General features: G+C 46.4%; 4 protein-coding genes and 1 long non-coding RNA gene across 5 annotated transcripts; all 5 read right to left on the bottom strand.

The window, feature by feature from the left end:
- Positions 1 to 16539: 16539 nt before the first annotated feature.
- LOC121046382 (collagen alpha-1(XI) chain) lies at positions 16540 to 31823 on the bottom strand. The gene is made up of 13 exons (XM_040500553.1): positions 31773 to 31823; positions 31391 to 31444; positions 31196 to 31303; positions 26936 to 26989; positions 26695 to 26748; positions 26185 to 26238; positions 25958 to 26065; positions 20147 to 20200; positions 20025 to 20060; positions 19907 to 19942; positions 19792 to 19809; positions 18116 to 18871; positions 16540 to 16725 (listed from the first exon to the last, which is right to left on the bottom strand). Exons 1-13 carry the CDS (start codon positions 31773 to 31775, stop codon positions 16588 to 16590), a joined length of 1473 nt encoding a protein of 490 aa, XP_040356487.1. The 5' UTR covers positions 31776 to 31823; the 3' UTR covers positions 16540 to 16587.
- A 4503-nt stretch (positions 31824 to 36326) lies between these two features.
- LOC120839004 (collagen alpha-1(V) chain-like) lies at positions 36327 to 40075 on the bottom strand. Its single transcript, XM_040500557.2, has 7 exons — positions 39992 to 40075; positions 39542 to 39595; positions 39353 to 39406; positions 38620 to 38709; positions 37813 to 37866; positions 36574 to 36627; positions 36327 to 36455 (listed from the first exon to the last, which is right to left on the bottom strand). The coding sequence occupies exons 1-7, from the start codon at positions 40073 to 40075 to the stop codon at positions 36327 to 36329; spliced, it is 519 nt and encodes a 172-aa protein (XP_040356491.2).
- A 1184-nt stretch (positions 40076 to 41259) lies between these two features.
- On the bottom strand, positions 41260 to 44038 carry LOC120839006 (collagen alpha-1(XI) chain-like). Its single transcript, XM_040209193.1, has 5 exons — positions 43844 to 44038; positions 41888 to 41941; positions 41731 to 41784; positions 41487 to 41540; positions 41260 to 41388 (listed from the first exon to the last, which is right to left on the bottom strand). The coding sequence occupies exons 1-5, from the start codon at positions 44036 to 44038 to the stop codon at positions 41260 to 41262; spliced, it is 486 nt and encodes a 161-aa protein (XP_040065127.1).
- A 3941-nt stretch (positions 44039 to 47979) lies between these two features.
- LOC121837036 lies at positions 47980 to 49002 on the bottom strand. The gene is made up of 3 exons (XR_006078068.1): positions 48963 to 49002; positions 48819 to 48872; positions 47980 to 48018 (listed from the first exon to the last, which is right to left on the bottom strand). It is a non-coding gene; the product is annotated as an uncharacterized LOC121837036 (long non-coding RNA).
- Positions 49003 to 49480: 478 nt separating this feature from the next.
- LOC8036821 (collagen alpha-1(V) chain) lies at positions 49481 to 65668 on the bottom strand. Its single transcript, XM_040209194.1, has 14 exons — positions 65590 to 65668; positions 63333 to 63540; positions 61773 to 61935; positions 56356 to 56538; positions 53857 to 54018; positions 52428 to 52502; positions 51229 to 51300; positions 51031 to 51087; positions 50819 to 50872; positions 50575 to 50628; positions 50387 to 50440; positions 49812 to 49865; positions 49643 to 49696; positions 49481 to 49504 (listed from the first exon to the last, which is right to left on the bottom strand). The coding sequence occupies exons 1-14, from the start codon at positions 65666 to 65668 to the stop codon at positions 49481 to 49483; spliced, it is 1293 nt and encodes a 430-aa protein (XP_040065128.1).
- Positions 65669 to 70379: the final 4711 nt, after the last annotated feature.

Below are 70379 nucleotides of genomic sequence, written 5' to 3'. Positions count from 1 at the left end.
CCGAAGACAGGCGTTCCTTTGTGTCCCGAAGCTCATGGAGACTTGACCCATTTGAAGAAAGGGCTCCCGCTTCTCCCGAATGCAGCAACTCTCGCCCACTACAGGAGATATATCACAGTGCCTCCTCACTCAAGAGGGGCAACAAAATGCAGCACCCGCTCCGAAGCTCATCTGGTGCTCCCGTAGTTCCTGCCATACTCAAAGAACCGCGCGCTAAAGGGCATCGCAAGGTGACCTCTTTGCGTTGCCTTTCCTCCAAAAACTCATAATATGCAGACCTTCAAAGTTTTGAAGATCGTTCGAGAAACCTTAATATTCCCCCAACGCTTTTATATGGAAAATCATATACATGCAGTGTTGGGAAGTACTCTAAGTACATGGTATTTGAAGTTCTTCAGTTTACGGAACTGGTACTTTACTTGAAGTACATTTCCTGAGCATGTACTTGCGCTTTACTTAAGTATTTTTTTCTGGTGCATTCCAAAAAAAAGTAAAACTCCCGACTTCAATGTACATTCCCGGAATTTGAAAACAAATAAAAAATGACGTATCGTCGTGTGAAAACGCGCTCTTTCGAGACGTCCTCTGGCCATTTCTTTGAGTGAAGTAACGGCGGCTATAAGAGCGACAGAAAAAAGTGCCCTATAAGTTAATTGTGTCCAGTACACTCTAAAAAAAGTTTGTGCGCCTACTTTCACGTACAACAATCGGAGAGCCAATCACCGCAACTTACGGAGGCAGCTCAGCGAATGACGATGCCGAAACATATGTTTAGACCAAAAAACGCAGTCTGAGTTGTGACATTAAGCAATGCAAGCGTGCATTAACAAGCAATGCCAGCGTGCATTAACATTAAGCAATGCAAGCGCCCTTTAGTTGGCGATGTTTAACTTCCTAGTATTGCGGGTCAAGTATAGTTCCACGGCAAGTGTGTAAAGACAAGGAAGAATAGCAGACGAAAAGAACATCGGACGTTCAAGGAGCGTCAACGTCCCGATGACGCTAATATTGATAGTCCGCGAGATTGTATGTCATTTACGAGCGGTAAAAACGCTTAAAACAGTAAAGTTACACGAACTATAAAACGTGTATCTCATTTCATTATTGTGCTGAATTTACCGGGCGGTAAGTGTAGCCTGCCTAAAATACAAAGAATAAAAACACTGAGGACTTTCACGGACAACCACGCTCTTCAATTTAGCAACGACGAATGTTTATTTTCGGGCACAAAAAATTCACGCCTACACCAGAACGGGGGAGGGATGAAGGAGAGAAGGTTACGAACGGGAGCGCCGATAGGAGATACATTTAGTAAACCGTTACCGTGCTACCGTTACCTTACTACCGGTACCGTGGGCCCTACTACTCATGCGCGACCGCGTACCTCTCAAATCCTGCAAACTTTGATTTTAGCATATCGGGGACTGGTACCGTGGTACCGCAGCTCGACTGGAGCATATCCTGGTGACAAAAGTTGACAGCAATGAATACTTCATAAAAATGGTGGCGCCATAAACTGAAATAATGATATAACTTAGGGTGGGCCTAAACCGGTTTCCGATACTCAGGGACTGCGTTTCATGGCAATGCAGTCGAAGTTATGGCGTACTTAAGCTTGCGCACCCTTGGCACGGATAAAATCTGTGCGCGTGCCATCTTCATTTCTTCCGATAAGCCTCGAAAAGCTTCCCCCGAGTGGAGAGCACCGGTATTGTGTTCGCCACTGAAATGAAAAATGAAATGAGCTTGGCTTTCTGAAGATTTGAAATGCCCTTGTTACACGGGTAGCGTTAACCTCTGTTAAGTTCACACTATCCGCGGTTAGACCTAACTGTACCCAACACGGGTATCTTGATTCCTGTTGTCACAATAAAGGCAAGTGTTGTGTTATGTCATCACTCTAAGCATTGAAGCAAAATAAATACAAAGGCATTTTGTCTCGTTTGTAGGCGTTTAATGAATCTTCTGGTAACGCGCCTTGCTCTCTTTATGGCGCGCAAGACAAACACCATAGTCGGGGTCACACTGCTCATACATCACACAAAAGACAGTCTGCAAACCCGAGTCACCACAATATGCGTTGTTCGAATGCCGCGTGCCAATTGTTTCTCCTTGAACTCATTGCCATGCGGCATTCGAAGCAGATACCTCGCGGTGACTAGCGTCGAATATGTATGCAGACTATCTTTTGTATGATGAATAAGCAGTGTGGTTCCGGCTTTCATTCGCGGTTACAGGCTAAGAGCGCAGTCGAAGATCCGCCTCCAGCCCCAGTATTCTCGTCTTAGTAGAAGAGTGCTCATGCAGCTACATGCAGCCAAAGCGTGGCGTAAGACAACGAGCGCGTGATGAAGGCACACTGACTTAAAATGCTTTAAACAGAACAGAGCCACAGAGGAAGCCGCAACGCCATTGAAAGCTTCTTTTTGTATATACTGTGAAAAGAGAAGACTACTTGCTTGTAGGAATGCGAAAGCATTCCTACACGCGGCGCATTCCTACACGCAGCGCATTCGTACCTGCAGCGCACCACGTCTTCCTTTTTCCCACGGCGCTCCGGCAGTGACATTATGCTCCCCCACTGCGCAGGCGCGGCAAACCCCTCCCGGCTTCCCGACAGCTTTCGTGACGAAGCATCCACGTTGCTGTGCTTTCCTTTGTGTTTTATTTCTGAACCGCGTCCGCTTTGACCTTAAACATCTCCTCAGGCTTCCATGACGAAGCATACGCGTTGCTGTGATTTTTTTCAATTCTGAGGCGCGTGCTTGATGACGCATTGGTGTGACCATCTTTCGGGCACAACGCCCCAGCTTTTTCGCGTAATGCGACAAGTAAGCGGCGTGCCTGGGTCATTATAAAAGCAGCTATCAGCACTAAATATGGCTCCTACAGCAATATTTGTCTGCGAGATTTTCTAGATATCTCCTCCAGCATTGTGAACCGATAAGTGCGTCATCAACGCTTATGCAGTGGCGGAGCGCGGATGCCACCATGTTGAACACTGGGCCGCGGTATCAAGGTAAGGCGAATACGGTAAAGTATAAACCGCATGTAAACGTTTTGATGAGCGACGAGACAAGCCACGGCGACCCGCTTCGCTGTCACTCGGTCAGTCGCGCGACGAAGCAAACCGCATGAAAGCGACGATAGTAAGCGACCAGGGCGATGGGAGACATTTTCTAGAAATAAAAAAAAAACGAGCGACACGACAAGCGCGACAGTCAGAAATATCCGTCACTCGTCGCTGACTCTTGTCACTTGTGCCGGTCGTATGTCTCGTCGCTGGCCAAATCGCTTACTTGCGGTTCAGCCTTAACGCATTTCAAGCACGCGACGCCGGTAAGAGTCGCGCATGCCAAGTCGGGCCCACGGTAACGGTAATACGGTAACATTTTGCTAAACGTCCCTAAGGATTGAGTAACCGTACAGTGACTGCCCATGTTTATCATTTTCATTTTTCCATTTCCGGCCTGATCATTTTTAGTTCACGACCCGCCAGGCCTAACGATGCAGATGAGACGTTATTTTTTGCTTTTTCAGTAAAGAATGTTTCAAAGACTTCACGTCCGAATCGCTGATGATATGTTCCCAGGAACTTGGTGCTGCCAAAGTGCGGTGCGCACCCAATACACTTCTTTTCATGAACGGCGATGGGAGGTGTGGGATGATCGGCTTTTGATGTCGCCTCGTTTTCATGCTCTCGTAGACGGTCGTTTGCGCATCGCCCAGTCTGCCCAATGCATTCAGCTCAACATTTGAGGGGCACCGAGTACACCTTCTTGGTCGCACATTCTCTGAAGTGGATGTAAAGTGTTTTTTTGTTGTTGTTGTTTTTTTGTCACAGGGCAGCTTGGTCTCCCTCTGGTCGGTCATACTGCCCAAGCTCGCCAGTTCGAATCTGCAGGAAAAGACAACTTTCGTGTTAAAGTCGGCGGCGATTATTTGGATGTGGTGGGATGCGTTGTGAAAGTAGGGAATGCTGGTGATCCTTTGTCGTGCAGGTGGGGGTTTCTGGTAGTTCTTGGTGTGATGAGTTGGTGAAAACAGGAGGCATGGCCGTTGACAAGAATTTTACTGTTCTCATAAAGAGAACGTCCGGATCACTCTGCTCCAAGCTAAGTGTACTTATGCATCAAGTTTAACCTTCCGAAGATGAGGACTTCCCTAACAGCTCCAGCTAAGCAGTATCTGAAAGTGTTCTCCTCCAAAACCCACAAATCAGATGTCCCCTTCCGCACTATCGTTTCCGACAGAGGGTGCTGGCAAGAACACCGGGCTATTTTTCTTTAGAGACACTTATCCTCCATTCTCCCTTCCCAGCCCTTTCGCATCCGAAATTCACAAGAGCTTATAACTGCCATCCTGTCGCATCATGCTTGCGGACCTGAAATAGCCTTCTTCTCATTGAACGACACGTATTATAACTTGGACATCCCGCAGCTCCTAAACTGTGATGAAGAGGCAATCACTGGACACGGGCTATGAGATTTCCAAAACTCCTCCGGAGTACCACTTGCAGGATTTATCGAACTTCTTCAGATATACCTCTAATCTACGATGATTGAACAGATAGAAAAGATCTGGCTTAAAACATCCGGTGTTTGCATTGTGTTGCACCTTGCGCCAGTACTAAGTGAAATCTTCTTGTCTTTCGTATCCGAGCCGTCGAGGCAAACCTAAACAGCACAGCCCCCCCAGTACGAAGTCTTCCGTTACGTAAACAACTATCTCATCATCCACCCTGAACCTATAAAAGTAAAGGCCCTTCTGCTTCTTTTTTCGACCAAACAGGAGGTAACATCACGTTCAAGAGGGAGGACCCATCTTCAGAAGGCCTGCAATTGTTGAACCTGCAACTGACCAAGATGAGGCAAGGTGTTTGTTTGCTGGACTTTCCAACAGCGCTCGAAAAAACCCGTTCTTCCGATGAAAAGTGCCCACTCTAAGTCGGTTAAGCTGGGGATGATTAAGGCCCTAATAATCTCGGGAAAAGAAATCATGTCCGCATTCAGAAACCAAAAGCATCGACACCCAAACTCAACAACCTCTGAGCTCAGAAGATCCGGTGGAACGGATCGCCTCTTGTTTTCACCAAGTCATCACACCAAGAACTATACCAGAAAGCCCCCACCTGCACGACAAAAAATCAACATCGCTTACTTTCACGACGCATTCCATCCAAATCAATCAATCGCTAGCCGATTTAACACGACAGTCCTTTTCTCCTGCAAATTCAAACTGGCGAGCCTGTGCAGTATGACCACCCGGAGGGAGACCAAGCCGCCCTGCAAGAAAGTACCACACCCACTTCAGAGAATGTGCTACGGAAGATGGTGTAGTGGGTGCACCTCAAATGCGGAGCTGAATACGTTTCGCCAACTGGCCGATGCGTAAACGACCGTCTAGAAAAGCATCCAAACGAGGCGACATCAAAAGCTGATCATCCCGCACATCCCATTGGTGTCCTCGCAAAGAAGTGTATTGAGTGCGCACCGAACCTTGGAAACACCAAGGTCCGAACACATCTTCAGCGATTTGGACGTGAAATCATCGAAACATTCTTCATTGAAAAGGCTAAAAAAAAGATAACGTCTCTTCTGCATCGTTAGCCCTGACAATACGTGAAATAATAATTATCAGGCCAGAACTGGGAAAAAAAAAAATTATAAACTGGGGACGGTCACAGTACGGTGACTCAATCCTCAGAGAGATTTAGGGGACGGTTTTCGCACATCCAACACTGTGCGATGGTCACTCCCGTACAAACTGCGCCTATGTTACTGCAGAAGGTTCGCACATGAGCAGTTCGTACCGAAGGGGGCCCGTGCAAAAACGGTTCCCTCAAACCTCTTATCCGCGCTCCCGTTCGTAACATCCTCGCCTTCAGCCTTCCTCCGTTCTGGTAACCACGTGATCTTTTTGTCCCCGAAAATAAACACTTGGCGTTACTAAATGAGAGAGTGTGGTTGTCTGCGAAAAACCTCCGTGTTTTAATTCTTTCTATTTTAATTGCTGTAAACGACTTCATTTTCGCGGGCTCAAATTTTTGCGAATCGGGCCAAAGCTGAAAATTTGAAATTATTCAAGGGTTTCAATTTTCGCGAATCGAGTGTAACTTCCGTAGCGTTCACATATCGCCCGAATTGTTCGCAGGACGTATTTTTCGCGAATTGTAGGCGATTCGCGGAAATTAGGTCCCCGCAAAAGTTTAGTCGATTACAGTATTCACATTCACAACACGCTCGCCTTAACCAGTGCAAGTGTTGTCTGGCCTTTCCCAATCTTAATTTTCGAGCATGCAGATATGAGTTTTGAATGCTAGAACAGACTTACGGAATGAATTAAAAACCGAGCGTGTTGGTAAGGTTCCAATAAGGTTCAAAGGGAAAACATTGAGTCATTTGGTATGGGTGCGGTTTGCAACAATATTTCTGCACCTTCACTCTCACTGACGAAAACAAAAGTTGAATTTCTTAAACCTGAACTTTCCAGACTGCTTCACACACCGACATGATACTCTGTTTTTAAGCTTTTAATTTCATTTTTCAACCACAAAACGTATGCATTTTAGTTTTTGTATATTTTCCCGTCTGACATATCCCTTTCCTTCAACTTGTTTTATCCCTCTCCTTCTAACATTCGTTGACGCCATGGAGGGCAGTCCTGTTTCCTTCTTGTTGTTGCTTGCTGAAAGATGTTCTTTGTGCTCCGTCCTACTTTTTTATTCTTTTGTTTGTGAAAAAAAAAAAAGAGTTACCTTAGCACCCATACTGTAATCAAAAGAGTGAATAAAACGAATGTTATTTATTGCAAATCCCACTCATTACTTGGCTTTACTTTATTTTGATCGTCTACATGAACAGGTATGTACTGTTAGTGCGTGGTTCTTGACATCTTGATTTTCGAGATGCTATTCAATGCTTCAACAAAAAAGCACCCCCCCCCCCCCCCCCCCCATGGAGAAAAGCCGCAATGCCGCATTCGCGCTAACGGTGTCGGACAGTGTGCATAAACACAAGTACGAAGCTGTTTTACATCGTTGTGAATGTCATACATTGTGGGAACTATGGGGTTCCCGCTATCCCTATCTAGGCCTAGCTTCAAGCAGGCCGTGGGAGTCGTCGTCACCAATGGCGTCGGCCTCCCGGATACAAGGAACCACGAGGCCGAATTCCCCGAAGGGGCCGGCTCTCCCTTGCCCATTTGGGTGAACGCGCCTTCGGCACACCCTTCAGAGTTATAATGGACGCCACTGCTAGTAGCCTCCCCGGGCGCGTCCATTCTCCGAGTCTACATAAGCTGGCCCCGAAGGAGTGCCAGGGGCTCTCGTCGGCGGAGGCCCTGGCTCTACGGAGCTCGGTTTTTCTTTGTGGGCCTCCGACTTCCCGTGAATCTGCCTAATGCGGCAGCGCGGGAAACCGCCTGGGTGATACTGGCAATTGAGCCAGCGCCCAGACTTTTCATTGTCTAAGAGCGAAGCGTGCTGGCATTGCAGTCAATAAACACGTCTTTATCGGGACCCAAGGAACCTTCTTCTGTGTTTCTAAGTAGTGACACCCCCAAAGAGGAAAATCCCACAACATTTACAAGAAAAACGCTGTAACTGACTAATATTTTCGTGTCCGTGACTGACAAGTGTTCCAAGTTATCTAGTCCTCACAAATTCTTCGTGTTGCTCTTATAATCAAGCGCAGGGAGAAATTTCTTTCAATTCTGTTCATAATCAAACGCTGTGAAAAAAGAAAAAGAGCACACTTTTCCCGTCATTACCGTCTGCTTCGATTTGAAACCGCGCACTAGCGCCAGTTGAACCTCTAGCGTATATTAGAATAACTCGATGCTTTTCCGTACGCCTTGATCCGACGCAGGAAAAAACATGCGTACCGTTCTACGGGAGAGGAGCGAGGGGACGGCGGGGGGAAGGAGGGGAGGGGGGGCTTAAAGGGACAATGAAGGCGATTTTAATCATTCTTTTAAATGGTGTTTTTAGGCTTGTTGGGGACCTGGCATACTGGCCAATTTTTTATAGACATTTGTGACGCGTATTTCTGTACCTACGAAAGAACTGAAGAAACCGAAACTGAACTATCTGCGTTTCTCGTTTCTGGGCCTCCGAAAACGGAGGTGACGTAGAGAGTGACGTCACATGTGAATTGTCGGTACCGGCAGCATTTAGGGCGTCGAGACTCTGGTTACCGCGGTGGGTTATAGCAGCGCGGTGGCGCGGTCGTTTCGTCGGACCAACATGGACGGCAATGCCGCTCTCGCGAGCGAATTCGGGCTCCCGTTCAGTGACCTGACACCAGCAGAACGGGAGATGCTCTTAAGGACACAGAACTTTGGAATGCCTCTTTACGAGGACGCCCCAGAATTGCCGCCGACCAAGAGTGATTCGCCTCACACGTATACGGCCAGCCTCCGGCTAACCTGAAGGTTCTGTTCAAAGTCTCCTGACCGAAAACGTAGCGAACAAATTCTGACGCCATCGCCGAGACCTCTGCGCAAGACAACGCTGTTCAACCAGAGACTTCGCAACGCTTCATCGCTTGGGAGTAGGTGAAAACTAGCGTTGCCCGAACGATCACGGGTCTTCAGTCGACCGTTCGAACATCCTTCAACTGCGCACAAATTTGGCATGACTACCGCTTTGCAGAATCCCTCGAGTGCCGTGTTCCTAAAGTAAACACGGCACCGACATCTGAAACCAGAACCAAAAAAACTCCCGCGTGCTCCGCGCTGTGTTCTTTATTTTATATATTTTGTTTGCCCATAGTTGCTCGTCGCCCGTTTCGCGTGCAGTGTAGCAAAGAGAAAAATAATTATGGTGTTTTGTTTACGGTTTAGTTATCATTTTCGATTCAATTGATAGTTTTCATGGTTATTCAAGTGGAATTAGAACAGTGTTCATAAACACCACGAACCAAAGCGTGACCGAGGGAACGTTTCTCGTTTCGACCAATCGCTGACACGTCTCTTCTGACGTCACGCTTCCAGGCCCCGCAGGGTCACGTGACCTCCGCTTCTGCTGGTTTCTCCCGCAACGCTCGGGGCGTCGCCTCGATCGATCCCGGCACGATTATTACCGCGACTGTTTAACTGATTTGCGCGGCACACAAGCGCCGGTTTTGGCTGAAATTTGGGCATCGTGGCCTGAGGCATGCCGGGAACTCAGCTCAATCGCCAAAAAAATATCCGAAATTGCCTTCATTGTCCCTTTAACAATTTTTGCTATTGCATCCTTACTGCGCCACGGGTACCCTTCTTTTTCCATGTAGCTCGATGGTTTACTGTTATGTCGTCCTCTTTGAGTGTTGCAGTTGTTACCACGTAGCTCGATGGTTTAATGTTGTGTCTTCAGGGCACCCTCTTCTTCCACGTAGCTCGATGGTTTACTGTTGTGTTCTGATTTGAAACTCGACATCGGGGTAGACTTTTGGCGTGCCTTTTCACCAGCTACCCAGATATTAATTGCTAAGCACCCGTGGAAGAAGAGGGTACCCTGTCATAAACGATGAATCTCCGTTTACGCGGTTGTGTGCAGCATGGTATTTTAAGCCGGGGGATTATGCACCCGGATACCGCGAAAAGAACATAGTCCCTGGAGCCGTGCTCACGGTGCTTGATGGGTCTTCGAAAGACCTAATGCCTTTACCCAAGAAAGCCCCAAGAGAAACCGTTTTGAAGCAGTCGGCATCTGCCGCCGAAAAGCAGAAAGAAAAAGGCAAATGTGTTGGCTCGGCTCCCCAGACGGATTGTAAGTAGACCGAGCTGAACGAACTAAACGCTTTGACCAAACGGCTCAAGCAAGCACTCTCTTATACCTTTGACTCAATAACCAGAGAAAGTGTCCTCGAATAGTATATAGTGACACCTCTTTCGGCCACGCTGTGGTGCAGCTCCCGGCCGCCCAGTGGCCCTTGCAGCAAACTACGTGCCAGTGCCGCATTGGAACCATAAGTGCTGTCTTGCCTCACTGGAGAGGCCTGAGGCAGTGAGCGCGTATCCAGCACAGCCGTTGTCGGGCACGAGTGCGAAATGACTGGCAAACGCTGGCTCTCAACCATGGGCGTACCAACCGGGGGCCAAGGAAAGCCCCCCAGCTCTCAGAATGTGTATGTGTGTGTGTGGGGGGGGGGCATTGTTTTGCCCCCTCCCCCCCAACACCGGAGGGGGGGGGGGGGGAGGGGGAGGGGGAGGTCTGGTTTGCCTCCCACTCAAAAACAAGTTGGTACGCCGCTGGTCTCAAATAACGTATAACCGCACAGCGTATACAACCATGGCCGCCAGTGAGTGTACTACCTTTTATGACGCGATCAATCTCGTCGGACGCCATTTAGCCCACCCCTTATGAGCTAAAATGTTTGTAGTAACTGACAGCTAGTGGTGTAGACAGAAAGGAGGCTTATGGGGCTTGAGCTCCCCCCCCCCCCCCCCCCCCCCCTGAAATCCAGCCAACCCTAAAATATACGTATGCATTTTGACCCCCAACCCCCTCTTTCAAAACATTCCTGGCTACGCCACTGCTGGCAGCTTTGAGGCGTTCTCATCGGCGTCATTATAATGGCGTAATCTCATTGGTTGCGTAGCGGCAATAAAATACATGGGGCTCGGTGCACGGCCTGCGTTTCTTTCAGCGGCTATAAAAGAAGATCGAGTATTGGTGTGTTAGGTGCATCGTCTGCAAATGCTGAGACTGCGACCGGGCTTACGGCTGACGACTGAGGCATGTTCAGGGAACGCCAACTGGATCAACTTTTCGGTGTAGCCGGTGGCCGGTCCGTACAGGGCCACGGTCCATCTCAGGAATTTGATGGTGTCCATCGACCTGGGCGGATTGGCGACGGACACGTTGAGCACTGACGTGCCCGGTTCGGGTCGGTCGCGAAGATGCTCGGCCGAGAACATCAACCAGCAGAGGAGAGCCACGAAGAGCAGCTCGCATGCAGTGGCCAGGTAGTGTCGCCGGATGCTCTGTGTCCACACAATCCGAGCGAACACCGTGGGAAGATGTCTCAGCATCTCGGAGAAGATCAAGATCGCCGCTGTTCGGGCTGGCACTGCGCGTCGAAGACATTTCGTCGGCACTTAGGAAGTTGAATTCCGTCGGACGAAGGGCCCCCTTTTTTACTTCAAGTGGCTCTAATCTTGACATTTGGCGAAAAAGTCGGCGAGGAATCCGGCGGCCGTGATTGGCCGGCGCTGCGCTTAATCTCGATGCTCTCCACTCATGGTGGTCGAATCCCTCGCCGAAGTTTTCGCCAAGAGTCCAGATGAGAGCCCCAGGTCAGCTATTGTTGATCTTGGTTAGCAAGCAGAGATAATCGTCTAGCAATTGGATACTTATAACCTGCTTATACGTCTTACAAAAGACAGTCAGCATACAGATTCGAACGCGAGTCACCGCGAAATCCGTGCCTCGAATGCCGCACGGCAAGGATTCGAAGAAGAAACCTTGGCACGCAGACGGCATTCGAACCAGGGATGTTGCAGTGACTTGTGTTTGCAGACTGTCTTTTGTATGACGTGTGATCGGTGTGACCCCGCCTTATTGCGCCCCACTTGACACGCGCTTTCTAATCCTAAACGTTAATCTTAAAAAAAAAATATTAGGTCTTTTTGGCTTCTGTTCGGCATTTCGTGAAGCCCAAAAGGGAAGCCTGGATAAAAGCGTGGCCGCGAGGCTTGATATTGATTGGTAGATGGGTGGGAGAGGAGGGGTGAGGAGCTCGACGCTGATTGGTTAACGGGGAAGTCATGTGACCAGAGGGGTAGGTGAGGAGGAGTGAGGTAGGCGGGGAGAAGCTCGGCCACCTGTGCGCACTGAGGAAGAAGAGCTCGAGAGGATAAAAGGCTTCAGAAGATCGCCAGGTTTATCAGCCCTATTTGCGGTAGTTTTGCTTCATTCTAGGAACAGCTATCAAGTGCACATATTGTGCGCGTCAAACTATATGATGAGGAGCGCCCGTAACGTAAGCGTCTGACGTCTGGAACCTCAAAGTGTCGCTAAGCATTTGTGATGCTAGGACGTTTCTTTTTTTTTCTATTGCATACACCGTGCGTTTAATTTAAGTGCATGTTATTATTTGTAAAATATATTAGAAGCCTCGTATGGGCCTCCCAAGAAAGATTGCACAAAAAGGCCATTAAGGAAAAAAATTGGTGTAGTAACAGGGCTCGAAAACTTTATAGGGTAGTGTTCACAGGCGGTCGTAGCTGGGTGCGTAGCTGCTTAGCGCGTGCAGTGGCGAGCTTCCAGTTTCTATGCGACGTGCATTCCGCATTATCAAGATTACCGGTCTTGGGAACCTATGAGTGTGAGCTCGTTCTGAGCATGCCTAGTGAAAATTGAACATAAATATGGCGTCCAGTATTTACTTCCTATAGGAAGCATTCACCGGTGGCCATAGCTGTGTGCGCGGCTGCTGAGCCCGGGCTGACGGCGAGCTTCCACAGTTCTCTTGCAACGGGCATTCCGCACCATCAAGATTTGTCGGGCTTAGTAGGCTATTAAAGGGGCACTGACGCCCCAAAGGTAGTATTTTGTCGTCTAAAACGATGCCAACTTTAGTCATAGGTACGAAGAAAAAAAAATACCACAACACGAAAAAACATTTTCCCACGCGTCTTTTTATATTTGGCGCTGCTCTCTCCCTCTTCTCACCTCCTCGCGTCTTTTTATTTGTGACGTCAAGAGTTACGAAATTTAGGAGCTGTGTAAGCGAGATTTCTATAGTATTTATTAACGGCATTCTTAGAACTTTTTTAACGCAATTCCGAACGCACTGCGACCCTTCGCTTCGAAATACCGAAAATCAAAGTCCGGAGTGATGTCACCTCCCGGCTTTTTATCCTCCCTCGGAAAACATGGCGGCATCGGCACATGCACTGAGGATGATCGGTGAGTCGGGGGAATGGGACGAAGTTCTCTTTTTGAGGTGCCCGACGACCTCTCAGATTTCAAAGAGGAAATCCTAAAGCGGTCAAAACAACTAGGCTTGGTGTCTGTGTACCGTAGTTTCGGTTGTGACTCCGCCGGGGCAGCCTGTCACACAGAACCCGCTCGACGTGGCCGCTCACGTCGCCCACAAAAGTCCACTGCGGGCTCTCTTCGATCTCACACCATTTCAACGAATTGGAGACCGCTGAAAGGGCCCTAAAAAAACTTCAAAAGTGAAGCGTCGTCTGTTCACGGCAACAGGCGGCACACGGAGGCGAGCGGTCGATCGCGGGTCGGGGCGGAGGCGTAAGAGAAACTCGAGTTGCAGGACGGCCCTATTTTGAACGTGCAAAACTTCAAATTCTAATTTCCCCCCAAAAAAATTTTTTTTTTTTTTTTTTAATTTTGTATTGAGTTTTGAAGTTTCAAATTTTGAGGGTATACCCGGCATCGTTCTCAACCGTTTCAGATAATAATAAAAAAACATTGTTTGACCTGTCAGTAGTTTTTTAATGTCAGCTTGATTTGAGCATGCGCTCTAAACCTCGCCCTCAAATATGGCGTCCAGTGATTACCCACCATTGACTCTGCAGAAGCAGATCTTGGAAAATAAAAAATTAAATTAGTTTGTTGAACTTTTTTTTTTTCTTGCGGTAGTTTGTTTTTGGAGAATTTTTTTAAATGGAAGTTTAGCTGATTTAAAAAGAAGCTCTCGCTCTTTCTTTATCTTTCTTGTTGAGGCAAAGATTTGCGATTTGCGCCCCGAACGACCCTAGTCTTGAAAAGGGGAACGAACAGTGGTTCAAAAATCCGGATAGAAAAGTATGGTGGTGTTGTGCCCCTTCCTTATACACCCTTCCATTGCCTATAATCCAGTCGAATAATTCCGAGTAACTGCACCATGGACGGATGCGCGACATCTGATGAATAACGTGTTACAGGCTTTGGTGGGTGACGTGAAGGATAACCCAAACTTCTTTCTCCCTAGACAATTGCTTCCTAAAATAAAAATAATTACTCGTCACTAAAAAAAAAAGAATATCATCCGAGCTTTTGCAGATATTAATTGTTCCCATCTTTCCCAACACACTCATCACAGCCACCGTGCGGTGTCATGTTGAAAATAAGAAAAGAAAACACTTGAAAATTAAGAGCCAGGAGCTGGCTGATGCCTCTTCACTAACACTCTCGGGATCTCATTTTTTTCCCCTTTATGTCAGTGGTGTAATGCGTTTACAATCGTCGTAAAAATGACATTTGATATTAATGTCATTATTAATTCTTACAAACATGCGACTTGCGACATATCTTTTTTTTATAATGCCTTCGTATCTTACGTTATTATAAAAAAGACGAGGACCAATTTAGGTTAAAGGAGGAGGACGCGGAATTGCGGCCTACTTTTTCGCCCGCCAATATATTTTATTTTTACCGTTGAAATATTTTTTTTTTTTTTTTTGCTTTACCGTTACGTCGCATGTGAAGCATTTGAGACCATAAAAAAATGAGCGATGTTGGGGTTGTCAGTGACTCTTCAACGGGTGCCTTCGTGCCGTCGCCTACACCGGGTTGCATTTACACCATAAACATCAAACTCCAAAACAAGCAAGTAGAAATGGCCTCAGCTGACGCTGCATCGGGACCCTAGGCCTCTTGCGCTGAAGCTTTGAACAAATCGTGGTGCCCTCTCTTTGGGTAGTACAAGCTCACCTGATTATGCCTCGCACTAAAAGCGATCTTGCTGAGCTTTTTTTTTTTTCTCTTACATCGTGTTGAAGAACAAAAAAAAACAAAAACCTTTTGACCTTTTTAAAATTGGCAAGGTTCAACGCCGTAAAACAATCAAGAGTGCGGGATTCATGCCACCATCGCTATACACAGAAGCTCCGCTTTCAGCACGAGATCGCTGGCTTCCGCAGTGCTTTGGTTGCACGTGCCTGCGCGTTCGCACTTGTGTTAGCGAGGGTAGAAAGTTCGTGCTTAAGGCGAAGCTACTCTCTGAGCGGTGACGTCAAAATACCTGGCCTCGCAACGCTTCTTTTTCTTTTCCTTTTTGTTTTACTTTGGAACGCGCGAAACGGCGTCTTTGGGCAAACGATTTTAGTGCCTGGGCTTTGACCTGTACAACGGCAAAATTCAAAAGTTCGCTTTTTTTTTTCTCTCTCCTGATCGCGTTCCACATCAGAGCAGCCACGAACGCTTCTACACGTGTGATAGTATGAGACGCAGAAGTTTCTACTAACCAAAACGTGTTGTTTTTTGCAGTACCCGCTTGGCAACGCAGAAGGCATATTGTTGTCTCGCTGCACAGCACGTATACATTCTGGACATTAAATTCGCATTACCGAACTGGTTTTGTTTGTTTTTTTCTCGGGAAGGAGGAGTATATAAGAGTGACCAACAACATGATGCTGTCCCAGCGGCGTCACCTTGGGCGAAGGAAGGTTCAATTCACTTCTTGCCCACGGCTGGTCACTTATCTATACAAATATTTCTGAATCGCGGTTTCTGAATGCCAAAACATGCAAATTAAACAACCGAATTGTTTTTCGATAAAGGGGGAGACCGGTCTTCGATTTCGAAGGTCACCTATAGAACACCCTGTGCCGAGGGCTAAATGCTAAACACAAGCAAGGCAGATGAGGTTCGCCTTCTTAATGGCGTAAACAGATGACTGAGCGGTGGTCACTTACGTGCTTGACAGTGCCCGAAGGGGATATTCGATCCGCCTTCTTCGGTGTTCTATCGCGTCTGATCAACGGTGGGCTCGCTCTGACACTGACCGTTTCTTCACGCGAGGATGGCGCGTCACCTCCTTTTCTTCTCGATCGTCAACCGCCAAACAGTTTTTAGTCGAAGTCCCCTCCGGAATAAAATTTTAAGAACGACTGAATTATTTTGAAAAAAAAAATGCAATCAGTCTGACTTTTTATCATGCTAATGTTGCGGGGAGTTTAGCGTTCAGCACTGCTGTACGTGGAGCGGAGGGCTTCAGCCTTCGCGCGGGCAGAAAGCCCCCTTGTGCATGTTTTTCTCTCCGTGCTTTTTGTCCCATCTCCCTTTCCCCGCGCCACCACTCCAGATGTCTACAATCAAGAGACATGGCGGCTCATTTATTTCATTTCATGTCAACAAAACGTTTCAACGACAACTCGGTCGTCTGCGAACACGTCCGCCCATGACTCTGGCGTAGGTGTGGGTCTCACTTTTCGCCGAAACCGAGCTAAGCCTTTAAATTTCGCCAGGTAAAATTAACCACCACAATGCACATTTGGTGAAAGTTTGAGCTTTCTACGTGGAGGCATCTATTTTTCCGGCTCGACTTACAGCGCTGGGTTGCATAGTGGACACTCCACGAACTATATGTTATTACGTTGCTTTTAGCGACTACGGTGTTGGAAGAAGTGGAGAAAGATCTTCTGGAGGTCTCAGAGTGTCAGCGGACGTTTCACTAAGAGACTTCTTCAGTTCGAGCGAAACGTAATCTGCTGCCTTGAGGCTCGCAGGAAGCTCCTTTAAATCTCCGTATTAGTGTTAATCAAATAACAAAATTCAAAGCCCAGTAATTAGAACTCGAAATAATAAAACAAAAACACATAATCTTCCATCCCTTCCAACTTGGGCAAGCGTTCACTTTATTGCGGTGACTTCTATCGAAAACAGGCAGGCCCTAACTCAAAGCCGAAGGCCTGGTGTTCCCCTCCGAAGTCGATGGGCTGGAAGTCCACGAGTGGCAGTGTCGCTGGTCGCTTGGTTTTGAAGTCGAAAATTGTCTTGCCGTCCCTGTACTGTGAATAATTAAACAAATTGGAGGGCGCTTAAGCTTTTTTGCCTTTAAGAGTGGAACGCGATAGCGTTATCGGGCCCCGTTCGCATCGCCTTTTCATTCCGTTCTCGTGCTCTTCCTGCCAGTGAGCAGGAAGTACGGCGGACCTGGCCTCGTCAGTAGCGTGTCTGGCTAGCAACTGAGGAAAGGTCGTGGGTTCGAATCGCGCCTATAGTTCTTCAAATTTCATGTTAAGGAAAATTAATTATTTGATAAAGTGAAATCATTTGAGACATGCGGAGCCCTTTGATGAGCATTACATGTCCTTTCTTTTTTTAATCACGTTCATTCCACGCGTGATGTCACGTTTCACGTAAGCGTTGTGGTTTGTTCGAAATTCTTGGGCGAGGTCATGTGGCTGTGACGTAATGACCCTATCGACCAATCAGGATTTTTCCCGCCACCGACGCCGACTTTTCTGCGACACAAACTCCTTAACGCTGTCGCGTTAAAAAAAAAAATCAGTAGCGCAGTGATTAAAGTTGTTTTTGCTCCGACAGCGTGTCAGAACAGGCGAATGTCTTCGAAAGGATGAAGTCGAAAGAGAATTAACTCTAACAACTTGGTCCATGTACGTAGTCTTTGATTCACGAGGTTGAGTGTTGTTTCAATTAGGTCATTTGGTTTCTATCACAGCCATTAGAGCAAAAATATTGGAGTTTCATAGGCTGCCACAGGGTGGCTTTGACTTTTGAGAAGGGTATATTGAACGACCTGCTAGGGCTGCTGATAGCACTGTTTCAGAATGATGCCCTAAGGTTTAGCACGAGCGAACATTGTCCAATTTTAGAAAAAACTGAATCTTAACTTTTTTTTTTATTGGAGTTAAGCTTATTGTTCTCTTATGTTATGGGATGACCTTTAGAAATAACTGTAAAAATAACCTAAAGCCGTTCGATCTAAAGCCCTCTATCCTGGGGATCCTGGGAGAAGTGGCGCCATTTATTGTTGTGGAAATGCTCGAGACACGTGCCTCGCGCCACTTTTGGGAAGAACATGGCGTCTGAAATCTAGCTCAGCGCTGCGCTGTGCCGCCATTATCTTCCCAAGGGCTCCACGTTGCACGTCCCTCTTGCATCGACGCACTTTGCGCTACTTTTAAAACATGAAAGGGCTTTAGTTCGACCAAGCCATTCTGAACTAGGAGGAGGGAAACTTTCATTGGGCCGTTATATTTGTCTATTGTCATTTGGTAGTTATAGAATAGTGGGCCTCCACGCTTTGGGTCTTCAAAACAACTTGGGGCGTCGCACTGCGCATGCAAAGTGCAACGCGCCTAGCTGTTTGGGGGACCAAATCTTTAGGACCCCTTATACTAAACCTCTCTACTGATGACAACGGCGTCTACTCACCTGGCAGTCATCCAAGGATACCATAGGACTGTTTTTCTTATACGTCATCAGCTCTTCGTTGTGACCCAAGAACCGAAGCGCGTTTCCGTGGTCTTTGCTTTTCTGGCTGTACCAGGCGTTCACGTTGGTGCAGACGAGCGTGAAATTCTGGTATCCCTCAGTGCTCAGAAGGGTAAGGAACCGAAGCTGAACATCCCCGATCGCACCGTACCTTAGCTTGAAGCCTCCCTTGAGCTCACTGAACCACGACGTCTTATTCTTCGCGTCCCGCGTCCCCTTGTCCCACTTGGACAAACGGACGGAGCTCACGTCTCCGTCCGCGTACACGCACGACTCTCCGCCGGACGTGATGCCGCAGAAGACGCGGACGGCGTCGTCTGCGACGCCCAGGTTCGGATCTATCCAGTACCAGCCGTCCTCAAAGTCCGGATGTGCGAACCGGAGGTCGCGACACGTCCTGGCGGGGTTGCGTTTGGAGCCCACGGGATGCCGGAGGTGCTCGATTTCCTTACGCAGTACGTAAACGTTGGCGTATATGTGGGTGAGCGTCTTGTGGATGTCGGCCGTGCGGTTCTTCTTCTGGCTTTCCGGCAGTGTAGAGTTGTCGATGGTATCTTCGTTGGCAGTGTTGTCGTAGTCTTCCTGGTTGTCCTCGCCGTCGTCGATGCTGGTTTCGGAGAGGTCGCGTTTGAAGCGAGATCGGTCTCGTTGAAAGAGCATCTCTGGTGGAATTTGAGGCCCTTCACCTGGAGGTCCCTGTAGTCGCACCAAAAAGTTCGTTAGACGTTGATCCGAACTAAAAAATGTAACTGAACGTATCTTACATTAACCGTATATGCGAGCTAGAGTTCGGTGTAATGGAATATATTGAATAATGCTTATATTACACACAAACATAAGTTACTTGTAGTGTCCACGACCAATTGAAAACAAGAACAGAAGATCTAATGGGGCCTTCGTTTCACAATTGCTATTCTATATCAGCCCTTCTCTAAACAAGGAAAACATAGTGATGGCGGCGAACTGTTTATAACTATAGGCGGTAAAGTGCATCAAATTTGCTGTGAGATATCAGCTCGTTCATAGAGTGGATTAAAGTACTATAAGCAACAACATGAAAGAAAACAGACTTCCTCGCTTTTTTTACATACCTACAAATTTCGTAACATGTTATAGTCCCGACGAGGGCTAGAACATAGAAGTTTAATCCCAAACTACATACTGTTTGATAGTTTGAGATATAACGAAGATTGTGGGAGCCGCGAAACTGGAAAGAAGAAAGATTAACTGTTCATTTCATGTTATTGCCGATAGTACAGGTACGGGATAGAGCAGACTCCTTGCGTATTGATTTCTTTTTCAATAAGCTTTTTTGGTTCGTTGTTGATTTGTCATGCATTCTATAGCAATCGCTGCGGTGTTATAGCAGTAGGTATTTAAATAAGGCCAACAAAGTATCATTGGCACTCACTCTACGACAATTATATTGCTGCCGAGTTTAAACCAAGAGGTAATTGCGTACAGAGACAGCTACTATCATTCGGGAATTTGAATATTCCTTAAATTTGAGTTTTCCAATTGCGCTACAGTTCGTATCTGTATTATGCGCCCCTAAGAATCTTGCAAGATTGGTTCGGGCACTATACAGAAAAAACAAAAAAATATTTAGTACTCACCGGTGGCCCATGTAACCCCTAAAAACACACAAAAAGGCAAGAGGACAAATTGGTAAGTATGTTCTAGAAATTGTTCCGAAAATCTCAGCGTAAGAAGTTATGTTTCCACACTTACAGGCGGTCCTGTCTCTCCTTTCGCCCCAGCTGGACCCTTAAATGAAACAAAACAAACGCGTTTTCAAATTAGGTTATCCCCGGTGCATCTGGCAAGAAAACATGAAGATGCGGCTTACCTGGACTCCCTTAGGACCAGCAATGCCTTCGGGTCCCTTAAACACAAGCAAAAGATAAATATTTATTATTACTCCATGTAAATACTTACGGTTAAAAGGCGATCGAAACAAATAGTGCTTACGGGGTCTCCTTGTGGACCGTCAGCTCCTTTCGGGCCTTCTGGTCCGATGGCGCCCTAGCAAAGTCAGTAAACAAAGTCGTCAGATAGTTTCTAGCAACACGAAAACCTTGATGTCTTATTTGATAAGAAGAAATTTAAACTGCTACCTGGTCCAACGTTTATCACAATCCCAATTAGTCTATTATCGTAATACCCTGAGCTCAGTTCATCGAGAATCGTTATCCAGGAGAAATAGAACTTGAGGAGATTACCGTGCTTGAGGACGTCACCTAGACTGATTTGATGTCTCGCGCTTACGGTACAGGATACATACAAGTACGTAATTAAGGCAGTTTTAGTGGCAGAAATACAGAAGTTATTGTGTTTTGCAAGTTGAGCCCCATATACACATCGTTTCACCGATGGCCACAGCGAGCTATCCCAGCCAATCTAGCGCTGAGAATGTACAACCGGCCTACGCGCCCGGCGTGTCGCTGCGCCCTTCCCCAAAGGTCATGTGACACTCACACGGCACTTGAATGGCCGAATGGCTCTTAGCGTCCGCTGCGGTACATATTAGACAGTTTTAGCGGACCGTACGCTATAGCTTTGCGTACGCAAGGAAATTGCGCGTCGTGAGTGCGGATGCGCAGAACGCAATAAAAGGGCTAGCGTATTGCGTACCCACGCAACGCTGGGGATTTTGCGTTGCTGGCTAGCGGGCCTTGCGGGACGCTCTCGAGAGATCTCGGACCCAACGAGAGCGCCAGTTTCAAGATGACGGTTGCCTCGACTGGCGCAGCAAGGGCGATGTGGTGTTTTCTAAGTTCTGTGTTACGTGAAATTGCGTGGTGTTCAGCTCGGCGATTCTTTCTGGGACCAACCGCGGTCGAATCAGATCGCCCTGCCGCTGAAGGAGTGCACAGTGGAAATGTTCGCCGCTCGCAGTGTGCGTCGACGCCGCGATCTGCTCAACACTAAGCCTATTCCCACAGTTCATCGCCGACGGACGAAAGACTCTAAAAGAAATCGCCGAAGTTCTCGCTATGCACTGGGCATCAGGGTCATGAATTTCATTCCGCGATAGGGTGCCGTTTCCACGGGACGACTGACGGAGGCTCCGTGATCGAATTTGGCTGCGCACTCGTACCCATAGCCTCTGTACCCCGCAGAAAAGCGCGCTTGACGAGGCAGCTGTGGCTTGGTTTAATCTGAAATAAAATGATTGGACACTTTTTCTTTTTCAATATTTCTTTCCAGGAGCATGGTTGCGCTATAAGCACGCGGAATTCTACGTCTCTAGCAAATTTAACCAAGGTCATGCGCGGTGTTCACTCGAAAACGTAACGCACAGCTAAATTTCGTCCGAGAAGGTCATTTTTAGCGTACGCTATACTATTGCGTATTGCGTACGCAAGACCCAGCAACGCTATACTAAAACTGTCTATTAAAGGGTCATGAAACGCTATCAGGCTGGAATGTTCATGACTTTGCAGCAGCGCAGTGGCCCTAATCTGGCCCTCGGTGTAAGATGTCCACGGTGTAAGAGCGCTGTCCTCACCTGGTCCACGGTGTAAGAGCGCTGTCCTCACCTCTTCAGGTGAGGACACCGCGCTCCTCGCGACGTGCCGATAAAGTTCCCTTTTCAATCTTTCTCTTCCAAACTCTCACTTTGGTTTCAAGCGGCGCCGGCAGATGACTCGTCGACTTGTGGGCACGGTGTAAGACGCAGGAGGCAGGCAGCAGTGCACAAGACGGCTCGTGCCGCCTCATGCTCCACACGCAGAGCCGTATATGTAGAGAGTTTGGTCAATGGGAGGGGCGGGCAGAGCCAGGGCGTGCGGCTTTGTCGGAAAGAGGGCTTGGCATGCTCTCTTGACCAACCAGAAGCCGAAAAGAATCCCCTAGGGGTGGTAGCGAGAAACAGTTCTGATCAAAGGTTGTATATGGTTTTAATATTAAGAAACGAATGCGCCGCTCAACTCTGTTTTGCGCGGACAGAGTGTGACCGCTCGGACGGCAGATTCCCGGCCCTCGGCGCTTGGCGTACCGATTATGTCGATCGTTCCGCTAGTCACACTCTTCCGCCATCATTTCGGATGAGCGTGATTGAAACATTACGTGTACCATATTTTCAGCCATCGAGAGTTACTCCAATGCAGTTATCAGGTTTGTTTCTCGCGACCACCGCCAGGGTATTATTTCCGGCTTCTGGTTGGTCACATTCTAATTTCTGAAGACGCCCTGGAACACGCCCAGCCCGCTTTCGGCCAATGGCGCCTCCTCATTTGTCTCCTATACTTCCCAACGAATGGCCAAACTCTCTACATATACGGCTCTGTCCACACGCACAGAGCTCCAGACAGGTTGTCGCACGTGCAGAAAGACCACGGTGTACCGGGGTGTCATGGCTACGAGATAATTCGTTTCGCTGTCACAGTTTCGCCGTTTGGCCGCCGGCGACACAGTCAGCCGCGGGCACGGTGGCCGCGGAATGATGCAGCTTTTCGGATGCCCGTCGAACGAACACTATCTGATTCCTCGCCCCGCCGCGTCCTCACCTGAACAGTGTTTCTTACACCGTGGTCTGGCCCAACAATACTCACACAGACCTCCACTGATTCAGAACCTTCTTTGTCGCTGTGAAATTGCGACGATGAAGGGGAACTATTTCTTTCGGTCTTTCTTTGCGAAACTTGATGACGTAATTGTAGGATCGAAGCCACCCGCCTGACGACAGTCGAGCGCGACTCATGGATTGGACACGAGAAGTGTGTGAGCACTCGACTTCGGCTCGTAATGGTCAATGTCTCGGCGGACACTCGGGTAGTGGCTCGTGACCAACCGCTGCGGTGGTGAGAAGAGCCGAACTCTAGCAATGCCTGGAGCTCAGAACGCGTTTTCTACTTTGCCAACCCGAGCGTATGGCCACGATTAACGTTGGTCGCATAGGATAGCCACCAGGCCACGTGGCTGCTTGTTCTGGCTCCGAGTTTAGGGGATGAACGAAGCTCATATTTTTCGGATTTTCTTGGCAACTGCCACTGTATAGAAAAAAGGACTAAGGCAAGTTTATTCAGTTATTAACGTTAGGGAGTGATTCTAAGTAGCATTCAGCAGAGTATAAAAAAAAAAAGTTAAAACTTCGATTATTTTATTTTTGTCAGTCTGGTTTGAGCTCGATTGTTTGATAAATAGAACTTAACAACACGAACAAGATAGGGACGCACGAAGGACGGCACCAGCCCTCGTTGTATATATATATATATATATATATATATATATATATATATATATATATACACGAACAAGATAGGGACGCACGAAGGACGGCACCAGCCCTCGTTGTATATATATATATATATATATATATATATATATATATATGTGTGTGTGTGTGTGTGTGTGTGTGTGTCTGTGTGTGTGTGTGTGTGTGCGCGCGCGCGCGTGCGTGCGTGCGTTTATGTTTGTGTGCGTGCGTGTGTGTGTGTGTGTGCGCGCGAGTGTATGCGTGTGTGTGTATGTGTGTGTCACGCTCTAATGATGATAACGGTCGCCAGTGTACACTCAAAATGACGCTCAGCTAAAGCATGGGAACGGATTTCGATTACAAAATAAACCAAATCGCGGGCATAATTATGTGGACCGAAGACATAACATACACGTTAAGAAATCTGGAGCATCTACTTTCCCGCAACGCACTCGGGAGAGCCAATCGCTGCAATCTACGGAGAGATCGAGGCGAATGACGGAATTGATCATACGTAGGGTTCGGATTTTTCGGTCTAAACCGATAAAAATCGACAAAAATACGCCGAATCCATTTTCGAAACTTCGGTTTTAACCGAAAAAGGTCAATTTGTAGGTTCGGCGTTTTCGGTTCAAACCGATAAAACCGATAAAAGTACGTCGAATACATTTTCTAAAATTCGGTGTTAACAGACTTTGACCTTCGAGTCGTACCGCAGAGCCGTGGCGAAAACGTGGAACGACAGTGTCTATCGAAACGTGTCCGAATGTATGGGATACACGGATGCCATCACGACGTTATGGTTTAATGTGCGCATCATCGATCAAAACGTGGTCCGAAATGCCCCATGACTTCGCCATGTACGAGCGTGTTTTCAAATTCGTTGTAAGGGAGACTGACTTGATGCAACCTCTGCAGCCAGAGTTTAGTAAGTACACGAAATATGTTGTGCTTCAAAACGTCGCACAGTGTCTCTTTTGGCGGTCAGATTTGGTTGATTGGCCGATTTTGGCTCAGGCAACGATTCACTCCCTCGGCCTGCCAGTGTCCAGTGTTATTCTCGAGGCTCAGGGTCATATTAACAAGGAAAAAAGAGTGCGGATCAACAAGAACATGGCAAAGTACATGTGAGTTTTTTTTATATATATATATATATATAATAAGATTACGTAGTCCTAATGTACAGAAAGTGAAATTTTATGTTTTGGGGGCATAGGCTCCATATCTGATTTGTCTGTACTTCTCTGTTTTTTCTTGTTTCTTTTACAGTTGCACACATTTGCCAAAAGTGCCAATTTCTCGGGCAATGTATTTGTGCCGTTACTCTTTGAGTGATTACAAATATCAGAGCTACAAGGATCATCTCATCCGGTGCCCGTTGGTGTTTATTTCCTATTCACCGATAAAAGACGCTCAACTTTTGTGGGCATAAATACACCAAGAAAAAAAATTCAACTTTTTAAATAAACACCGAAAATAGTACGCCGAATTTTGTAAAAATGAAACCGAAAACGCGGAACCCTAATCATATGTTTAAACCCCCCCCCCCCCCCCCCTTTTCTCGAAAAAAGAAAGAAAAGAAAACGGTCTACGTTGTGCATTGAGCAGTGCGAGACGTCATGATCACTGCCATAGCGCAGACGATTGTAATTTTATTTAGATTTAAACGTGTTATCAGCCTTGTCATTTTCCGAGCGCTCTCCGTTGTTTGCAGCGATTGGCTCTCCCAGGTGCGTTGCGGAAAATTAGACTCCAGATTTCCTTGAAATGCATGTGTGATGGGACACAGAGAAGACAAAGAACTCGACACAAGCGCAAAGTTATAAAACACGTCGAAATAAAAAAAGCGCCAAAAGTAGTAGGTTGCCTTTGTTCCAGTTAGTCTCTTATACTTTTTTTTCATGTCTCCAAGTAAAGACAAAGGCACAGGCACGTGAGCCTAGCTCAGCAGATCGCTTGTTTGTACGAGAACACGTTCATGGGCGGCACTTTCGAAAGCCCCGCGCCCGTGCCATGCCTTTGTCTGCACTACAGATCTTTGTAAGACTGAAGGCTGCCATATTTTGGGCGTAGCTTCCCGCGTGAAGCTTGTGATTGGATCTGAGTTGACCCCGTGCACTGACGCAGCACTCGTGTCGAATACGAACCTGAGCACGCACCGAACGCCGATGACCGTATACTTGTCCAGTGCATACTCAAAGTGCATGCCTAAAACAGGGCGACCTCGGATTATTAAGGCTACTGGAAGGTGCACAATTTTAAGAATGGTCTACTGGGACTCGCAACTCGTGGCCCACGAGTACGTCATCAAATAAACCCTAAACCATACCGAATGATAGCCATTTAGAGTACCTGACAGAATGAGAACTACAGGGCGTCTGCTTTAGCTGTCCGGCCTACCGCCGGTGCTTTGGCTGCGCGTGCATTATATCGAGCCTCACGAGATGCCGTAGTGTTACAGAGGGACCGAGGGTATAAACCTCGCGCTGGAACCGGGACGACTGAAAAACCCCACCGCCGTTCTAGCTTTCGCAGTGATTATAGTCAGTCATGTCATCGAGGGGCACAAAGGAGGCACCGACCTGTGGGCCCGGGACGCCTGGGAGTCCCGTCTCTCCTCTTTCCCCTTTCTCCCCTTTCTCGCCGATGTCTCCCTTGGCTCCCGCCCGACCAAGAGGGCCCTGGTGGCCCTGTGGTGGGACACGGGGGAAGCCGAAGTCACTGAGAGGAGCGCCCTCTAATCTGCTACGCAAGGTAGCGAATGATTTGTGATAACGTGTGCTCCAAGAAGATCCGATAAAATGACAACCTTGAATCCTCGCTTGCCTCTGTCACCCTTCATGCCTTTGTCACCTGGGGGTCCCTGAAAGTGTAGAACAAAAAGATATAAAACCAACTAAGGTCGTATAACGAATTTAAAAAAAAAAGAGGAACTAGAGTTCTCCACCGAAAACAAGTTGAAATCTCGCTGCCTTATCGATGAGATAAACATTTCTCTCACAGCTAAGCTGTTTCGTATCTAAGCGAACTCTCAAGCCCTTCATTTGGCTAAACGCGCGTAGAGCGATTTTTTTTTTTGTTTTTTTCCGTTCAGCGATTTTCGTAGCACATAAAACGCTCAAACACATACGACAAAAAAAAGATATGGAAGAAACCATTATTTGTAAATAAAAAAATGGCGCAAAACAGAAGTTTATTGAAATGTAAAACGGGCAAAGATTGTGGGATTTGATGATTCATTATAAAGATTTTTTAGCCAACCACATTGGTGGACTAAAACGAAAGAATGAAAGAGAACCGTATGTATACTGAGACTGACCATACTTCCAGTTTGACCAGGAGGACCGACCGATCCCGGGGGTCCGACGTCGCCCTGAGTGATGGGACGAAATGAGCACGAAACGCATTGGGAAGAGACGCACGACAAACGTCAAAAACGAAAAAGAAAAAAAACAGTATTAAAATGAAAAATGAAAATGAAACAACGAAGGCATAGAGGGGAGCAGCTTGATGACTGTGCTGGTATGTTCAGGTATCTTTTGGTGTTGAGGCAGACTCACAGCAGGACCAGGAGATCCACGCAGACCGGCAGGTCCCGGCGACCCGGACGGCCCCTGCATAGAACGAGAAGTGAAAACTTTAATTGTAAATTAATATAAAAGTAATCAGAGCTCATCTGTTTTATATCAAATTAACGCGGAGATGTCCACACTCTGGAAAACGCCTGAGTGTTCACTTTTCTGCGCAACACACGCAGCGGCCAAATACTTAGTACAACGAAAAGGTCATAGTGAGTGACGAAGCACGGAGTACGATTGCATCTGAAAAATAGGATTTGCGCTAGGACAGCGAGTTTGATATTTCACTTACTCATTGTTCCTGGGCAGTTTGCATTTTTTGGTACAATCGTATTATATGGGCTTCGACATTCGCTAGGATTGGTTGCCAGCGTCCTACATGTGCGGGAATACAGTGGCAGTGACTGATTGTTTGCGTGTTCTGCAGGAATTTGCAGCACATAGACACTGTTATACTCGAGGACAACTTTTTGTGGCATTTCTGAAGAGGAAGAGTGCGCGTGCTCGTCTGCAATCGCTGCTCGGTGTACTCGCTTCGATACCTTTGTCTGCATGACCACAGGAACGTGTGCCCAAGTATCGGCAACGCTCACGAACAAAAGCGTTGCTGTGTTTTGCCTTCCGTGATTGGCCAAACGCTAAGTATGACGTCATTAGTAGGATTAACTTTGCTTTCGTCGACGGAAATAAGAGTAATGTCACAGTCAACTTTGACGGTGTTAGTTTAAAAACGTCACGACCCCAAGCTTTCACCGTGTTTTTTTGTTTGTTTTTTTTACACACCGTTGAAAAACTTTTTCGCAACTGATAATCTCATTGCGCGCGTTGCAAATTATGGGGTTTCTTCGGCCATCGAGAGGGGTAGCATGGTTTTGATTTCGATTGCCCCGTTGACGAAGTACTGCATCTCAGCATTGCATGAAAATAAACTCAGCGCTAGCTCTCATTGCCCCCATTCATCTTCGCGGGAGCCCCGTTGGAAAACGAACCTCCAGCGGTCGTAATGACCTGCCTATGCGGACCGCAAGTTCGTCTGCTTCTTTTGCAGAGGTTGTTGTGACGTCAGAACGCCGATCTCTGATTGGCTCTAAATTGGAAAGGATAGTGGGTAGACCTCAGGGCAGCTTGCTTTGAGGTCTATCCACTATCCTTCAATCAGATCCAATTAGAGGTCGGCGTTCTAACGTAACCACAAACCCTGCAAAATAAACAGACGAGCTTTCACTCCGTATAGACTTAGCGAGGACTAGGAATACGGACTGCCGCGTCCCATACCTTTCTGGCAGCCTAGTTACAACTCCAGAGTGCAGCATGCCCCTCCCCAATCACGGATACACAGCTTGCATGTGACGTCATTTCCGGCCATGCCATTATTTTATGCGACGCGAGCGTTCGGTTCGCCGTGTTAATTTGATACCGCACAAGTTGTAGTTCAAAGAAAGCAGTAAGTAGAAATAACCGTAAGTACCCTGCAATGGCGACACTTGCAAGCTATGTATAATTTAAGAAGCCTGGGACATTTAAACAATGGAACAGGCTGATCGGTCTAGTACAGTTCTTCTTTTCCTGCGTTTACTCGCCACAAACTCTGGTGTGTCAGAACCCCCCCCCCCCACGCCCCCCCGCCCCCCTCCCCCCAAAAAAACAAAAAAAAAGGTGTTTTAGCATTATATTTATGTTAGTAAGCCACACCTACAGTATTATAAATTTAAGGAAAGTAATAAAATAGAAAATGCACTCACTGCAGTTGGTCGAGACGGGATGTCATAAATTGAGGTTGGCAAATCAAAACCCCAACCGCGTGACATTTTGGGTTCCCAAGTTACTTTGCGCGGCTCTACGCCGCTAGGGTCGCCTTGGATCTTGTGAGAGGTCCATTAGCAGCGACGATTTTAGGCACTAAAATGACCGACACGTCAGTTATGCATTTAGGAGTCATGCTTATTAATTAAGGTGTTTTCTTTTGGTTAGGAAAGTTTATCTTTCCAGAGTTGCGTCGGCATTGTGTTTTTTTTTTAGCTTTCTACGTTTGGGTCGGCGGGGCCGGAGCGGCCGCGATGCGGGAGCAGTCCCCCCAGAAGCGTCTCGGGTTTCGGCAGTCTGCTCGGACCGGGACCGAAAGAGCCCGCGCTGGAAGATGCTTGTGGCTTATAACCGAATGTGCGTGTATGCAAAGGGTTTTGCCGCTTAGTGTAAAATTGTCCTTTTTGCCCGATGCAATAATTTAGCGGTTGGCGCCAGTCAGGCTGGGAAAATTGCAGAGAACAACTCTACCAGGAATTTAGGTTTGGCGGTTGGGTCACCAAGATGACAGCTCGCCGACCATTGGAGAACAGTGTACCACGTGTGAGTGGCGGAATTTGAAGAGATTGGTCGGTTCCTGAGGGGAAAGGAGGCCCCTATGGGCCTACAAAAAGAGCGCGGAGAGGATTTTGAGGGATTCGGACTTTGGGTTTGATGGAGAGAGAAATTTGGGACGGGGGTCGAGACTTTAGACGAGGAAGGATGGTCTCCCAAGTTGGGACTGGTAAAGAGAGTGTAAATAAACGCACATAGTTCTATTCAAGCAGTGAGTCGACCCGTCACTCAGCGACGTTCGTGCCACCGCGCTCCAGACCATCGGAGCGGAACCTGCCTCCCACACCACCGGGAGGAACAACAACAATAACAAACTTTAACTACGTCGTTATCTCTGAAGTGTTGCTTATTTGTATTGGCTCTCGCATTTTGAGCGTTGAATAAGTTTTACACGCGCTCCGCTCCTTTCCTCGAAACTGCCGAAAAAATTTGTCCCTGGGTATAAACGGTGTGTACAATATACTAAAAGCGGTCTTTTCACGAAACTGTAACTACCTGATATGGGTTTCAAGGCAGCTAATTTTTTTTTTTTTTTGCTTGTTCTTGAACAAAATGAAAATGTTGCTGGACAGCAGTCTTCAAAGCAAACAAGAAGAAGTGGAAGGAATGATATTATTAAAAGATTATACGTTCCGCTAAATTGGGAGGCCACCTACTTGTGGCCAGTCAAGAAAGACAGTTCGCTCGGTGTGTACACTCGATTAGGATTAAAAGCGCCATGAAAGAGCCGAAAGAAGATGCCCTAAAATGAATGCCTACAACAAAAAAGAAATAAAGTAAGAAGAAAGCCACTATAAAACAGTTGCCGTCATTGCACAAGACGTCATTCAGCAGTGCTAGTTATTTTCCTAGACACTTCTTGCTTCGAAACACATTTTCAATGGTGAAAAATTACCCCGGTAAAGTCAACACTCGTGAATTATCAACCCCATGCATCGTGGCAGACCAAAATCACGGTTTCCGGCGTGTCTGTTTGATCTCCTCCCCAGCACAGCGCTGACTTTGCGATAAGCGCGTGCTGACGAGAGCGTACACCAGCTTTGTATCGCACCGTCAAAACTGTTGTTCACTGCAGACGATAAGTAGCTGACGGCACGTGAACAGCGCTACATCAGCGCTTCACTGCATGGGAAAACCAGCTTTTATGGTTCACGCCCGAGACATCACATTCACCTCAATAGTAGTGATTGGTAGGGATCTTGGTTACTCGTCATCAGTTCGGAACGACAAGCTCAATGGTATACGCCAAAGAGAGCTCGATAGAAGCTTGTGCGTGCTCAACAGCATCACCATCAAGTTTACGTTCTTACAAGACTCTTGACCAGCTAGTGGAAGGTCGACCACAGCCACTTGTTAGGCCATGCACGTCGCCTCCCCCCGCCCACCCCCAAAAAAAAAAGAAAAAAACATTGTTGGCAATGTCACAAACGATCGTTATCTACATTGAGCGAAAACACGCAACAAAAAAAAAATCTGCGACAGAAAAACGTATTTCGCTAGCAGCGTGATTGAGTGATTCCTGACCCGCGAGCTTTTAACAGCTAAATTTCGCCAGCTACTTTATCCCCTGCTTGAACACTGTACATGGCGGACTTAAACAATGTTTCACCTTGCGTGAATTAATTGTTCAACACCAGTTAAACTGAAATGGTGTGAATGGCGTCCAACGGATCGGTGCAAAACGTTTTGAACGCGTAAAGGCCCCTTCGCACACTTGCGTTTGAAAGCGTTTGAAGAGCGTTTGACTGAGTTGCGGTTGCGAGAAATCAGGACATCCATGCTTCTTAGGTCCCGTGCCAAGCTATTGCTTTAATTAGACATATATATATATATATATATATATATATATATATATATATATATATATATGGAGGTACACCATACCGGAGGTCCCGTAGGTCCCTGGATACCTTCTGGTCCCAGCTGTCCCTTGTCTCCTTTCTCGCCGGGGAGGCCAATGTCCCCCTGAAGTCCTGCCGGACCCATGGGGCCCTTTGCGGGAGGGAGTTTCATATCGTGCTTGTAAGGTTACCACTCCAAAGCACCCTCTTAGGGCAACGTTGGAAGAACTATTCTTACCGGCTTGCCAGGAGCCCCAGGAAGTCCCATCTTGCCCATCTCGCCTTTAGTGCCCTTCGCGCAATGAGAAAACTCAAATCAAATGATGATGATGATGATGATGATGATATTGTGATGTTTGAAGTTAGCAAAAGCAAGCTAGCAAGACCGCAATGATAGCCTTTTTTCATTATTATATACAACAACACGTTGTAAAGACACTTAGTGCGTCACGGAAGCCAATGCACGTGCGCAGGAGCTCGCTTTTCAAAGAGAAAAGCATTTGCGCACGAATCGTTCTGCGATCGTCACCACTGCCCTTGGAGTGACCTCCGAAACATGTGTTGGTGTATGAACTCTAAAATCAATTATCAGCAAAAACTCTACAACAAAAAGCGCTCACCATCAAGCCGGGTTCTCCTTGTTGACCGTCAGCACCGTCAGAGCCTCGTTCACCCTTTTTGAAAGACACAGAAATTTTCATTGACACCCCGCAATTTAAGAAATTGTAAATCTAAAAAACTATCATTTCACCTCTTAGAAAAGCCTTTTTAGTTGTAATTAACTCGCGTCTTGTGATTCTTTATTGAACTTTCACCACGCTCAACTGCCGCTGAGTGTAATCGTCAAAAATGTCCTCTTGACACAAGTGCAAACCGTCGATACGCAGCTGTCATAACCGCGAGCACATACCTTGATACCTGGTAATCCTGCTTCTCCTGATGGTCCCGGAAAACCTGGAGGTCCCTGCATAATAAAGAAAAAAAATGCAATCAAATTCTTGCACGCATCATAGCTAGCAAAGGCATAGTCATAGTTAACCATGCGCTAGCTCGATAACTACCGAACGCATTACATCAAGTGACAACGTGGTCTGGAAAACCAGGAATAACAAATCAACTCTCCCCCCCCCCCCCCCCCCACACACAAAAAAAAAAAGTTCACATGTGTTTGGAAGAATGACATTTTAAGTTCACGACAGCGCTGCATTAAATACTACAACTTGGCCTGCTGTAGATCAATGAATTCCTCGTGGAGGTCTGCGCACACGCGTCTCCGTGTAAACCGGGTTCCAGCCTCAGCTTGTATATTCAAACGTATGCAGCCTAAACGTCGTAACGTAAAAAAGGCAAGCTAAGTGGCCACGGTTATGATCCGCATTCGCTGGGAACCTGTTTTACAGCTTTGGTCACTGATAGCTTAAGAAATGCTAGACATGCTACAGGAGAGCCACGGAGGAGAGCGCAATTGAAGATGTCCGCCACGCCGCATGTGCCCGCTTCCGCAGCTTCGCGACCGCGCTTTTTCGTGGCTGATGGTACCGTGCTGCTGCGAAAGGTATACTTGCAACAAATCTTCTCCAAGACTGCGACAGATGATGATTCACCACAAACATTCTAAATACGATCACAAAAAAAGGCTTCACAATCTATTGCTGTGTGTGAAAGATCAGACTTCCTGGCAGTTCGTGTTCGGCCACTTGAGTTGCGGGGACTGAACCAACGAGCGAACAAGCGCAAAAGAAAGAAAAACGAGCACAATCCCACAGACATAAAAAACGCTACGGTTGTCGTTGTTTCCGACAGCGTCTCCTTGACGTCTTGACGCTTGACTCAAATCGGATCGGATCAGCCGGCTTGGCCGTCAGTTGTATTCAAGTAAAAACACAATAATCATTTACTTATAAAAGAAGCAAAAATTAACACCTTACTCAATAATAAACGAATATTATCTTTAGAAAGTGTCCTTAATTATATATTACTAAGAAATGCTTAAAATATTATTTTATGTGAGTTAGGGTGTTTAAGAGGAGACGCTCGTGGCGTTGTGTTAGCTCTCGTAACGCTCTAACCTGCAACGGCTTGCAAACTTTCCACTAAAGCATGAAAGCGCTGCTTTTTTACGATACATGTAGCGGAAGTCGTAAAGCGGATTACGAATACCGTAGCGGGAGTGACTAAACGATCAACTAAAACTCTATTATCGCTCTGCAGTCAATAAAATCCCGTCATCAACCGATAAGACCTCCGCCAAACGAATCCAGAAAGCGCGATCACAACAAGCCACGAAGGTACATAAGGAGAGCAAGCACTCACGGGCAAGCCCTTGGGGCCGTCCAGTCCTGGAGGTCCCTTCACACCAGGGATTCCCTGGAGTCCTGGCTTTCCCTCTTCCCCTTTGGGACCTGGAGGGCCTCTGGGACCCTAGAAAGGAAACGAGTCTGACTGGCTGTCCACTATTTTCCACGGCACGGCGCGTGGCGGCCCAACTTGGATGCACTGGGCGTAAAACGCAATGTGCCTTATACGGAACACCTTACACGGAACACGCGAAATCTGCCTTTTGTCACGACTCCGTAGCTTAGCGTTCAGTGGAGCATCCCGGAGTAGTATACGTCACAGAGCCTTTGTTAAGCAACCTCAAATAGAATTCCAATTAAAAAAAATATATATCCCCATAAGTTTAGTGGCCCCTATACGTCGATCTGTCAGATGATGTCAACTTCTTTTACAGGCAAGCGGTGACCATTTGTTATTTTTTACTGACAAAAAGAAGCATAAAAAGGCCAAAATTAAACGGACGATTTCTCTACACTGGAACTCAAAGTTGTCAAGTGTTTCATCCTTCAATCGAGTATCACGAAAGAGGAAACTATTGCCCTTACGTGATCTCCGTCCCCGCCCACCGGACCGGGGGTACCAGGGGGACCGTCGTCACCTTTCTGTCCCTGAGCACCCTCGGGACCCGGAGACCCTGGAATGCCTTCACCTCCCTGAAACCAGACATTTGCCCGTTACTTGAAAAGTATAATGGATTACAATTACGATCTACCAAAACTCAAACGCAACGGATTACGGTTACAAATTACTTTCGCCGAAAGGTAACGGATTACTTTATTCGTTACGTTACAAATTACTTTCACGTTACTTTTCACGTTAACTTATCAAGAAAAAAATAAAAACAATTTTGATGTTATCATAAATGTTCTACAACAATACTTTCATTTTTCATACCCCCGCATTACGGTAGTTCGTGTAAAACTAAAAATGTTGTATTTAAGAGAAAGAATGTGGGTGCACTCCGTTCAACTGTAAGCTGACAAGTTTACAGTGGCACCACCACCGCCATCCAGCTAGCTTACGGCGGTCGGATATGATCCCAGAATTCTGCAGACAAGGCTAGCGGTGCGCATGCTCAGTAGCAGCGTCTATTTCCGCTAGGAGATCAAGAAGACAACGTCTACTCTGCGTTGTCTTCTTGATATTGATTTTTCGCATATTTGTATATGCCTTGCACTTTTTACAAGTGGTTCTAGTGACCGGATACAAAAAAAAATTTGTATTTTCATAGAGTAATCCGCTACCAATATTTGTAACGAAATCACATTATAATTTACCGCCGCAAAAAAAAGTACCGTGGCAATTACAAAGTTACTTGAAAAAGCAACGGATTACTTCCCAAGTCTGCCTGAAACGTCTCGGAACTCAGCAAGAAAGAGTAGCAATAAAGGCCCAACCACGGTGGGACGTTTTCATGCGCTTCTCCCGCGCGTCAGTGTCAGCTCGCATCGGCGCGCGTCGCTCTTAGCCGACATCTGCTTTGGCCAGATCTCAACGTCGGCCCGCGCGCCATATTGTTGAGGGTGACCTCGATCGACGCGCGCCGACACTGACACGGGGAAAGCGCGTGAAAAAAAAACGCCCCGTGTGGTTGATGCTTTAAGAGGAAAATATCGCACCCAAAAAAAGAACTTTCACTATATATACGTCACTCACCTTAGCACCTTGCGGTCCGGCTTCTCCCGGTTGACCCGCAGATCCCGGAGGACCCTTCTTGCCCACGTCTCCCTTGTCGCCTTTCGTGCCACGAGGGCCAGGAAGGCCCTGCACAGTAAGGCGGAGAGCGAAAACCACTATTAGCAGGATCCAGACCCCGACAAACCAGAGTTCCATAAACGTGATGTTAAAAATAATAAAATGTATATGCCTTGCACTTTTCTTTTTCTCTGGTGAGAACGGCCGGGAAGTTCTATTCTCTCTCCTCCAGCGCTAGCTTTCTACCTTCAACAACGTTTGGGCGTCTTGTGCACCTCAATCCCGCACGCACAGATAAAGTACGACGGAAGGCAACTAATGCGCGCTGCGGGTAAGATGTCGGAAAGCGACCGATCTCACCGTGTCCGCGACTACAGCCGTTTATTCTTTACCTGTAGACCTGGAGCTCCGGCGAGTCCAACAGCTCCCGTGGGTCCGTCTTCCCCTTTCGTACCCCTGGGTCCGGTCGGGCCTGGCGGTCCGGGTTCCCCGTCGACGCCCTAGAGTTGAAATGTCCAGAAACTGATACTGTTCAGCAGATAATGTATGATGAGCTTACGGCAACACCGGGTTCGCCTCTTAGTCCTTGTGGTCCGTGCACTCCTGGAGGACCCTAGAACAAACGGCACATCACAGGATTAGACAAAACTTATTGGTGGCACGTGAGCAATCTCGAAGACAAAATGGGGTACAGAGAGGGAGAGGGAGAGAGATAGAGATGTCGCTGGAAACTGGAGCTGCAAATGCTCGCGACGAGGGGTATTCCTGCCACAAATAAGCCCACAGAGACACCACCAAAATATTGAACCCCTGCGATGGTATTCAACTTTGAGCGATCCGCTATACGTACATATAACCAAAAAATGTACTACAAAAGCAGTTTCATTGTTCATCCTTTAGTGGATGGTATTCGTTAACTCTGTAGGTCTTATGATTTTGTACAAAGAAAAATATTATGACCGGTGGTTTTGTTTATTTCTATTTAAAGCCTTCGAGCGGGATACAAAACTTTCTTCCGGAGAGCTTCGTTTGATAAAACAAATATTCCTTAATTACCTCACTCTCCGCTAAAATACTGTTCACTCGGACAATCTTAGGAACATTTTGCTTGAACATTTCCGGACCTAAGATATTCACATTCTTCAGCCCCACGCAGGATGGCAGTTTACTTGGCACTTGAAGCATGTTGTTAGTAATGCATATTGGGAGCCACTCACGAGGTCGCCTTTTCCACCCTTGGAGCCTTTCTGTCCTGGCAGACCGGAATCGCCCTAGAAACACAACAAACTGTAAGATTACGCATGTCTAAAAATCGTTTAAATATCCAAGCTGTCGACACTTTATGATTAAGCACGCAGCTTCATGATTAGGCACTTTCAGAAAGCTTACCTTGTCGCCGTCTTCTCCTGGTGCCCCAACAGGGCCTGGTGGACCAGGAAGACCCTGGGTCAAATTGAAGCACTCACGTAAATAAATTGTTTTATTACAAAAGATCACTTTTTTTTCGTTTTGTTTTTAAATTTGATTCTCCAGCAAACACGCGTGGTGCATTTCCAGACAAGTCTTTTGTCACGTACTGTGGCACATCTGGGTAATATATTCAGGTACAGTCAAAGTTTAAGACTGTGGGTCTTTAAAGTACGAATAAGTACCTGCCTTGCCTAAAACCGAGTACCTCTTCCGGCATAGCTAACATTGCACCACTAGTTTTATGGCCTTTTATACACTGACGGACACAGCCAGGGACATCTGGTGCGCGTGGCCGCTCCTCGCGGGAAAGACGTAAATTTCACGCACGCGCAACGCACCTAAACAAAGTTTAGACAGCGTCAGGGTGACGCGCCGCAGCTTCAATTACGCATTTATCTCTGTAAATGTGCAATTGCTCAAACTCGCCAGCTAGGACGAAGTTTATTTTTGTCCGAAAGATTCCACCTACCCTCGCTCCTGGGAGTCCATCACGTCCGAGAGATCCAGCCACCCCCATGTCTCCCTACGACGACCAAGCAAAACAAAACATAAACAGATGAAACTGCTGTTAGCAGAAATGTTTTGCCGTATTTCAGCCATGTTTGAGGTGCAAGCACAAGTTGAAACCCCTGCATCTCTGAATTCTGGGCAAGTTCGTTAAGCAGTTGTTTTCCTTGTACATTCCTTTCCCAAAGAGTCTGCACTGTTCATTGAACAAAGCCATTAAAAGCAACATTTCTAAACTAAAGAAGTACTAGTCATAGTTCAGGCAGTATGGATATTATGTAAGAAGTATCCGATGTGCAGTGCAAGGTGCACTTACCTTGTCTCCTTTGGGTCCGAACGCGCCCGCGGGTCCGACTGCCCCTGCACGGCCCTGAGAGCGGCCAGAGAGGTTCCTCGTTTTAAAGGCATCTAAAGATTAATCCTTCCATTAGGAAAGCGATTGAGAATAGTTGGAAACTGCAACATCTACAGTGTACCAATTTTTCTTCTTTTGTTTTCAGCAATGATCAAAAGTTTAGACCTTGTCTCCCGCTGGTCCCGGTTCTCCAGGCAGTCCGACGTCTCCTTTTTCGCCCTGTTAAACGTCGAGAAGTACTAGTTATCTTCGCATGCACTAACATTTTTATCTCTGGTATTTTTTTTGTAACTTACCGGAGGACCTATAGTACCTGGAAGTCCGATCTCGCCTTTGGGACCTGGAAACCCCTGTAACGAAAACGAAAAGCACATGGGAGACGCTAATACGGGTAAATACGTGTTTCAATACTAGATGTTGCCAAGATAATGTCAACTGTTGTATTCGTCATACGGATCAAATTTTGAAGGCACGCAGTGTTGTAGGTGTTACCGAAAAACAAATAACGAAATACGTAACGCTACTTAAAAATAAAAGAAACGTGTTACCGACCTACGTTACCTCAAAATAAAAAAGCGCGTTACCGTTTCCGATAAAAAGAAACGCAAGTTACTTTTATGTTAGTTTTTTTTTTAATTATGAATTAACGTGTTTTACCCTTTTGACGTTACAGATATGCATAAGTTCCATATTTCAAAGCACATTATGTCCGTGCGGAAGTTACCACAATTACCTTATCTTTTTTTTTTTACGGCTTCACCTACATACTCACAAGATAAAACGCAAAGAAAAACGCAAAAAAAACTCAAACATTTACATGGGTTGGCGCTTAAAAACACGGAAAAAATTGAAGTGTAATTTTTTTAAGTCTCGAGAATAATATGTAACGAGTAGCGTAACTACGTTACACTTTACTACAAATAAGTAACGTAAGTACGTTACACTTTATCGTTTCAAAAGTTCAACGCGTACTTACAACGTTACCGGAAAAAGTAAAGCCCGTATCCGATCGCCGTTACTTGTAACGCGTTACCGCCAACAGTGAAGACACGTATTCGCATTGATAGACAATACTTTATCTAGAGCATCAACCTATTACTTACCGGGGGTCCTAAATTTCCCCGCTCGCCAGGAAACCCGGGGGGTCCCGGAGGTCCTGCAGGTCCCTTAATTCCTTGCGGTCCGATAACACCCTTGAAAGAAGAAAACAGGCCCCCTTGTTTTCTCGGCACCCCTTCTTATATACATGGGCACCAGCTTCAGCGTTCTCAAAACCTCTCTTGTGATCAGGGATTAATATGTTACATATCAAGATGTCCGTGTAGCATTATGGGAAGCGCGAAGGAAAGCACACGCCTATAGATCGAGAGTACTCGTCTTGCTCGAAGGCAAGACCTAGCTGAGTCATTAATTGCACATTACACAAGACGAGACATTGTAACGCAGAATTATTGTAAAACTACTCTGTCCCTTGAGGGTCCAACATCTGTTCATGCTCTGGGTTAGACTTGCAACAACCTAACGTTCTGGTTAACAACGCTTCGGGAATTCTCCGATATTTGGCGGAGTACTGACATTAAGCTTTCGGCAATTATTATTTTTATTTTAGGCTCGAAATGAAAGGACAACACTGATAATCATATAATAAATTCAAATAAGAGAAACATACAAATAATTATTCAGAGTTCATCCTTAAGCGAACTAAGTGAGAAGGATTCTTGATTCTGTGGCGCTTTATTATACAGGCAGTGCGATTCATCATTCAGAAGAGATTTGTTTGTCAAATAATACTTAGATCATTTCTCACGTGTTTTACTAAGATAAAATCTTACTTACTGGAGGACCTTCCTTGCCGGACGGCCCAGGAAGTCCCGTCTCTCCTGGAACACCCTGGAACAACCATGAAGGCCCGTTAGAAGGGTTGGGACAGAAAACGCATTTTAAATCGAGCAAATAAAAGCACAGCGATTGCAAAATATATTTAGAAAATGAGACATTGATTGATATAATCCAAGAATACCCTACCGGTGGGCCTGGTGGACCGATGTCACCAGACGCTCCAGATTCTCCAGGAGGTCCCTGCCAGGCATCAGTGCAAAAATTTACATATTTAGGAAGAAAGCTTTCAAACAAGGGGAAGCTGAAACTACATTTAATTCTTAATTATAAAGGCATACCACATGCCGCACGTTTTTAAAGTTGGAAACAACACCCACATCTTTCTCAAGGCAATGTTGATTTCAAATTAAATGTCAAGAATAAAAGTCATCATAGCAAAGACCTAAAAAATGTTTTCTTGCGGGCCAGATATAAAATTCGATAAACGCCAATCAGATTTAATAATCCCATCAATGTTTCTTCGACAGTGTCTCTCAGATTTCTGTCGGATACCTGTAACAATTGTTCCATTTTAATATTAAAGTAGTACTCTGAACGATACGCGACTCAAGAAACAAAATATAATACGAATCTTACCAAAGGTCCTACAACTCCAGGTGGTCCTGGGGGTCCTATAGTTCCTGCTTCGCCCTGGAAGATGAGAAGCGAATGACGCCACATGACACATACGTGACGATATGGTACCGATAACGTAAGCGTGCTTCGTGTTCGTAACTTCAACAAACTAGACGTCACCTAGCGGCAGACACGTGAAAGAAAATAAAGAGCTTCCCACCAAGAGCTCTGAAAACTGAATCGCGCTGACGGTGACAGTGCGAAACATATCAGGTTGAATAAAATACGCATCTCTACGCCTCATATACACTCGAATTTTTCTTTTAGTTTCATCTTATGTGGAACTTCCCATAGAACCCAGAAAATTTCCTAGGTATTTTAGACATGCGTGCGTATCGCGAATTATTTGTATCAAGCGCATCGCCGACTTTTTACATAAAATGCCACATGAATGGGTGCATTGCTTCACATTTCCTTGAACAATTCGTGCGACTTGTGGCCGTCTTTGACCAAACGCAGAAGCAACACGCCTTGTTTCAACAATAAAATATACATTATTACCAAAGAATCATATTCCCTGAACGTGCTGTGGTGTGCCGGTCAATAATCCCTTAATAAATAAACACAAAGGCGTAAGGTCCTTGAGATCAGTAAAACAGTTTTAAGAGTAAAGGTTGAATTCTAAAGCTTATCCAGCGGCATAAAATTGGAGATGATCACCCGGAGGCGTATTCGGTGAATAAAAGGAATGCATATCTTAAACTTGCGCCGATCACGAAAGAACCCACCGCGCAAATACCAAAATTGCTCACCGGTGCCCCTCGTTCCCCCGGTGGTCCTTGATGGCCGTCTTTTCCAGGGATTCCCTAAGACGCAAAGCGTCAAACCCGCATTATTTCCAGCAGCAACTTCTCGGAGAGGGAGCGCTTTAACATGCGGCCAGCTCGTGTTCCTATACTCACCGGCGAACCAGGAGTGCCCATGAAGCCCCTGGCCCCTTCGGGTCCTTGGGGGCCCCTTTCGCCAGGGATTCCAGATGGACCCGGCTCTCCACTGCTCCCCTGTGCAACCACCCCAATCGCCGTGTTTGCGCATGACACAAACGATAGCGATAACGCACAAAACTCCTACGTATGAAGATTAAAAAACTGATTTTTTACCTTTTCTCCCGAAGGTCCCCGCTTTCCCGCTCTGCCTCTCTGACCGCGGTTTCCCTTCACATATCAAAGAAACAAATCTCGTAAATGCGCCACAAGCACAACCTTTTTTTTAAAGTTGATTGAAGTTGGTTAAAGGTAATGCATCGCTTCGGCGCCTATAGTCAACACTTTAGAAATAGGAAAGATGAAGTAACTCGAAATCTCCGTAGTTACCCGTGGTCCGATCTGCCCTCGTTCGCCCTGCTGACCAGTGGGTCCCTAAGTATTTTACAAAAAAAAAAAAAGACCGTTAAGCACGCATCATTATTAAGATAATACATATCCCAAACAAAAAGTGATGATGATGAAATACTTGCCCGATCTCCCTTGTCTCCCTTCTCTCCTGGTTTACCGTGAAACCCTTTCTCTCCCTGAAGGAAACAAACGCCAACAATGCCAGTAGGAAAGCATCGACTGCTGCCCAACTTAGGTTTGTCGTACACTTCTATAATATTTATCGTTCATGATTAAAAAAATGAAAGAGGAATTGCGATCGGTCTTCCGATATCACATGGTTCTTCACAAAAGGGTCAACGTTCTCATGCGTACTAACACAATTACCTTCGGTCCGGATGAGCCAGGGTAGCCGGGAAACCCCGGGATGCCCAGTTTTCCCTAGAGTTATAAATAGTGATAAAAATACTCGTCTGTTAATTGAAAAGATCCCGGGTCGCCGCTGACCGGCGCATCAATGGCTGCCGTCTGCGACAACACTGACTTTTTCTCCGGCGGCTCCTGGCGGGCCTTTCTCTCCTCTTGGTCCTTCGAATCCCTGAAGATGCAAAGCACCAGAAACTAGCAGAGCGACTGAGGTACGTCACGTGCACCTTCTTTACGGTTGTCAAGGGCGACTGTGCATGCGCAGCCAAAGCACGGAAAAAGGAGAGGAGCACGTGCTGAAGGTAGGAAATCCGAGAGACACGCCCTACCGTTCTTATCCTGTCAGTAAAGAGTTTTAGTAAACCGCTTTGGACAACTCCGATTACGACACCCGACGATGATACGATTCATGCACAAAGGTGCCTACCGAGTGTCGTGGATTGTCAGTGGCGTACCAACTTGTTTTTGAGTGGGGGGGAAGGGGGGCAAACCAGCCGCCCCTCCCCCCCCCCCCCCCCCCCCCGCCCCCCTCAGGGTTGGGGGTCGGTGCCCTTGGTAGCCCTTGGGCGCCGTCGGACAGTGTTTGCCCTGCCCAGTGGCGGCTGTTTCACGGGGGGCAGAGCACATGCCTTGCCCCCGCCCCCCCACACACATACACTTTGAGAACTAGGGTGGCAAGCGTCCGCTCTTGCCCCCCTGGTTGGTACGCCCATGTGCATCGTTATCAGAGTTATCGAAACGATTTCCTAAAGCACCCCAGTGACTATACATAGTGGCGGCAGTGGTGCATTTAATCAAAAGTAGGATATAATGCCATATTGTCCCGTGCTGAGTAATGGTAAGGTCCCTATAGACCTTTCCAGCGGCAGCCTTGAACGAAGCGATTTACAGCGCTCGTCTGTGGTTGGATAGATGGATGGATGGATGGTAATGGCTATACTCTTTGTAATGGGCGGCAGCTTGCGCCACCTAGCCTAACATTTTGTCATCCCTTCTTTCTTTTTTTTTTTTAATTTGCATTAATTTTGTTCTTACACAACCCCCCCCCCCCCGCCCCCTTTAAAGTGTTTGCATTACTTATTTATTTTTTTTATTTTTATCTGTATTTTTACCCCTCCCTAGATTTTTTCCAGCAATCTTCCAATCTCCTCTAAGTTACCGCAATTCTTTCCCTGTTCATTCGTCCATCCATGTCTGCGAATCCCAGTGCCTCCACCAAATTCGTAGTCATCCTCACCAAGAGGGTGGGACGAAGCCCCGTGCACCTTAAAATTTCATGTTCTATGGTTTCTCTTTCGCGTTTGCATATGTCGCATACAGTGTCTATTTCCTGGAATTTAGCCCTATATGTTTTCGGTCAATGACCAGGCGCGACTGGGAAATTGTTTTATTCGTTTTAGAATTACTTTTCTAGCGTTTACAAACGCAAGACCGGTGTTTCTCAGGTGCTGATGCGACGTGGTATACACCTAAGCAATAAAATGATCCCTAAAATTTCGTTTCCGTTTAAGTAAAGTCAGCAAATCGCAACATGCATTCCTCCAAAAAAAAAAAAAAAAAAAAAAGATAATTCTTTTTTTTGTTAAATGTAGCGCGAAATGTAAAAAGCTCGAACGTAACGCTCCATCGCGTAAAATTTCGCGAAAACTTCCTTCGCATGTCCAGGCCTTGTAGGCGCATTCTGCATTCAAACGATGAGGCACACTCTAAAAAGAAAGTTCGTATCTTCTCCTTCCTGCAGAACACAGGTACAGCCAATCACGAAAAACAGAGAAGGACCCCCAATGAACGTCAAAGCTGATAATTCGCTTAGATATGAAAATTGCGATATGCGCATTGGACAAAGAGTAAGTGGAACATCAAGCACGTTGTTACTGCGCACAACAGAGGCTTTTGGTCTGATCGTATTATGAGCCCTGCCATTCGCTGCGATCTGTTTATTGTTCGCATTGATTGATTGTCTCGTGTACCGTAAAAAAACATATATATATATTTTTAGATTGCATTAGAAGGTTTTTAGGTTAAGACTTTTTCAGCGTCGGAGGGTTCTGTTTGTTCAGGAACGTGAACGAACCTTGGGCCCCTCTGGACCTTCGATGCCCGGAAGACCCTCGGGTCCAGGAGAGCCCTGATCTCCGTTCAGACCCTGATCGCCCTTCTGGCCATCTGCTCCCGGAGTGCCCTGAGAAGAACACAGCACAGCCGCAGTTGCAATCGCGACGACGATCAAAATAGATTCATCAATCAAATTATTCCAAAAGCGGCGCATATACTCTGTGCGGCACTGTTAACCAAAACAAACAAACGCCAGTTGTTTATTTAAGGGTTTTTTATTACAATTTTTTCGGTGGCAAAAAGTGCTCACTTAGTACACTAACCTAACAGGTAAAGTATGGTGGCTCGCCATCCCCTTTCGAAATAAGATTTAAAGATCATCGACGTCATGTTCGGACTAACTAATTCGCGCAATGAACAGAAGAGGTGACAGTACGTCTTGTGGGCAATAAGTACAAGAGGCATGGCACATTGATCTTGAAATGCATATATTCGCGGCTTTTGTGGCGTCACTAGTTTGCGAACGAGGGAGGCAAGACATATTAGAACTAAGACGCATTTACTAGTAATTGTTAAAATTTTATGACGACACAAAAGTGCGAACTGCAACGTCCCCGATTTGTTAAGATCGTGAGAAATAAAATAAGAGTAGACATAAAGGTAATTTGATGTGCCACGGGGGTAAAAAGTCGGTTGATAAATTATGATAACCTGATCGGTTGTTGATTTGCGCAGGTCGCATAAAGACTATATAATAATACCGCGCATGGATGCTATACTTACCAAACATAAGTTAAACGAAACTATATATATACTTGCGCGCACGCGTTGAACGTGACACGATAAACGCACCTTATCGCCTTTTTCTCCGACAGGACCTCTCGCTCCATCATCACCCTGTGTAGACATCGACCAGGGTCAGTCACAAACTTGACAACGGGACAAGTTGATTAGTTCAAGATAATAATGAGGAATATCTCAGACCTTAACACCACGTGGGCCAGGGAATCCGGTCGGGCCTTGGTGGCCTGCTTGACCCTTCACAAATATAAATGCAGTTCATTTTACATCTCAGCTCATCTGACTTCGCCAGGTGCAACATCGCAATTAATCTCTATCGAACAGAAAATAAATAAAATTATTATTAAATTGAAGTTGCCTTACCGTGTCACCTTTGTTGCCTGGACTTCCGGAAGTACCCGGGTGGCCCTATTAGCAGAGAGTAAATAGTAAGTAAAAAAAAACATGCAGGTACGTTTTTTCGATTTAAAATTTCTGATCAAATTAACTTATTGAAATTATTCCATCTTCGTTAAAAGAAAATCTTGAAGTGCATGGCTGCTTGACTTACTGGAAGTCCATCTGCTCCCGGAAGACCTGGAAGCCCAGGTTTTCCCCTAGGTCCCTACAAGACGTTAAATTGACAAAAAAAAAAATAGATATAATTAGAAAGAAACGGGTGGGCTTCGCAAACATGTTTTGGTAGTTTGCTTCCATCAGAAAGGAACGAAAATAGAGGGGATGAGGAAGTTTTCGTAGATGATTTTCGCCGTCCCGCAACGGCTCTCCGCAGCCCGCTACAAAACCCGAAGCTCTACAGTCAAGGCCATCGGCACGCAGGCGCAGTAGCGGCTTCTTCGCTGCGAAAGGCCAGACTTGTGCTCGTTATTTGAAAAATGTAATGGATGACAATTACAAATTGCAGAGCCTCAAATGTAATGGATTAGCGTTACAAATTACTTTCGCTGAAAAGTAACAGAAAACTTTACTCGTTACGTTACAAATTACTTTCACGATACCTTTTCCGTGCACTTATCCAGAAAACAATAGAGACAATTTTGATATTTTTCAAAAATGTTCTTCAACACTAATTTTTTTTTATTTTTCATACGCCCGTATTATGGTTGTCCCGTAAAAATAAAACGTTGTATTTTAGAGAAAGAGAGTAGGTGCCCTCCGTTCATCTGTAGGCTGACAAGGCGCCGAAAGCTACAATCACACTCGCCATCCTAACTTACGGCATCCGGAAATGATCCCTGGAATTGTGCAGACAAAGCTAGCGGTGCGCATGCTCAGTAGCAGCGCTTACCTCCGCTTCGACATTCGGAGCTAGACAAGCGATTTATGGAAGCTCCCTTTTGACTCGGGTGTTTCGCCTGTTATTCACGAGAGAAGAAAAACTTGGTTCTAACGTTACAGTGTATAGCGAATGGAGAATGCAGGTGTCCCAGCTTCCCTTGATGTGTTTCCGTAGATTAGAGTTTGTTGTTCTTGCTGATGACAATGTGTGTGTGTGTGCTTTTCTTTTTTTCAAACAAAGTGTGCCCTGAAATTTTAGGTTTCCGTTCTCCCAAATGCCCTGAATTTTGAACATCTCAGTAAGAGATCGCCATGGAGACGGACACTCCATGACCGAAAACTCGACCAGTCAAAGAAAAAGTGGTGGTTACGGGTTATGAATCGTTCATCGGTTCTCACTTTCATACCAATATGCGTGAAAGCCAGGGGAGGGGAGGGCACGGAGAGCGAGAGAAGCGGTGGCCATCGGTTTCACAAAACAATAGAGGATCCCACCACTTTTACGCGTTCCATCTCTCTGTCAGCACTCCTTAGATGGCCTAGCCCCCCCCCCCCCCCTTTTTTTATGTTGACAGTTGACTGTAAAATGAGGAGTGTACTCGACCACCATGCCGAGACAAGTAAATCAAAAGAAGTATTGTTTGTATCCTCGAATATGATGTTTTTAGCCTCATGCCGGGCGCTTTTCAGACGTGTTTCAAGAGCGTGCTTGAGTAAAGTAGCGCGCATCAAAGACAAAGAGAATTGAACCCCTCGCGCACGGCTACATCCTCAGTTACGCGAGTTGTGAACCCGCGAATCGAGCTGGTGCGGACTGGCGTTTGATGTCTGTGCAGGTGGCGGGAGACGTCGAAGAAGTTGGAAAGGGTGAAACGATGTAAAAGACGAAAAACAAATGAACACGACGAGCTTTCTTTTGCCCGGGAGAAGAAGAAAAACACGATGGAAGGCGACGGAGAGCCTACTCGGCGTCTGTCTTACTTGATCTTTGTCTTTCGTATATTTGTACATGCCTTGCCCTTTTTTTTTAGTGGTTATAGTGACCGGTCGTACAAAGAGTCGTGTTATCTTTTTGGCTGTTCAGCCCTCCCTGATGGTTTCTATTTTGTTGACCTTGCTCTCTTTATGCTGCTGAATGTTCTGCTCGTATTGCTCCAGTTACTGTATAATGCTCATATTGTTTTAAAAGTAACGAGTAATTAAAGTAATCCGTTACCAATATTTTGTAACGAATTAAAAATTACAAATTACTTCCGAAAAAAAGTAATGTGGCAATTACAAAATTACTTGGAAAAGTAACGGATTGCAAGTACTCCGTTACTTGTTACGGATTACTTCCCAAGTCCGCGGAGGGCTTAGCTGAGGGGGTAAACGCGGTCGACGAAAACTCCCTATTGTGACCATGCCAAAAGAAAGATTTCTTACCGACGGCCCTAAAGGTCCCGGCAACCCCTGCGGTCCAGGCGGGCCCTTGCACAAGCAAAAAGAAACAGTTATGGTATCGCCCTACACAAATACCGTTCCAAGTACTACGACAAAACTCAGTCACACAGTATAGTGCATTGCTGTTATTATGACATTTCTACGGCTCACTAGTCTACTTTGCTGTGGCTTTTTTTTTTTTTCTATCTCTCCGAATTACAGTCGAGGTTTTTTCATGAATTAGCATGTGGACAATATGATGGCGGCTTTCCGTATCACAAAAACAGAAAGCTCAAAAACAGAAAAAAAAACAGCCACAGCAGAGACTCTAATTGGAAGACGTTGCGAAAAAAAGTCTCATCCCGGAACGTCTGCCAATTAAAGTCTCCGCTGCTGCTCTGACTACATTATTATGTGAAAGTTTTTATAAATACATTTCATAAAAGCATATAGAAAAATACTGACGACTGGTCCCTGTAGGCCTTGTTGACCCGGTTGCCCAGCTTGACCGGAGGGACCCTGAAATATTTAGAAAATATGCGGTAAACACATCGAACATTTTGACCCTAACCGAGTGGACTATGATCTCGCGTTAGTGTTTCCCTTATTTAGCACATAATTTAGTGCTAAACAACTTTCATGTCTTACCGGGTTGCCTTTTGGTCCAAGTGGTCCTTCAGAGCCTGGTATCCCCTAAAAAGAAAACAGATCCTCGAGTAACGACCATTTCTAACTAGTTCGCAGTTGTTTTTCACTTCTAATTTATTTCTATGGTTCACTTTGTCTATAGCAATCCTGTTTTACCTATTGGGAACGGAAATTACTGGCGACAGGTCTGAGCATGGCAAAGAACTATAAAGTCCAAGCAAGGACAGGAACTCCAAAACCGAAGGGGGGGGGGGGGGGGGGGGGGGGGGCAGTGGGGCAGTTACTTCCACAGGTTTTAAACCGGTGGGGGCATGCACCCGCAATAACTTCTGTTCTGACCGTCCCCCCCCCCCCCCCTTTTTCTCCCCTCTCACCACCCGTGAGGCTGTTGCATGTTGAAGCTGTACTCCATAAACGAAACTAACGATGATTTTGGAAGCTTTGTTAACCCGTTCGTTTGAAGTTGTCATTCATTGTTTGTCCAATTTGTGCGTTTTCACTAATAACTCTCCGAAGATTCTATCAGACTGTGGCCTTCGTTTCTCTGCACTACGCTTCGTCAGTGGTCGTTGATATATGTATATATATTCTAAAAAAAAAGCGCGTGCGCCTACTTTCCCGCACAACACATGGAGAGCCAATCAGCGCAACGTACGGAGGCACCTCAGCGAATGACGATGCCGAAACATATGTTTAGATCAAAAACGTAGTTCGAGTTGTAACATTAAGCGATGCAAAACGTCACGCTTGCATTGCTTAATGTCACAACTCAGACTGCGATTGACCTGTTCTTGGCATTTTTGAGAGATATTGATGAATACATATATATTGAAGCAAATCAATACCGGTGGTCCAGGGAGTCCAGAAAATCCTCTGGGACCCGGAAATCCTCTTGGTCCCTACAAGCAAAGAAGGGAGGTATTACGTTCAGCCGGATACCCTAAAAGTAAAACACTCTTATGCTACAAAAGAAGGCAGCCATAACGTACCATTTCACCCGATTGTCCCGGAAGACCTTGTGGACCTTCGTCACCCTGAACAAAAAAAAAATAATCACAAGTAAATTTATGTCGCTGATTTCTTTCTTTCACACCTACGAAAGTACTTTCTATTGTTCCCCAATCCAGTATTTCTCGACAACATGTATGAAACGAACGTTAGTTGCCTAACCAAACTCCTATCCCAGCTTTTTCTTCTTTTTCTTTCAACGTTTTTGAATTTTCGCTGTCTCGACTACCACGCCGCTAGCTGTTGCCTCAAATTACTGTTGCTTTAGTTCTCAGTCCTGTCGATCATCTTTAGCTCCGACAGTTTAAGATACGTAGGACGTGGCTCATGTTCCCACTTCTTGCGTCATGATAGGTTCATCGGCGTTTTGATCAACTAAGGCCGTATTTTTATTGGCTGCGGAGCGATAATGAGATGTCAGGAACTGGCCACTCTCTGCGTTTCTTACCAGTAACTACATAGTGTATTCAATTCGGAGGACCGACTCGGGCAGAGTGACTTAATCATCGACGCAGTAAGTTCGCTATGATCCAGAATTAACTTGTCATTGGAGTGACCTTATCGTGACTCTAAACGCAAAGCAACTCGGGTGTGAACACTGCCGCTCCAAGTAAACAAAATCTCGCGACCGAGTGCTTCGAATGACGGAGCGGAGCCCCACCTGTGATCCGTCGTGACCCTGAAGGCCCTGGTCTCCGGGCGCTCCGACGTAACCCTTGAGAGTTCAGAGAGGAATACATTGTCAGCGGAGGGAACGGATGTAGCGTTATAATTGGCATTTTACAAAGTATAAAGCGATACATGTAAGGGGACTTGGTGGGAATGCTGACCCTTTCACCTTTCTCGCCAGGCAGACCGGGCAGACCGGGAAGACCGGTGTCACCCTGCAAGAACGCGGCAGTGGGGGCGGTTCACATCATCTCTTGTCCGTCGCGGAGAGAAGCGGGGAGCGTGCACACAAACTGCACACAAACTATCTCAGACCTTCTTCGGTCCGCCCTCACATTTAGATAAGAGTGTAGTCATTACATTTGGTTTCACTCGAAGTCCAACCGCAACCGATACTACCATCCGATGATCCGATGGAGTCAATCATGCACAGTGAACTGCCCCATGATCTTGCGCTTTTTATTGTTTGTTTGTTTGTGCGTGATTGGTGTACCCGGATGTAGCAAACGTGCAAAGATGACGAGCGTTGTGACGATGCCTATTTGGTGTTCTTCGATTGGCTCCGTCGGCCCGTATTGCGTATAACGTGAAGCAGAGTATGCGTTCAGTAAGGAAAAGAATTCCAATACGAGCAGTACCAGGTCGTACAGGCCAGTAGTGAACTAGATGATACATGTATTAAAGTATTTGAGGCATCGCACAAAACAGAAAAAAAAAAAAAAAAAAAACTACTGACCTTGGGGCCCATGGGACCGGGTTTCCCTCTTTCGCCGTCTTTGCCTCCGCGACCCTGTAAGAATAATAAAGCGACAACAGACCTGCGTAAACGTACAGCGGTGCTTCTGATGAATATCGAAAGGTAAGGTTCGAAACTCTCGACCGCTGAGAGAATTTGGTTTGGGAAATCATACGGTCACAACTCACGCGTCTCCCTAGTCTTCCAGGGGTCCCTTGCTGCCCACGTACTCCTCTTGACCCCTTGAAGACAACGGCGGACATGTGGTAGGGTGAATAGACGAAGCAATTTTTTTCATTCACCTTTTCCAAGCACCAATTTAAAAAAAAAAGAAACACACACAAAAAAAAAACCTACGACTCTCGACCCTAACGGTAAGTAAACTTCAAACCCAAAAATATCAAATACAAAAAATAAGGAAAACAAACTTACCGTTGCACCTGGTTCGCCGCGCTCTCCTTTCTCACCGGGAGGACCCGTGGGTCCCTACAATATTTATAGGAATAAAATGTGCGAAAATTTGACGCGCAGCTGAAGGAACAGAAAAGGGAATTAAATATGATACATTCTTCCTACGACTGTTTGAGTAACTGAATTATCACGCCAACATAAGGCTACACATTGTTTCAGAAAAGACGTTTTACCACAGGTCCGTGGAGTCCAGTGAGACCCATGGCTCCAGGAGCTCCTCGCATCGCCATCTACAAATAACGGCGGTAGTAATGTTAAAACATTTCTGTTTAAGATGTCTAAAATGTAGAGACTGTGGTGAAACAGGCTAACGAATTTCTTAAAAAAAATCAGCAACAGAAAACAAAAACGTAAAGTAATACATAGCCTACCATATGCTGACTCAACATTTGCCGGAGTGCTTCTGTGTTGTCCGGACCCTTGGTGTCTCCTGCTGTCTGGTACTATGTAAGGTGAAGTGCGATACACAATTAGCCCAAATAAACACAAATTCGGGTTTCTCGCACTTTGTGCGTGACTGTAAAGTGCGCAATGACATGAGCCTGGTGACATGCGCACGCAACATGTAGAGCATAAGCTTGCAAGATAAGGTTTCATGATCGGCCCAGGTTTCTAGTCTCATCCCAGACTTGTGCCACACACTCCAAGAACTGTGGCAGTGTTCACCCGCGAAGAAATAAAATATCCCAGGTTTGTCAAATACTGGACCTTACGTCAGCGTTTTTTGTTATGTAGTTGAAGATGGCGCACATTTAAAACTCAAATACTGCACACCAATTTAATGTATAAAGGCCAATGTAATAAAAGAAAAAAAGATAGCCTCATGTTATAGTTCTTTTCATGGCGCAGCAAATCCAACGTGTTTCAGGCATTGAGGTGCTCGACCTTCAAGGATGTGAAATAAGCAACAACGAAATTTTTTTTTCTACAGATAAACATTGTGTTAATAGAAGTCAAGCTTATGTTTTAGACCGCGGTAAGTTACGGTAGTCTGCCTCAGGGTGAGTCTAGGTCAGTAAATCGACCAGTGGAGTACGGCTGCTAACTTGGGGTCTTTAACGTGCATCAAGCAGTGACACAGGCTGAAAGGAGTTTCGGTGACTTCCACTGGTGGTTTCTGCACCTGACGTCACGACCAGGATTTGCCTCACCGTGAACCGGAGATTGGGCAGGCATTATCAGTGTCCAGGAAGTTATGGTTTGGCCAATCGCGAACTTCGACCACAGCGGTGCTTTTGGTGGCGCACGTCGCTGACACCAGCTTTTTTTCATTTTTGTTCTGGATGGGCATCGTACCGGCGTACTGTCGTTTAATCACATTCGTGACACACGTTCGAAACCCGAGGCAATCAGTTGTACTGCTGATAACTTTCTCGTGCACATCATGAACCCGTGTCGCCATTTCTCAAAGGCAGACCGAGGTCTTGCTGTCTAAACCTTCTACAGCTCATCTGCACTGCATTTGCGTGAGACCTATGAAAATTAATTATGATGAAGACGCAGCGACCATTTCAAACAATGGCAGCGACGGAAAAAAATCGAAACTTGACGTGGCCACTGTGTCTCTAACCGGGATCATGAAGATGTGACCAGGAGCGCCGGGCTGTCCCGTAGTCCCCGCCAGTCCATCCCTGCCGGGGTCTCCCTGAAATATCGAGTGTAGGAACCTTCACGAGAGGCATTCGTGTAGCGTGAAAGGACGCTCGATTAAGATACGACTCAAACGTAAACTGCGAACAACCAGAGTCCTGACCTTTTCGCCCTTGGCTCCAGGTAGTCCGTGCGCTCCAGCAAACCCCTGTGGTCCTGGAGGTCCCTGTAAGGGTGTGCGCAGAAACAACTTTGTTTCTGCATCTGCACATACGACATTACACAGCCGATGCCATAGCCTTCTCTTGACGTCGAAGACGTGCATACGAAGCCCACATAAACCCCACTGAACTCTCAGCCGCACGTGCGTCAGTGCATAAGGTGTCCTTGCGCGTTGCCCGCATAGTATTCATCAACTTCGTTTCACCCTTAAGGTGCTCTGAAAAGGTTTCTGAGATCGCCTAAATATGTCAATAACTCACAAGATATATGCTGGCTCGAAGCATCCAAGAAATCCTTAAATCATGAACGCAGCCGATTTCCCTATTAGAAAAACAATCAAATATTGCAACACACAGAGGTCATCTCCGCCGAAGGGAGGCGTATGTTCCAAAACCAGGACCACTGTCAGCCAATAGCGAGCGAAGGATCCTCGCGCCTTCGACCGGTGGAACCGCGGAGTGATATTTCGAATGCGCGCGGGTCTTTGCCCATATATCCCGGACTACAATTCAATACCGAGAGTGCGGGCGCTCGGGAGTTGACGACCGGACACATCACTCGCGCGGAAGATTAAAAAAAAACAAAAAAAAACATAGTGCGCTGTTATTGGCACCATTATTGAAGTATTATGTTCCCTCCCCGCAAAAAATCATTTTTTGACTACTCTTATTTGCTTTTATCATCTACAAAAGCGTACACACTTTGTAATAACAGTGTTTGCCATCTCAACAAAATGTCGCGTTTTCATTGGTCACATGTCGTCCTGGCTGCCGGGACAATGCTCTCCCATCGGTGGAGATGACCTCGGTGTGTTCCATTTTTAATTGTTCTGTCTGTTTGTTTTTGTGTGTGTGTTTTTAATAGGGAAATCGGCCGCGCATTGTTGTGATTTATGGATTTCTAGGGTGGAGCCCGAACAGTCAGTTATCACCATATTTAGGCGATCTCAGAAAACTCCACAGGGCACCAGCACACGCCACGAGCCACCGGAATCAATCTCGAACCTTGATCCCGACGCGGGACTTTCCAGTTGAGTGAATAAGTACGCGGCACGAACGAAGCCCTGGATTGGTTTTGACGGATCGTAGTTTCCGCTTCGGTTCATGTAACATAAAAGCGCTGAACTCTAGTTTTTGTCAGTCATTTTCGACTGCTCGACCAGACGCACAAAGAGGGCTGGCGCTGACCTTTTCGAGAGCCTGCATGGTCATATACCGCGCTACTAAACGGCTTGTTGCTGTTTTACCGCTTACTTCAACAGTATAGTAGTTGTAGTTGGTGTGGCCCGGGTAGCTCGGATACGTCGGGTAGACGGTTGTGCCTTCCCCATCCGGGAAAATGGGTGCTTCCTGGAAAGAAAAAATAGAAAAAATTAAACTATGCAGGGTGCCCGATTTTACAGCGGAGCTGTTAAGGGCCAGTTTCCCCAGGATCGTGTTCCCTGCAAAGAAATGAAGACACCGAACTCTGGGCACCTACCGCCATCTATGAGCGACGGCGGCAAGCCACGTACCTGGTTGCCGCCGTCGCTCATAGATGGCGGCAGCCTTTTCACTCTGGCTGAAAAGCCAGAGTGAAAAGGTACCAAATGGAGAAAGCGAACTAGAAAATTATCAAGCAAATATTTGGGCGGCAGTGGGGGCGCCAACCAGGAATTACGGGTTAAGAAAAGGATAAAAGAAACAGAGAAGGGTCTGTGGGAAACGGGTATGCAGACAAAACCAGCACTGGAGACGTACAGAATGTTCAAACAGGAAATTTGCAAAGAAAATATCTACGATAATTCTAGGGGAAGCTCTTTATTGTTTGAGGCCAGGACAGGAGTATTGCGGACTAAGACGTACCGGGTTAAGTACCAGGAGATGGACACTTTATGTAGTGTGTGTGGGGAGCAGGAGGAAACGGCTGAACACTTAATACTTTTCTGTAAAGGGCTTCACCCAACAGTTAACAGTGACCGGGCGGATTTAATCAAAGCATTGGGTTTTAAAGACAGTGAAGGAAAAATAGACTTTACACGGGTAGAAATAACCAAGCGGAGGTTATCAGACTGGTGGCTAAAATCGAGGCAGGGGTGAGATTTAATCTTGGAATTCAAAACATATTAGATTTATAATGTTGGCTAGGTGGCGCAAGCCACCGCCCGATTCACAGGGTTTAGCCAGATCCATCCATCCATCCATCCATGGCTTGCCGACTTGCGGCCGGCCATTACTTTCCATTGTACAGCTCCGCTAGTCATCCTTCGTCACCAAAATAAAAAGGCAGAAAGTTTTGTTTTTAGATTTTTTTTTTCTAGACAAAAAAGGGCGACCAGTACGTCTTCACTGAATATCGTGCACGGCGGATATTAGATGCTCACTGGTACGATACCCGTTACAAGTAATCAAATTACTTCGAATCAATTACTTAGTATAATTTCCTAATCATTTGATTACTTTTATTCGTAAGTAATCACAAGAGTAATCTGATTACTTTTGTAACTGTTAGTACATCTCCGTCGCCTTTTTAACGGCACACTTTGTTTCTACAAGTTTTCCACGAGGGAATCCTCGAGTCTAGATCTCTGGCGGGAGGATGGTCTAAAATAACAGATGCATTGAGAAGATGACGAGTAGTTTGTAATCCGGTTATTCAAATTCAATATTCAACAGAAAACCCGTCTTTAAATCGGTAGAAAAACGTGTCGTTTCAGAAATCTGAAGTAATCAGAAAAGTAACGAATACCTTTTTCAGGTAACGGTCAATTACTTTTACTGTCAAGTAATCGAGTAAGTATAAATGAACATAGTTTTAACCAAGAGTAATTGTAATTGCAATCAATTACTTTTTAGTAACGATTAGATGGGAAGATAGCCGTCACGATCAGTTGGCTAACTAACCAAAATTTGTTAATTAACGTATTAATTAATGACGGGTCGGGGATCCACTAACGATGACGTCATGCCCAGGCCTTGTCTTCTGAAGGTGGTATCGACTGGCGCCCTGCTAACATGATGACGTACCACGGAGGTAGACCGGAGAGGAGGCTGTTCACAGGCTCTAGTCATTTGCTTTAGTTTTTCCAGGCAGAGACCTATTTCACTAGGGCGCCGCCATCTTGAAATGTCGTCACTTCCAGTATGGGCGATAACACTGTTTTGCCGTCGCCTCGCCAATAGAATGTATTTAGGATATAAGCGTATCCGTCACCCATTCACGTTTTGTCTCCCCTTTCTTTTTCAACTTGTTGCAGGTTGAATTTTTTTTGTCGCTTATACAGGATACGTTTACGTTTCTGGCACTCCGTCGTACCTCGGTAGCACGCCGTCGCCGTATTCACCAGGGACGCGCTGCCCAAATAACGAAGACGTGGTGTACACAACTACGACTACCGTCATTGACAGCTACGCAGGGCATGTCTTAATATGTTTAAACCTTCTTTGCTTCGGGATTGGTCCTTGAGCGTTCTTATGGGCCAATGCCGCAATATTATTGGCTGCGGAGTGATGGCGAGAGAACTCACCACGCCTTGCGTTGCTGTCAGTGACTATAATGAAGAAAAACCCAGCGCGTTTCCCAGGTTATGACCGTCAAGGACTCATCGAAGCAGCCTGACGATGAGACGGGGCTGTCAACGCTCGTCAAATCACCTTGACAGATCGCGAGTGCCAGACGTGTGTAATGAGTGAGTGAATGAAATTGACCGTTTCGTTTCCGGAGTCTCCCCCGGGCCCCGGCTCCAGATCGAGGTCGGTCTTGTTGTAGCCCAGGTCCGTGTAGTCTCCGTCGACGGACGGCAGCGGCAAGTCGCAGTTGGGCATGTAGGCGCTGCACTGCTCGTACGCCGAGTCGGGGGTGGGCACGATCAGCAGCTGTTGGATGTCGCCCTGCGCAGCGACAAGGATACTCGTCCATTCCGATGTTTACAGCTACAGCGCGTTATTTGTAAAGCTTACAGAACTTTAAAAAGAACGCTTATGAGTTCACTTTCCTGCATAACAATGAGACAGCCAATCGTGGCGAACAATAGAAAGACCCCATGCGAATGACGAAGCTCAGAAGATTATTATATTTAAAAATGGCGACGTGCGCAGCGGCATACCTCGATGCTCGGTGTGGACATCGTATTTTTTAGATCTAGTCGTATTCTGAGCTCCGACGTTCGCTGGGATTCTGGTGTTGTTCGCCAGCTGATTGGCTGTCACCGTGTTCCGCAAGAAAGTGAACTCCCACGGGCTTCTTTTTTTTTTTCCCTTTTTTTATAGGGTGTGCACATTTGCGTGCTTTAGACGCATCTGTGCAGTAAAGATTACAATTATGCAGCACTTTGTGAGCTATTGTGTAATATTGGAGAAATAGCCCAGGGTCAATAGCAAAAAATATTTAGTTTACTGGTTATGAATAAAATTAATATAGGTATAGTTTGTCTCTCTGGGCCCGTTTGCTCGAAGCAGGTTAACTTTAACCACGGAAGAAAGTCAACCGCCTTTTTCTACGAGGAGGAATTTTAAGTCGCGTGACCGGCAGCTAGAGTAGGGACGGCAAGGAAATATGGCGGTGCCCCAGCCAGCGAACTTCGCTCGCTTTGGAACTAATACACTCTAAGAAAAAATGGAGGAAAAAAGTAGCAACGGCGCGCCTTCCTCCCTTCTACCGACGCGCCCCCAAGCGGACACGAGAAAAGGGGAGGAACGAAATGTTTTTCTCCTTCTCCAGGCAGACGGGAGAAAGCTTTCGCCCTCCCGACTCATCGTCTTTCGGTTTCGTTTTTCGAGCAGGTCGCGCGCGTTGTTTCATAAATAGCTGTTGAGTTGATTGAGCTCCAGCAGCAGCGAAGGCCGCCTGTAATTCCATCTTCTAGTTTAAACGTGCAGAACATTTCGGTTGCATTGACGTTTTTATCACTAAGTTTATCAAACGAGCAAACGAAGCCGCTAGAAACAGCGAAGTTCGGAGCAGTGCCGGCACGGCAGCGCCACGTACACTGGGGGATGGCCGTCTCCGGATTGCGTGGCTCGCGCGGCACGGAACGACGGAACGACGGAACTACAGCCACTGCAGGCTGCAGCACTACAGACTACAAGCGAAAGCACGCGGAACTGTGTCGACGTTTTCGACGTTATGGAAACTGCAGGAACTGCGTCCAAGACAGGCAGGCTTTGCTGCCGGCTGCCTGGGTGCCTTCCCCCCTGAGTTCGGTTCTGTTTTCCGATGCCGAGTGGAACCGGCGTTCAACGTGGTTTTGTGTTTGTGCGTGTCAGCAACATAGCTGCAACATCGTGATGACAGTGTTGGGTTGTGAACAGAAGACTGGAATTATCGCCGATGTGACCATGTGTTCGCGTATCAGTGGTGTAACAAGAAGATGAGATCGTAAACTGTTGGGCTTTGATGCCGCTGGTCGGGTTGTGATCGGAGGGGGCGGGGTGTCGCAGGTTGACATTCCGCTTTACATTAAAAAGTTTAATACCACTTGAGGGATTACGTGCAATCGATCAACGTGCGGATAGTCATGTTGGAACGCTGGTCTGAACAGTAGAAGCTCCTACCGTACAGTGGCCAATGTGACTGTCGGAATTGTCTCGTCCCCGACAGCGATTGCGCTCAGGGGCAAGGACTGAACATTACGAAAGCGTGACGTAAAGTGCGTATATTTACAGTATGGAATTTCGGCATTAAAAACAATGGTAGGTAAAATCGAAAAAAAAGCTACCCTTTATTTTGCTGTTTAATTATACTACGGTTGCTGGAGAAACTGCCCTCCGTGGCGCGCTGGGATGAGCGCTAGAAGTTTTCGGGCTCGCCACGGCGTAGTTCCGTACACTTAACACCTGCCGCAAGTCGCGGCTTTGACTGCATTCAAGTTGATCGAAAAGCAATTTCTCAGTCCGTGAAGCATCACTTCCAGCTGACTGAATATCCACTCTACAGAGATTAATTCAAACGGCAATTGCAGCTTCGCGCGAACAGCACAAATAGAAAAACAAATAGAAATACAAGCTACGACTTGCCGTGTGGGGAAACAAACTCATGGCTTCGAACCGCATTGGAGCGGCTTGATTTATTGGCGTTCAAATAATTACGGTATGATTGAGCGTTTACTTTTTAATAAGAGATTCAACCCCTGAGCCATTCAAAATACTCTCAGAGGTATGACATTGCAGGGAAAAAATCAACATGCTGGGAATATTTTTTATTGCTTAGGGAGTCACCGAAAAGTTCCGCACGTTCAAAACGACCAGTATAAAAGACGGAAACGCAGAGCACGGGTGTAGTGTTCGGGTTAGTGTGGTGTTACGTTGTATTGATATTTGTGTGTGCAGTGGATGTGCTTAATGTATGTTCACCTGATGCTTGTAATAAGTGTATGGGTGTCATGTGTGTATAGTAGAGGGTCCTCAAGCACAGTAGTGGCCTGAGAGAAGCAAATTATTTTTTGTAGAACATGAATTGGGCGGTACCTAGCGCCACCTAGCCTAGCTACCTGCAATTACTCTGCTTGACCCCGCCATCTGGTGGCTAGCGATTTAACCTTCTATCACGCTACGCGATAAACAGCGGCTGCAGCGGCTTCGAGTTCGTTCTTTCGAGAGCGGCTTTTGGTTTCGCGGAGTGCGTTTGCCCTTCTCCGTGATGTGCGGTTGACGAAGGAATTGTGACTCGAGGAACACCAAAGGTAAGACGCAAAGTGCGCGAAGTAACTAGGTATCGGTTGTCTCCGTTTAACATCGCAGTGCTGTCGACGAGAAGACTGAGTAACTGCTTTCGAAACGCAGGTGTCTGTACCTGTGGGGGGAGTCTGGCTTCGGAAATAAACACAGTTTCCGGAAAGCTCGTGTTACGCTTTTATTTGCTGCTGCTCTCGTCCCGTACAAGAGACGTAGCGTCCTCGTTAAGCCTTATTGGGCTCGATTTTCTCGATTCGGGGCCGCCATATTGAGATGCAAGCGACGGTGGAACTTTGCTCCCCTGCTTCAGGGACGAAGGTTTCTCCCTTTCTAAAGGAACATAGGTTACAAGACCGTTCCTCCCGTAAGGGAGGACTATCCGTACCCTTTTTTCTAAGAGTGTATAGCGTAGTCTCTGCAATATCGGACACGTTGGTCAGCAGTGAATGGTGTAGGAGGCTTTCGCTTCGCATTACGTAAGGCAACAGCTTTCACTTATATTATTAGTGATATGTGTGATTTTGCACACTGGTGCCATTTGCAACCAAGCGGTACCACTTGAGGCCCAAGTAGTACCACTTCGTTTGTAAGTGGCACCACCTGACTTGCAAATGGTACCACTTGACTTGCAACTGGTACCACTGGACCTGCAAGTGGTACCACTTTAAAGCAAGAGGTACCACTTGAAATACCACTTCACATTTTCACCTGGGACCTCATTTAAATTGCACATCATGTGCAATATTTTCGCCCCATTTGTTTAGAACGTCTTTCGATTCTGGACATTCCTAAGCCTAAAGGGACGCGGTAATTGTCGACATGGCAACGTCTTTGGAATCCTAGTGGATTGTCTTTTCTTGACCGGCCGGGCATTGATAGCGCAGAAGCAGACCGCGAACCAATAGACCTTTTGCTAAATCACCCAAGCGCCAAGGAGCACGCTACGAGTGTGGTTACACGCGCTGGACGTGCTGGCGTCTGCAGTAGTAACTATTTTGAACAAAAGCCCAAAACAAATTTTACCTTACACGCACGTTCGTCAAAACCTTATTTTGGTTATTTGCTTTGAATCTTTTATACGGGAAAGGCGGCCGCGTGTGGCGGGTAGAATAGCATCTCCAGCATTCTACTTGATGTTTGGGCAAATTAGCAATAAGTATATTTTCACTGGAGCCGAGGCATGCGATTTTCATTTCATAAACAAGGTTTTATCTACAGTTCTTACATGCTGGCCAACCATGTTGCCGGTGTGCCGCCCGCTTCTCACTGCTCACTTCTTCTTTATCGTATCTACCTTTCAACTTCGTCGACCTCTTTCGAACTTAGAAGGTCTCGACGATGCTTGTCTTGGCTTCAAACAGCCACACATTAAACAAATTTCCAAGCAAGGGCCGATTTAGCTTTACCTTATCCATTGTTTGTACCACGAGCAAAGAAAAAAAAAAGAAGAAAACACAAAAGTATTCTGCGTTGCGTAGTGAAAACCCGGCACCGCGCGTTCTTGGGGGGTCCCTCCTTTTTAGAAACTTTACCATGAAAGCCACTTATATTCGCTCCAACCAATAGGTGACATTACCTAAACACCTCACAATAAAGCACAGAGCTATCGCACATCCAGCCCTCGTCAAACTTGGCTAGGTACTTGTACATACCTATACTCTGTTTCACCTTATGTTGAACCGCAGCGAAGGCTAGAAGCGCGAGCTCATAGCGTTGGCAGCTGCCCTTAATGCACGAAAGCTTGTGCCGCGGAAATGTTCCCTAGAGCAAGGAGCTCGCGCCTGTAGCCTTTCCTGCCGCATCATAAGGTGAAACAGAGTATAGTAAGGAAGGGCGGTTAAGAGTTCACCGGCTTCGAGCAAGCGGGCCCTGGACGGCAGTGTCACGTCTCGAACGCTTACAAAGATACCTCCTGGAGTTGTTCATACCGGACACTGCTGCAACTTAGAAATGATAAAGGAGCAAAAAGGAACTCCGGGTGATCATCAATGACTATTAATCAATCATAATGGCGTTTTAATTGAGAAGTACGGACTCGTCGACACACTCGTCCCCGGAATCCGGATACGTTCCTGTGATCGGCGGAACAGCTCTTGAGTTTTACGTTGTTGCTGTTGTTGTTTCTTCACCTGGAACATGGCGGATTTTGAAGCGCAAAAAAAAGGTGACGTCACGGATTTTGTAGGAGCTTATCCGGGAACATGTTAGCTGTGTGAATACATCTTTAAGTCCGGGTCATACTGCTTACACATCATACAAAAGACAGTCTGCGTACAGATTCGAACGCGAGCCACCGCGAGATCCGTGCTTCGAATGCCGCATGGCAATGGATTCAAGGAGAAACTTGGCCCGCGGCGTTTGAACCACGAATATTGCGGTGACTCCTGTTTGCAGACTGTTTGTAGACGGCCTGCCTGCGAGCAAAGACGAACAAGGTGACTATCACGACGCACCTGGTACACCTCGTCGTCGTAGAACTTCTGGCCGATGAGTATGATGCCCGAGTGGTCAATGAGCGCCTCGTCCGACCGGTCGATGGCCTCGGTTCCTCGGACGGCGCAATCCTTCACCAGGGTGACAGAGTTTCCCTTGACGCTCAGCGACAGTCGGTGCCACCTGTGAATGGTAGCATTTGTAGCGTAAACTATTTAACACTTACTTCTTACTTTCCTCACTGGAAGCCCTTGAATTTGTTTTTTCACTGAGGTATAATAAACAACCATGAACTTCAATCATGACTCATAAGTTAGTAATTATCCCCTGCCGCGTGTTGGAGTATACAGGGATTCTAAGTGACGTCATCGCTTTATGCTGGTGGTCATCCCTAGTTGTTCTTGCAAAGGAAAAGGAACTGTTTTTCTTTAAAAAAGCAAAATACCTTTTTTTTTTTTTTTTCAAAATGTGTGCTACACATGCTCTCAGTTACAAGGCCATGTCCGCTGATTTGACATAAATGCAAGCCTGGTATTAGGGCAACAAAGCGACAAACACCGATTTGAAACACGTAAAATACACTTTGTTAAAAGCATGTTTTACACATGAGCGTCATTGAATTGCCCAAAACGAGCGTTTTTCTAAACGAGCCTGGCGTTACAGTTCGCTCTTATCGTCGGTTCAAAGTCAAGTGTTGATGCCCATCACTAGGACTGCGAGTGCGAGCACGGCATGCGCATGAGCGCTGCATCAGCGTTTGGCTGGGAATAGAGTCCAATCACTACGTTTCGAGACGCTTGACTTCGGACACAGACCGTACCGCTACATCACCATCGTCGTCGTGTACTGTAAAAGAGAAGGAAGCGAGCGGGCCTTGCCTAGGGAGCCTTCATGTGCGCTTTGCTAGGGTGATGCCACCCTTTGTAATACCACTCGCCGACAAACCAGCAGCCATTTTGATTCTCGGCGATAATCCGTGGGGCTTATAACCCTCCCGGAAACAAGCACCTTATCTCAGAAGTTCGGAGCAGCGTTGTGGAACCCACGGAGGGAGGATTAGCATTTTCCCCCTCGGATGGGATTACCGATGGACACAAAGGCCACTTTCCGGCGCACGGGGAAACAATGAGGGAAACAAAATGGCGGTGGAAGAGGGTGTGGGAAAGGGAAACAGGCAGTTGGCATCACTCTATGCGAAGCGCACATGAAGGCACTCTAGCCTTGCCTATTGTAATTACACGTGAGGAAATGTCCGAATTATAATCCGTTCACCCTTAAGCTGAGACTACAGTCAATCCCACAAGTAGAAGAGCTCGAGGTCGCTGCTTTAAAAGCAGTTCTTCCACAAAGCGAGCACTTGCGCTAGAAATGCACGTTTCAAAGCTAGAAGCACGGGTTAGCTCGCGTTTATAGCTTTGGCTGCAAGAATAGAAAGGTGTCCAACGGGCGATTTTTATTCACGCACCGTACAATTCCCAAAGATTTCTCATACTTTCTCCTTGTATCTCTCCACCACGGGTGGGCTTTCATTCGGGGTTCCGCGCGGCAGTGTACAGGGAGATCGAGAGGAGTAAGCTTACTTTCCGTCGTTGACTGAGTCCGTGAAGACCGCCACGGAGAGGACGCTGTCGTTGCCGATGTCCGACCGCAGACCGACGGTGACGTTCTGGCCTAGGTGCAGCGAGAGGTGTTCCAGTCCCTCCGGATCGTGCACGCTCAGCAGGAAGCCCTCCGTGTTCTGCTCGACCCGCAGAGTGGCCAAGATGGAGAAGTCCCTGGGAAATCCGGCTGCGCACGCGATGACAAACGACCAGTGTAAGCACCTCAAAATGACAAGGGTGTATTTTATTTATTTATTCGTACGTTCAGAACTTTTTTGAGTGCGTTACATGTGTGTGAAATTGGAACTGCATGGATAAAACAGTCAATAAAAAAAAACAATACCGCACCACGCTCCCAAATGTTCCGATACTACAGAAAATTTTTTAGCAAGATCTCTCTAATCATTTTGCCTCAAACACCTCGGAGTTTACAAAAAAAAAAAAAAAAAAGGAAAACAGTCCAGAGTCGCACGTTTAGCATCTCGGTAAAGGAGGGTAAGTAAGGAGGACAAGTGGTCAATTGAAATGTTCAGTTATAAACTCTATATTTTTTTTATGCTTTAGTGTTTCTATGTACAATGGAGCAAACTTCCGACTTTCATTGGACCTTTATACTCATTTAATCATTGAAGATATAATTTTACTTTTAGTGCACTATAGCGAATTATGTTTATTGTCTTCTCTACTTTTGCTTTCTTTGCGTCGTCGTTGTCGTCGTCACTTTGCAATGGTTCCCTGGTCTCTTCAAAATCCTCACAACTTTTTATTTATTTTTTTAGGGAGATTATAGCATTTTATATGCTGTAAAAAAATATACTTTGAAACATCCTAACTTTGAAACTTTATAACTTTGAAATTCCCTAGCAGCGCACAGTCAGCGGCAGTTTGAGCTGGCCCGAAGTGGTAGCCTAAAGGGTTAAAATACTGCATGGGTGCCTGCGGCATGAGAGAGAGAAAAGTGTTGAATGTGTTAAGCTATGAAACAAACTGCCGAACTGCGTCCACAATGCCGCTGCCAGATTTCAGGCCTGAACGCCGTTGAGCCAGTTCATTATGCCGCACCCTGTACATGTGGCTCTCGTGTATACACCCGTGAGCGATATGAGGGTGAACAGCCCTCTTCTTGTTTTTGACGCTCCTGCAAGTTTTGGAACAAGCTCTGTTCCAAAAGAGGGCTAGAACGCAAAGTTTAGACCCCAAGCCACGTGCCATTTGAGACGTTGAAAGTTAATATAGCTTTAGGGAGCCGTAAAACAGGCAAGAAACCAGGTAAGGTGTTCACCTTCATATTGCCGGCGGGTGTACATGCATGTATGGTGTAAGTGACAAGTTTTCGTTTAATTTTCTGAGCTACTCCAGCCGGTACAAAAAGTCAGTAACAAAACCAACTACGTCATAGCCGTGAAAGTGGAAGTAACACCCACGCCACACGGTCAACTCGAATGCCATTTACAACGAATGACATTTGAACGATCGGCCAATCAGCGCGCGACACACCCCAAGCGTGGGGCGTTCCACGCTCGACAGATCGCGAGCCGATTCGTCGATCCCACGAATGTCGTTCGTTGTAAATGGCATTCGAGTTGACCGTGTGGCACGGGTATTAGTCTTGCGACAAACAGCGTACAAATTTAGAATGCATAATAAGACGTGCCTCTAACAGCTGAGCTCTTTGTAAGGCAAATTTGGAAAGACCAAGTGAGGGACCGAAATGTACTAGTCACAAAATAAACACAATTTGCAATTACATAAATCATACCTAGTGTGCTGGTAGTTATTGAATGTACCTAATGTTTCAATCCTTGGTGAAATTCAATCGAGTCACCAACATTTCGAATCATTACGTGTCATTCTGAGTTCGCTGCGCGTCTAACGTGTCAAGAGACACGAATATTGAAAAAGCGCCTTCTAAACTGGCCGGTATGTTAATTCAGTTTCAACTATTTATTCACACAGAGGCAATGCAAGTTGAACGGCAGTTTGGAAACGAGGCACAAGCTGCAAATCCACCTTCCCGGACCAAAAAAGGCAACGGTATACCTGGAAAATCAAGATGGTTGAGCGTGTTTTTTTTTTTTTTTTTAATTTACAATAAGGAAAGAGGACATGGACGACAAACAGACAAGACAGGCTTTTGACTTTCAACAAAACGTTTACTCAAAAACGTTTTGTTGAAAGTCGAAAGCCTGTCTTGTCTGTTTGTCTTCAATGTCCCTCTTTCCCTATCGTAAAATACCTGGAAAAGCCTGCTCCGTGGCCACCGTGAGCATGGCCTGCTGAGAGATCCTGTACGCCGTGTCCGGTCCGGGAAACATGGGCGCGCCTTGAGAGTCCAGCCAGGCCGGACGGTCCTCGCAGATGCCCGTGCGCACGTCCACTCCGAGGGGCAGCTGGGTCAGGTCCGTCAGGGCCACCAGGTCCGCCGAACCTGGGTCGCCGACAAAGAGGACTTCAAAGTCTGATACTTCGCGATCCCCGCTTCTAATGCCCGTGTCCCACTAGAGCGACATACAGAAACAAACAGCAGCGACAAGCCTCAAACCAGAGTCTTTCGCGATTTGACAGGCTTTATAGAATAAAGGAGGCTGTGCTCCAACACGAGCATCATTCGCGCGAGGATATCTTTGGTAGGCTTGCAATCGCTCGTGCTTGTGATGTACCTCAGAAAAGGCTACAAGCGCGAGCTCCTGGCAGATCTCGGCGGCACAAGCTCTCGTTCATTAAGGGCAGCTGCCAACGCTATGAGCTCGCGCTTCTAGCCTTCGCTGTGGTACAACATAAGGTGAAACGGAGTATAAATGCCTGCTAAAGGTACCATCGCGAGCATGCTGCATGGGTTTGAGGCTTGTCGCTGTTTTTTGTTTCTGTATGTCGCTCTAGCGGGATACGGGCATAAATGACAGAATCTCCATGTTGTCCTCGCGTGCTTTCAACTCCAAAGGCCGGTTCGCGCAACTGTGTCGGTTGCACCTATAGAGTTAAACCCAGAGCAACCAAAATGACAGCAAGGACTGAAGCACAGGGACAACCGTAACTCATGATTGTTTCATGAAGCTATTTTTCGCATTGCTTGGTACGTTGTGTGTGGCGAACACTTCTCCCGCGGTGACCTCGTCGTTGCTGTCGTTTCGGTCGCTCCGAACGCAAGCAACGCAACTGTCTGAACTAAAGTCATTGTATCCTGGGAAAGAAGCGCCAAGCTCTCCCAGGACGTCAATTTGGTCTATAAAAAAACTTATTTTTTTTTTACCTTTCTATTATCGGTGAGTCAAACTAAAATCCCAGTAACAGCTTTTTTTTCTTTTTTTTTTTTTAGGGGAGGGGGCATTTAACGAACATTATATTTGAAGGCGATGTTTAGAGAGCATGTTCCGAACGAGCTCACATTAATATGCTCCTAAGACCGCCAATCTTAATGGTTCGGAATGCACGTTGCAAAATAACTGTGGAAGTTCACCGTCAGCACGCACTTAGCGGTTGCGCACGCAGCTATGGCCGCCAGTGAATACTCCCTATTGAAAGAAGAAGGAAAGAAGAACAATATTATTGTTAAATAGCTGTGGAGATAAGCATGATTGACGATTTGATAGCATACACAGTGCGAAATACGCTTATATCGGCGAGGACGCATCCAGTACGATGACGCTCCATAGCGATTTTGGCACGACCGGTTCAGAATGACCCTTTCGAAGCTGCGAAGATTGGAAAATACCGAGATGGCGATTTCCATGGCAACAAAAACCGATCATCCAATTACTTTAAAAGGTGTGGCTCGTCTATGTGTTAGTACCTGTTTGTGTCCGGCCAACAGGCGGGGAAGGCAATAGCGCTATACTTTCCCAGGATACAGTGACCTTAGTCCGAACCAGCCTTCGGAAATCCGGTGTGTCTTCTTTCCCACAAAACACTTTGGAAAAGCAATTCATCGCTATAAACTACGAAAGCAGCTCAGCAATGACGAAACTAAAATTATATTTAGACCTAAAAAAAAAGACTGTGCTGTGGCACTGAGCATGGTGAAACGTCGTGCTCACTATCAGGGCACAAGATTTTTTTAATTTTTTTAGAGCGCAGCTCTTAAGGGCCCGTTTCCGGCTTGAGCGGCGTCGCCGTCGGCGTCGGCGTCGCCGTCGCCGTCGGCGTCGGCGTAACCGCGCGGTGCATCATGGGAAATGTCCCATAATGCACCGCGCGAGCCCCCCACCAAGGTCACGTGACCTCGTGGGGGGTCACGTGACCCCCCGAAGTCACGTGACTCCCCTGAGGTCACGTGGCCCCCTCCTCGAGGTCACGTGACCCCCGCCGATGTCGCGTGACCCCCCGATGACGTCATCGTCACTGATGACGTCACCGGCATCCACATCGTCATCGTCATCATCACTGATGACGTCACCGGCATCCACATCGTCATCGTCATCATCACTGATGACGTCACCGGCATCCACATCGTCATCGTCATCACTGATGACGTCACCGGCATCCGCATCGTCATCGTCATCATCACTGATGACGTCACCGGCATCCACATCGTCATCGTCATCGTCACTGATGACGTCACCGGCATCCACATCGTCATCGTCATCATCACTGATGACGTCACCGGCATCCGCATCGTCATCGTCATCATCACTGATGACGTCACCGGCATCCACATCGTCATCGTCATCATCACTGATGACGTCACCGGCATCCACATCGTCATCGTCATCATCACTGATGACGTCACCGGCATCCACATCGTCATCGTCATCATCACTGATGACGTCACCGACATCCGCATTGTCATCGTCATCATCACCGATGACGTCATCAGTGACGTCACTGATGTCGTCACCGGCATCCGCATCGTCATCGTCATCATTACTGATGACGTCATCAGCGACGTCACCGATGACGTCACCCACATTCGCATCGTCATCGTCATCATCACTGGTGAAGTCATCAGTGACGTCACTAATGACGTCATCGGTACCCGCATCGTCATCGTCACTGATGACGTCATCAGTGACGTCAGTGATGACATCATCGGCATTGGGGGTCACGTGACCCCCAAGGTAACGTGACCCCACCCCTGGTTAGTTTAACCCCCCCCCCCCCAGTGCCCTTCCCTCCTCCTCCTCAAGAGCTGCGCTCTAATTCGGCGTTACAGGGAGTTGTAAGCGGCTTTCATTTTTTTTTTATTTTTTTTTAGGGGGGGGGGAATTACGTGTAAGCTTTTTTTTTTATTGGCCGAGCTTTCTTGATAAATTGCAGCAATTTGGTTTGCCATGCGCTTTGCGGGAAAGAAGACGCTCCATATTTTATAGAATATAGGCACCATAGTCACAGGCAGAGTGTCGAACCGATATTTTTATCGGTTCGGTTCGGGTTCGGGTTCACGGCTTTCGGTTCAGTTCCGGTTCAGTTCTGGGGCGCAAAAAATAACGGTTCAAACCGGTTCGAACCGGTTTGAACTGGTTTGAACCGCTATATTGATAATATATTTTCCGCTTTGTTCTGTCATATGGACTATTTAGGCCGTGAAACTAACTGCTGTAAACGATCTGATTTTTGCGAGGACTTATTTTTGAGAATTTCGCGAATCGCCTACAATCCGCGAAAAATGGGTCCCGCGAAAAATTTCGGTAAAATGTAAACAGATTGAAATTTATATTGAGATTCCACCGCGTCGAGAAAATTACAACCCGCGAATTATTCCGAAACTTCAGCTTTGACCTAAATCGCGAAATATTGAGCCCACGAAAAATAAGTCGTTTACAGTATATAGATTTCTTCTTTTTTTATCGTTTGTTCAATCCAGTTTTGTTTTCAGGTACAAAAATGATAAAATTCGGTTATTTATACCTACACAACAGGAAAGGAAAATCTACAGTAACATACAAAACGTCGTGTATATACGACTCAACATTCTTTCGTTTGCCAGAGTCACATACATTGTACCTGAATCGAAATGTTTTCGCGAAGTGAAGTAGGTTGCCTGAAATACCCGTGATTGGTACAACTCTGTATCGCAGTATTAGATGTTGACTCGTGGTTTTGCCCTTGAACTAAGGAATTCATTACAGTGAATAAAATCATGAAATGGGCAGTTCGTCGCCATACACACCATAAAATGTGTTTTATGGAATACGTTTCACAATATATATATGATGGCGAGACGACTGAACTCAAGGCAATATAATTTTCAAGATGTCACGAAAGTCACGGCACAAGTCCTTCCAGTCTATATTTTACAGAAACACTAAGCGACAATCGCAATGCTTGTTTTTCTAACTAGCATTGTTTGCTCTCAGCAGCATGATGCGGGCGACGAATCATGCGAAAAGGAGTGGCTGAAATTATTCACTCTAACCTATGAGCACCTTCGTACTGAGATCGAATCTGACCTAAAACAGTGCTTACCCATGTGAACATTTTCTTATATTGGATAAGCTGGCATAGCCTGGTTCTTGAGGTTTGCTCTTGACAAAATGCCGGTCAATTTAATTTGCAAATAAGCATCACCCTCGCTAATTGATGATTTTTGTTAAATAGAACAAAGTGGAATTTCATGCTCTACTCAATTCGGAAGCTACTTAATTGGACACTTTCTGAGAGTTTAAGTGTGCAATCGTCATAGTTCCACCATTCGTTCCAGTAAAAAAAGGCGATAATAAAAACACATAAAAACGCAATAATAAACTTCTATAGATTTGAGAAGTTATATATGCGTGAGGAACACATATAGTTATTTAAATTAGCTTCAAAATAAAAAAAAAACAACATTATTTAAAGCTTTTCCAAATCACCTATAACGTGTCTATTGAGGATAAAAGCGCCGGAAAAGATTTGCAGAACATCTTTCAGATAATTGAAAGGTTCATTTACTTATATACCTTTGAGGTGACGATCTTCTATTTATGCTGCCAAATCTTCAGACAGGAATTAAGTATATTTTTATTATCATCGATAAATTGGACTTTATGAATTTCACATAACCGCCTGAGGCCGACACGGAAGGACGATACTCGAAAATACACCAGCTGT

This window comes from Ixodes scapularis, unplaced genomic scaffold, assembly GCF_016920785.2.
Source record: "Ixodes scapularis isolate PalLabHiFi unplaced genomic scaffold, ASM1692078v2 PGA_scaffold3__209_contigs__length_174095766, whole genome shotgun sequence".
In the NCBI taxonomy this organism is placed as follows: Eukaryota; Metazoa; Arthropoda; class Arachnida; order Ixodida; family Ixodidae; genus Ixodes; species Ixodes scapularis.
Note: the sequence above shows the minus strand (reverse complement) of the source record. Positions and strands in the feature narration are given on the sequence as shown.

Coding starts and splice junctions, on each gene's coding strand:
- LOC120839004 (XM_040500557.2), bottom strand. CDS start 40,075: ATGTGGCGTCATTCGCTTCTCATCTTCCAGGGCGAAGCAGGAACTATA. Junction 39,596..39,991: donor CTGGAGTTGTAGGACCTTTG/GTAAGATTCGTA, acceptor GATGCCTGGCAG/GGACCTCCTGGAGAATCTGG. Junction 36,456..36,573: donor CAGGAGAAGACGGCGACAAG/GTAAGCTTTCTG, acceptor TTGTGTTTCTAG/GGCGATTCCGGTCTGCCAGG.
- LOC121046382 (XM_040500553.1), bottom strand. Junction 26,066..26,184: donor GAGGCAAGCGAGGATTCAAG/GTTGTCATTTTA, acceptor GTCCCACCACAG/GGCCACCAGGGCCCTCTTGG. Junction 20,201..25,957: donor CAGGCGTCCCGGGCCCACAG/GTCGGTGCCTCC, acceptor TGACTTTGCTAG/GGCGCCATCGGACCAGAAGG.
- LOC120839006 (XM_040209193.1), bottom strand. CDS start 44,038: ATGCGCCGCTTTTGGAATAATTTGATTGATGAATCTATTTTGATCGTC. Junction 41,785..41,887: donor CAGGAGCCGCCGGAGAAAAA/GTCAGTGTTGTC, acceptor TTATAACTCTAG/GGAAAACTGGGCATCCCGGG. Junction 41,541..41,730: donor CTGGCTCATCCGGACCGAAG/GTAATTGTGTTA, acceptor TGTTTCCTTCAG/GGAGAGAAAGGGTTTCACGG.
- LOC8036821 (XM_040209194.1), bottom strand. CDS start 65,668: ATGTTTCCCGGACCGGACACGGCGTACAGGATCTCTCAGCAGGCCATG. Junction 54,019..56,355: donor GAGACTCCGGAAACGAAACG/GTCAATTTCATT, acceptor TTTTCTTTCCAG/GAAGCACCCATTTTCCCGGA. Junction 51,301..52,427: donor GTCACATCTTCATGATCCCG/GTTAGAGACACA, acceptor CACCTTACATAG/TACCAGACAGCAGGAGACAC.